This window comes from Carcharhinus amblyrhynchos, chromosome 11 (assembly GCF_965287045.1).
Source record: "Carcharhinus amblyrhynchos chromosome 11, sCarAmb.v2.hapA, whole genome shotgun sequence".
In the NCBI taxonomy this organism is placed as follows: Eukaryota; Metazoa; Chordata; class Chondrichthyes; order Carcharhiniformes; family Carcharhinidae; genus Carcharhinus; species Carcharhinus amblyrhynchos.
In genome coordinates this window covers 57,275,585-57,331,926 of record NC_137334.1, presented here as the reverse complement: position 1 = coordinate 57,331,926, position 56,342 = coordinate 57,275,585, and the positions used below count along the sequence as shown (strand labels likewise).

The following is a 56,342-nucleotide window of genomic DNA, read 5'->3' as shown; positions in this document are numbered from 1 at the left end:
TTCAGTAAACATGGGAAATTTTCCCTGCCTGTTGTGTATTTAAGCAATCAGGACATCAGCACTTAGAGAACATCCCTTGACTGGCCAAATATGTTACAAGCTTGTTTCTGAACTTCCAGCATTCAGCCTTCACGTATCCTTTCTTGTGACAGAAGTAGCATGCCAGTTCCCTTGAACAAAATCTACCCTCTAAACTTTCACTTCTACTAATCCAAGAGCCTGGACTTTTATCTTCTTCAGCTTTCGACGCTGCACCAGACCTCTGCTCATCATTGACCTTTCTCTCGTTCCAGTTTTTCTGGATATTTCCAAACTGAGGCCTGTTACTAGTCACCTTATAAGTTAACACATTACCCTCTGCCATTACCTGATGTAATGCACTTTAAGGCCTTCCAGATGAGACCTAACACCAAAAGGCACCATTTTTCAATTCACTCAACAAACATCATCTTCCTTAGGTTGTCACAGTTCTGTTCCACTTCAAGACCTATTGTATGCCATTTCCTTTTCCCTGGCAAATTCTATAGAAGATGACCAGTTCTCTTCCTCAAATCTCTAAATTTCAGGTTATAGGTCTCTGGCATAAAACTGCAAGTGTTTGAATTAAGTGATTTTTTTTGTAATCATACGTGCTGTGCTGAAGAGTATACCCCCAAAGCCTTCCTTCCCAAAACATTGTATAGCATAGTCCATTGATCTTTTGACCAATTCAGGTTTGTGGGAGTTTTCTCAAAGAACACAAAACGTACATCCACTCCCACCTCACTAAACAAGAAGCCTTCACCAGATCAAATAAAGGCAGTCACTCCAAATCAACATTGCTTTTAACTTTAAGTGTGAAATCTCATTCCTTCAGAAGTTAGTGTTGGAGATTACTTGTATGCTTAATCCCATGTATTTTTCAATCTTTATTCTTTCTGTGCACACTACCTCCTATATACTTGCTGCTTGCTCAGATGTCAGAAATTCTCAGTAGAGGGCACCACCCTAGATCAGAGCAAACTTCTGCTCTAATTTGTACCATCATCTTGCAAACTCCAGCCCAGCAAATTATTTGCTAGAGTTAGCAAGTGTTATTTTCTTGTATCTTCTTTTAATAAAACAGTAAGTATTTGATATGCTATGGTTATGAGCCATTACCTCAATGGCAGGCTAGATTTTCTGCTCATCTACGATTACATTTGTTATAGCATTGGCATCTGGATTATATCTACATTACTCAAACTAACGCTGCAATTTTAACAATGTAGGATTGAACTGTTCGAATTACTTAAAAACCTTGTCCAAATGGATTCAGTAGGATAACAGGGTGCCTGCCTATGCAAAACTTTTACATTTATAGTATCCTATTAGAATAATTGTCAGAGTCGCAGAGGTATACAGAAAAATGTCTTTCAACCCATCATGTCTGCGCCAGACAAGGCAAATCACCTAACAATTCAAATACTATTTTGCAGCACTTTGCCCAGTCTTGTATCGCAAGCGGACATTTAATACTTCTTAAATGTTATGACAGTCCCCACATCCACCACTCTTTCAGGCAGTGAGTTCCAGACACCTACTTGGGTGAAAAAGTTATTGCCTTACAGCTCCTCCAAACCTTCTGGCACTTACCTCAAATCTATGCATTAACTGTAATTTTAGTCAGCCATATTTAAATGTTTATTTATTAAAATCATAGGTAGGCTTAAATTAACATTGCAATGAAGTTACTGTGAAAATCTCCTAGTCACTGATTCCTCCACCAATAGGAGTTTATTCCAGTCAACTTCATGTATTCTCAATTTTATTCATCTTAGTCATGTTTCTGCCCCAATCTCCTCTGCTCCAAGGAAAACAATTCCAGTCTATCCAATCTCTGCCTTCATAACTAAAACTCTCCAAATGAGGCAACATTCTGATAAATCACTTCACTTTTTCCAATGCTATCATATCTCTCCTATAGCTGTGGCCTTACTGACATTTTGTATAGTTTCAGCATTATCTCTCTGCTCTCAGCTAATAAAAACAAGTATGCCATATGCCTTTTTGATCACTTTATGTACCTGTTCTGCTACCTTAAGGGGTCAGTGAACAAGCACACCAAGGTCCCTCTGATCCTCAGTGCTTCCTAGGGTGCTGCTGTTCATTGTGCTTTATCATCCAATTTTTCCTGTTCTATAGGACAGAACTTGAAAAGTTTATTTATCAGTGTCACAGGTAGGTTGACATTAACACTGCAATGAAGTTACTGTGAAAAGCTCCTAGTCGCCACACTCCGATGCCTGTTCAGGTACACTGGAGGAGGAATTTACCATGACCAATGCACCTAACCAGCACATCTTTCAGACTGGAGGAGGAAACTGGAGCACCCAGAGAAAACCCACACAGACATGGAGGACATGCAAACTCCACAGACAGTGACTCATTCGGGAATCAAACCCAGATGACTGGCACAGGAGACAGCAGTGCTAACCACTGTGCCACTGTAAGAATGTGTGTCAATGGCAGGTTAAAAAACTTAAAAATAATCTATACAAACTCACATTTAAGTAATTTTAAAAAATAGTAATGACTTATCAAAAACCCACACAAGAATTCCAGTGATATAAACTCATCAGGTAAGGTACAGCAGAAATTTAAATGTACCACTGTCAAGGATTCAAGAATTTCTGCTCCTGATGAGTCACTTCCATCGTCATAACGCCACTTGGCTCAAAATCAATAAGCCAACTATCTTAGTACATACCAATGACTGACTTGTGATGTCAATCACTGCCAGCATCACGGAATTGCCCTTGTCTGTAAATCTGAAGTGTAAACTCTTCCATGATTGAGATAACTCTTCTTTAGAGTGCATTAACTGTAATTTTAGTCAGCCATATTTTTCCTCTGCTGTGTAGATTTCCTAATGTCAACTCCAGCCACACCTATTTCAAAGTCTTCCAAAAACCTCTCAAGCCTCAACAAGATTGAGCTGATGCCATAAAATGAAGTCATTGTTTGCATCAATTTTGCCTTAAAGACTTGCACTTATCTCTGAACAGATCAGTTACAAAAAATTTGCAGAAGCTGGAAGGGTTTCCTTTCAGCTCAGGTTGCCAATCTTGTTAGCTGGTGTGGAACATAATTGGGTCATCACTTTTGGTGAGTTTTGAATAACCACTACTGCCTTGGATTTTTTTTACTGTGAAGTATCTTATGGCAGGAGTCAGAAGGTTGTATTGAGTCCCATCCAAAGATTTAAGCAACAAACCTGGGCTGACATTCCAGTGCAGTACAAAAGGGAGCACCGAACAGTTATGTGCACCATTTTGATGAGATCTTAAACCAATGCCTGTCTGCTCCCTCAGGAAGAAATAAAATCTCCAATCAAAGAGGAGCAATAATTATCTTTACGTCAACATCAGCAAGGCAAATTGTCTGGCCATTAACACATCTCTTTACTGGAAATTTGTTGTGTGCAAATTGATCGCCACATTTCCTATATTATAACAGTAACTACAATTAAAATGTAATTGGCTGTAAAGGACTATGGGAAATGCTGAAAATGGGTTGACCAATAAGTAATCAGGTTCAATCAATACAAACAAGTTTTGTCAGGCATTCATTAATAGGTTGGGAAAGAGGTTGAGGGAAAAATGCCATCACATTCAAGCTTGATTCACATATATACATTGAGTAGTGGTCACTACATTATAGTGTCTTGCCCTAAGACATAGTAGGTGGGGCAAGGGCAACAATAAAATAGTTAAGCTTCAACCGGAAATTAAACCTGGGACTAGTCTACATGACATAGTTTGTTATCCCTTTGCCAACTAAGTTTCAAAGGCATCTCAAAATTTACTTTTTAAATAAACTGGACAGTTTTGAGAAAGTGAAGGAAAATCATCCTTGCCAGAGTTAGATTCCAGCCATTAAAGTGGTCTAAAGTAAACCATCTGGTAAGTTTGAATGCTTGGATTTACTCTTCCGGCAATTATATATCTGTTGTCTTTGTAGGCAGATCATTCTGAAGAATCCAAATAAGTATATAGATTTTAAAACTGGATCTCAGCAAAAAGATAGTTTGATAGTAAAAACTGCACTCAAGGCGGTCAGCCTCTACTAGCTAGTATTTTCTGTATGTTAATCAGAGCTGCAACTGTGATCTAAATTCAATATGAAACTTGAATGTATTAAACCTTACAGAACTTGGTAAAAGCAACCACCGAAGACAATTAAACATTATAATCATACTTTAGTATTTCTTTTTCCTTCTTGTATGATGAAGGAATAATATGAATGGGAGGCAGTAAAAAAAAGTGAGATTTAAAATATTGTTCTACATACATACAAACAATGTTAAAGACTATTTTACCCAAATGATTTGAACATGAAAAAAATCCCCAAAATACAAAACTTCCTGGGTGCAAAAACCTTGCACTTCTCAGTTGGATGACTGTTCATTTGGATATTGTATCTTCATTCAGCGAAGACAAGATTCATGGACAATAATAGTATTTGGATGAAATCAGCGCTCTGCACTCCGAAACTAGAGCATTCTTGTATGAAAAATGCATTCTATGAATGAGATTGCGGGTATGGGCAGCACTGTGGCTAGGATTGCTGCCTCACAGTGCCAAGGGCCCAGGTTCAATTCCAGCCTCAGGTGACTGAGGAGTTTTCACATTCACCCCATGTTTCTGTGGTTTCGTCCAGGTGCTTTGGTTTCCTCCCACAGTCCAAAGATGTGCAGGATAGGTTGACTGGCGATGCTAAATTGTCCCTTAGTCTCTGGAGGACTAGGAAGGTATATACATGGGGATAGGGCCTGGGTGGGATTGTCGTTGGTATAGGCTCGATGGACCAAATGGTCTCCTTCTGCACTGTAGGGATTCTATGATTGGAAGTATAGTTTGGTCATTCAACTTGAAAGATGAGCGCATGAGGGCCTACAAGATTGTTAATATAAGAAAAAGTGGCAAAGGCTGGCAGGACTTTTTTTCCAGAATGCCTTTGGATACAATATTTGTTTAGTATCGATAGATAGCAAGGCATTAGATTTCTCTTTTCACACAAAGACACCTTATCTAAAAACATTCGTCACTAGTTTTTATTTTATTCCATTGACAATTGTATATCCAGCATTAACCAGAAAGTAAAAGATTTTTATTACATGGTGAAAAAGCAGTATGAAAACGTGAAAAAAATATAATCTTTTAAAAAATTGCAAATGGAAATGCTAGTCAAATGCAAAGTGATGTTTGGTTCACAAAAATGTGATTATTCATATTAACCTCATTACATCATACGTTACAATAGGCTAAAAACCTAAACATTTGTATTAAACTACACAAAGTTCCAAGAGGCACAATTTCAGCGAAGCCATTTACCTGTAAATCAAAAATTTGCAAGCTATGAAAGAAATAAGCATTTTGGCAAGTGACAGCATAACAAATTGTGTACACATCATAAAATCCAATTTCCTTTTTTATTTTACACAATAAAAAAAGAAAAATATACAAAACCACTAGACATGTATGCAGTTTGAGCAGGTTTGATTTATCCTCAAAGCAATATAAATCACTGGTTTCAGTCATCAGCGACCAGTCTTTGCATAATGGATGCAATGTTGCACTCAAATGGACATGGTGCATTGGATAAACTATAAGAAAGAGTAGCAAAGCAGAATGAAAAGGTTAATATTTGCAACTGCTGAACTGGTGATAAACAATAAAGCAAGTCCTTTTACATCCATCTAAATGTTTCAAGACTGTGATTCCAATAAACCTAAAAGTGTCATAACTTATGCACGCAATCGTTTTAAATAGATGGTTAAAATGCTAGGTTGCTGTTGTCACTTAATATTTAGCAAAACTGTAACATTTAACTCAAGGATACATTACCTAAAAACCCATAAAAATGAAATCTAATATCAGGATTCTACCACATCTATCATTTTTGCCTGAGCCTCTCAAAATTAAAAACAAATTCTACTACTGGCCCCACTAATATCAAAAAGTTTGAGTGTGCCACTGCAATTGCAACCAAATAATTTTTTCATATAGGCTTTAGACACTTACATCATCATAGCCAAAGTTCACGTATCCTTGCTGCAGACTGTCTCTTCGTCTGAAAGCATCTGTAAACAAAAATCAAAGTTGTAAAAGTGTTTCAAGTCACTAGTCCAAAGACAATAAAAGTAGAAATTACTGCAAGATTTCCATGACCCAACCTTCTTGATGGTTTAGTTAAAGACAGAATGTACAGTTCAGTGTTGAACTATACAGATTAGGAAGGTCCCTGGCAAGGTAGCTTTTAGCCAAAGGAGTTCTGAAGTTACTATAATCAGGCTTATGGAAGGAAGGCAAAAAAGAAAATCAATAAATCAAGGTCCCCACTCCTACAGACAATTGTGGGACATAGTCTCATCAAAAGGAGTCAGATGCCTGGATATACAAGAATATACAAGTATCACTGGAAGATACTTTACAGAAGAAGTCAGGAAAGCAAACCACAATGTGAGAAAGCAGTAAATCACCAGTAACACTGGCCAACCAAATGAAAACTGAACAGTCTTTTTATGCACTCCCAGCAAATCACAAAGCAAACATCCTCAAGACATGCATGGGTCAGGCCCAGGACTCATCTTTTATAATGGGGCAGGATAGTAATCTGATGCTTCTTGAGGGAATTTGTTAAAGAACTAGTTTGAATAAAATTATTAGTTGGAAAAAAGAATAGGAAAGATCTATGCAAACCAGGGGTTTTTAAAAGTACGGAATGTAAACATTCTTATGATTGAAGTATTACTCTGGTTATTGTTGTTAAAGGCACAGATATCCAATGATTATTTTATAAAATTATAGATGTACCCCATAGTCATTGCCTGTAATAAGATTTTGATTAAAATCTCCATCCAAAAAGCACAAATTCAACCTCTTTTTTTTAAACTCAATGAGATGTGGGCCAGTATTTATTGCCAATTCTTAATTGCATTCTATTTCAGAGAACATTGGAGAATATTGCTGTTGCTCTGGAGTCACGTACAGGCCAGGCCAGGCAAGAATGGCAGATTTCCTTCCCTGAAGGACATTAGTGAACCAGATGTTTCTTTCCGACAATCATTTCATGATCATTAGACTTTTAATTTTGAATTCAAATCTGCTGTGATGGGATTTGAACCTGGATCCCCAGATCTTACCTTGGATCCCTGGATATCGTACTGACAATACTACTATGCCATTAATCTGCACAATATGTAGACTACTCTGATAATTAGGGTTAGAAACAACTAAAGATAGAAAGCTAATTAGTTTGCTCTCTTCCAGCCCAAACAAATTTTAAGTTGTGTTGATGTTACTTGAAAAGTATTAGTAAATAATGCTAAACTAAATTTCAGAATTTAATACAATTTGTCCAAGATAATAGTACAGTAAGTACACTTAAAGATGAAGCATACCTGTAACTGCTCTTAATTTTACACAGCAGGCAACATAGTCATCAAAGTAAGTCTTGCCATCCTTACAGTAACGCTTTATAATACCAGTTATAGCTTGAGCACTCAATCGGTATCCTAGAAACATCGAAAATAACATTTTTGAAACAATGACTGTGAAAGCACATTCTTAGCCAATAGATTTAGCATATTTTATAAAACTTACAAATATGATGGGAACAAAACACTGCACTGATCGCACAAAGTTAAACCCTTAGACAAAGAGCAATTCAAGGCTCAGTGGTTCAGATAAGTTTCTTTTTTGAAATTTCAGCTTATGCACCATGGTTCAAAAAATCATAACACTAGTCTCACCCAGATGGCAGGTAACATACTGTAGAGCCAATTTTACACTAGTAAATACAATTAAAATTAGTTAGTACATTCCACTGTTCTGAGTGCAGCCAAAATGTTCTGACATTCATAATGCTCTAGCAAGATAGCTCTGAAGTAATAGTTCAATAATTCACAATCTAACTACAATAGACATTCTATTCTACTTCTCAGCACTGACTTGATGAAAAGTTAGTCCTAGGAATTCATTTTTTAATCGGAAACCAATTTTTCCAAGCAGTATAACACTGCCAAATGGTTTGTGGAAACCCAGAGGCAGGGGAAAAAATGTTTGAATAGGCTACAGTAGATAGAAATGAAATTGCAGTGAAAAGAAGGGGACAAAATATGGAACAGAGGGATATGAATGAGGAAAGAGCAAAAAAAGTGATTTGATAATTTCAAATATAAATTACAATTATTTCAGTTGAGGATTAATAAGGGTTTCTAATTACTCCAGTTAGCAGTTTTATTACAGTGATAGGAAATGACAAATTCCTGAAAATGCAGGTCAAGATCCGACAGTTAATTTTTCTGTAATGACGTTTTACGTTTGCATGGAGGAACCTACACCGTCTTCTAATGGGCTAAGATGCCAAGAAAGAAATTTCTTGGCCCAATTTCAGGTTTAATGTTGAAAACTAACCTGCTCACAGCAATGAGACAAATTGGATACTCCTGAGTGACTCAGCACAGGAGGCACTGCCATAAAACAGCAAAGGATGAGCACCTTAAGTGTTTGACGAACAAATTATGCAATTATTCATATCTTCAACTACTTTCATTTCCTAACTGATAGATTAGCAACATGAGCTATAAATGAAGGAGCTGAAGATCTGAATCAGAAATAATCTAAACATTGCAGATTTTGTCTAGAGCTTAAGCGGTGTCCAATAAACTAGATCATTTTATTTACATTAGGACCAATGCCATAAAATCTCAGATTATGTCGCTCAAGAGTAACGATGTGTAAAACAAGTTTAAACTACTTTAATTGATACTTTCCAACACACTAAATTTACACCATTAGCTAACTTAGAAAACAGTAAATTTTGTTGAGTTAATACAAAAATGTGATATTGCTCAAGGAAAGTGGAACTAGCTCAATTACCTTTATGCTCAACTATGCACTCTCCTTTTATGAAGTGTGACTTCAGACTCATTCTCTTGGTTATTCTACTCAGCCAGTAATATTCTTGACCACCAATGCAGGTTTTTGGTGAAATTCTGCCAGAAGTCAGAGTTTTAATATTACTAGTCGATCTCCCATGGTGTTACGCACGCTAAGTCAGAGAATGTGGTCTCTCTCTTACCAGTCTCTGTTGTCTTTGTGTTGCTGTTTCTGTGTGTCTCCTCTTCTGTCTCTCTAGTTCTCTTCTGCCTCTACATTTTTGCTTTTTTTCTCTCCATCCTCTTCTGTTTCTCTGTCTTTTTTTTCTTCTTTCCTTTCATGTGACAGATAGTGGATGGTATGGAATGGTGAGGTGGGAAAAGCCGCATCAGAAGGCTGCAAGCTACATTTTCTGATGAGGACTATGGAGAAAATGTGGCCTGAAGCCATCAGCAGCTTCCTTCCCATACCCTCCCCCATCACTCGAGCTTTCCCCCTAACTACTTGCTCCATTATTACCTTTAAGCACTTGCTTCCTTGGTACAATCTTCCTTTTTAAACTACCTGCTCAAAATTTGTATTTATTCCCCACCCTTTCTCTTTTGTCATGTTATATTTAACCCTCAATCCTACATACCCATTTACTGTCTCCAAAGGAAGTGAGTGGCAAGTGGTTCCTCCACCTTCTTTCCCATTTCCTTGAAGATTTTGCTTCAATACCTTGTTTTATAAAATACTTGGAAATCAAATTAGAACAAGGAATTATTCTGTCACAGTTATGTATTCTAAAGTTTATAGAGAAAGAAACAAAAGCTAATGTGTACTCAATATAGTCAGTATTTTTCCTCTTGCACATAACCTCAAAAAACTCCAATGTAAACATTACCTGTATAAAACCTTACAAATTTGCCCTCCAGCTTTTCAACTAATTTCTGCTCAATCACCTTACAAAATTACTATTAGCTGAAGATACTTAGCATTTCAGTGCCTGAAAAGTACCAATGCATCTGGGAAAGTAGACACATCACTTACGCTCAAGCAGCACAGGAATAATTTAGCAAATGGACAAAAATAGTAAATACAGGCCCCGATTTTTCAAAAACAGAGGCCTTTAAATACTTGACGATATTAAAAATTACAGTAAGTTTATTAACGCATATGTTTTGAAATTTACTTTTTTTCCTTAAACCTTTAAGTCAGTGGAGAAGTTGTTACTGAAAATTGACAGTTGAAATTCTTTTCAGAAAGCAATTTCAGTGATTTGTAGGAGGGAATAATACAACTACATATAGTGTTGCTAAAGGAAGCATAACATGCAATTTTCCTTGGCAAACTTATTATTTATCAAATTACCACCTACAGTACTCCAGAGACCTTCAGGTAAGTGTGGCATTTTTACATTGCAAATTGTTGTTGAGCTTTTCCGTAAGAGTGTGACCAACATTAGAATTTGTCCATGGGAACAATGCAATTGAAAATGCTGGCATACCATTAGATTGTATCATTTATTGGTGTCTTGAACACCACTGTTTTTCCAGTACTGTTGCTATCCAGGAAACAACCAGTAAAAAATAATTACATTGCTATAGATGGCATTACATTGCTTTGACTAGCATGATAAAACACCTACAAAAGTCAATTTTCAGTATATGCTTGGCAAATCTGCCAATTTAAGAGAAAATTGAATTCCATTACTGAGCAGTGACCAATTTGATGCTGACTTCCTTAAGAATTTCATCCTTGCTTAACAAAGAGCAAAATAAGTTATATTGCATAGCCTTTTTTAAATGCATCAACATGTATTTATATTTTTAATACAAATGGGTCCACTCCAATCATTTTTTAACCACCAGAGTTTGAGGTGTCCAGGATAAAGATTTCAACAATAATTATTTCATGTTTTAAATATTAAATTCCTGCCTACCAATTTAAAGAACAAAGTACTCCAGACTTGTACTTTATTTTCCATGAGCAGAACCATAGGAGATCATCTAGAACAAATCATTAATTGCTACAGTCCATATAGTCAAGTGATTTCACATCAAGTATTAATGAGCCATGTTAAGCATCCCATTACCTTTCGTAAGGTTGCTCCCAAAGTACAACTTTATTCCTGATACATTTTGTATAATTATTTCAGATTTGAAAAAAGATCTTTAATCTCTTTTCCAATTTCCTCTCCAACCCCCATTTAAACTGGATCACATTTCTACCACTCAAGTTAAAATGGTTTGAAATTCATGTTTTCTTCAAAAAAATTAATATCATGAAAAATTCAGATAAACTTAATTACCCTGGTCACAACTGATAAGACTGTCAGCGAATTTTTATAATTAGGATAAAATTATTACAACTTAACTATTCTAGAATTATATTGTGGTCCTAAACAGCTAAAAATGCAAGCAGTAAGGATACATTAAATTTCAGCTAATAGTTCCATAGTAATATGCTAGTGTACATCTAGGACTTCAAAACATATTTTGCTTTAAAATGAATAGGATGAGATTTGTTACTTACCCATTGATGTAATAGCCTGACCAAGCTCAAGTGGTTCTACTGTCCCACTTCGATCTTGATCATACATCATGAAGTTCTGTTTCCATCCATTTAGTGCTGCCCACAGCTCTTTAAATTCATTAAAGCCCATCTTCCCAGTCATATCTCTCTGAAATGCTCCAGTTAAGAATCATGTTTGTTGATGGTCTGCACACAGTAGATGTTTCAGTTCTAAGTTTTAGCCAGAATTAGCTTACACTATTCAAAAACATTTTACCCGTAAATGCAACATAAAACTGCACACTATTATCTTCAAAAGTATATTACTAAAATCTTTCACAGGGTGTCACTGACCAGGCCAGCACCTATTGCCTATCACTAATTCCCCTCAAAGGTGGTGGTGTCCCACTTGAACAACTGAAGGCCATATGGTGTAGCTACACCAACACAACTATTATGAAGTAAGTTCCGGGATTTTGGCTGAGCGATTATAGTGAAGGAGTTCAGAATGGTGTTTGGCTTGACAAGGAACTTGCAAGTGATAATGTTCCCATGTTCCTGCTCCCGTTGTCTTTCAAGATGCTGAAGGTCACAGGTTTGGAAGGTGCTGCCGAAGCATCCTTGCAAAGTTGCTGTAGTGCATCTTGTAGATGATACACACTGCTGCCACTGTGCATCGGTGCTGGAGAGAGTGATTGTTTCAGATGGTAAATGTGGGAATCGATTATGTAGGCTGCTTTATGCTAGATAGTGTCAAACTTCTTGAGTAACACTGGAGCTGCCCTAGTCCAGGCAAGTGGAGTGTACGCAATGAGACTCCCAATATCTTTTCAATGATGAGCAATCTTTCTGGAGTCAGGAGCTGAGTTACTCGCAGCAGAATTCACATCTCTGACCTGCTCTTGTCCTTTTATATGACTGGTCCAGTTCAGTTTCTATTCAATGGTAACCCCAGGATGTTTTTATGTCATTAAAAATGAGAATCAGTTAAAATGCAAAACTATAATAGTTTAACTTTTTAGTTAATGAATAGCAAACTTAGAAAGTTATTAGTGGACAAGTACTTATCTCTCGAGGACTTTTTAAAAAATTCATTCGTGGGACATGGGGATCAATGGCAAGGTGAGAATTTGTTCACTTTTAATTTCCCTTCAAAAGATGGCGAGGAGTCAACCTGCACTTCTGCATTCCTTGTGGCAGAGGCCATAGAGTTCCAAGGTTTTGAGCTGGCAATGATAAAGGAAAAGCTACATGTTTCCAAGTCACAATAGTTATGACTAGAAGGGGAACATGCAGACGGTAGCATTCATGTGTGCCTGCTGCCCTGATCTTCCTGTCAGAACAGAAGAATCAAGTGAATGTTTAAGTTAGTAGATGCCATGCCAATGAAGTGTTGTTGTTGAACATTGCTAGATGCAAATGGGGTATATTTCACCACACTCCTAACTTGCTCCCTGTAGACAGTGGAAAGGCTGTGGGGAAATCTGCAGGTGATTTACCTAGAGTGTCCAGTCTTGCTGTTGAAGCCACTTTATGTAGCTATTCCAGTTTAGTTTCAAGTCAATGTCGAACCCAGGATTTTGATGGTGGGTGATTTAGTTGGGATAGTCCCACAGAATGCTACAGGAAAATTGTTAACCTGTCTTGTTGGGGATGGTCATTTATGCCATGTGTGCCAGACAGTGCTCCTTGACCCTTTTTTTAAGCATGGAAACAGGCCCTTCGACCCAACTTGTTCATGGCACCCTTTTCTTTAAGCCACTTAGTTCCAATTGCCCATATCCCTCTATGCCAATCTTACCCATTTAACTGCAAGTGCTTTTTAAAAGACAAAATTGTACCCACCTCTACTGCCACAGGCAGCTCGTTCCAGACACTCACTATCCTCTGCCTGAAAAAATTGCCCCCTGGGTCTCTCTTGTCTCTCTCCCCTCTCACCTTAAACCTATGCCCTCTATTTTTAGGCTTCTCTACCTTGGGAAAAGATGTTGACCATCTACTTTACCTATGCCACTCATTATTTTATACACCTCCAAGATCACCCCAAAGCCTCCTACGCTTTAGGGAAAAAGGTTCCAAACTATCCAGCCTCTCCTTATAACTCAAACCATCAAGTCCTGGTAGCATCCTAGTAAATCTTTTCTGCAATCTTTCTAGATTAATAATATCCTACCTATAATAGTGTGACCAGAACTGTACACAGTATTCCAACTGTGGCCTGACCGATGCCTTGTACAACTTCAACAAGACATCCCAAATCCTTTATTCAATGTTCTGACCAATGAAACCAAGCATGCCAGATGCCTTCTTCACCACTGTCCACTTTCAAGGAGCTATGAACCTGTACCCCTAGACCTCTTCGTTCTGTAACTCTCACCAACGCTCGACCATTAACTGAGTAGATCCTGGGTAGATATACCAAAATGCATCACCTCACATTTGTCTGAATTAACTCCGTCTGCCATTCCTCAGCCCACTGGCTCAATTGATCAATATCCCATTGCAAACCTAGATAACCTTTTTTCACTGTCCACTATGCCACCGATCTTGGTGTCATCTGCAAACTTTACTAAACATGCCTCCTAAGTTCTCATCCAAATCATTAATATAAGTGACAAATAACAGTGGACTCAGCATTGATCTTGAGGGACACAGCTGGTCACAGACCTCCAGTTTGAAAAACAACCCTCTGTTTTCTGTCATCAAGGCAATTTTATTTCCATTTGGCTGTCTCACTTTGGATCCTGTGAGATTTAACCTATGCAATAACCTACCATGCAGTACCTTGTCAAAGGCCTTGCTAAAGTCCATATAGACAACACCAACTGCACTATCCTCACCTCCATTCTTGGTTACCCCTTCAAAAAATTCAATCAAATTTGAGAGACATAAAATTTTCCACTCACAAATGATGCATTTTGGAAGATCAAACCCAGGATCTACTCAGTTAATGGTCTAATTAGGTCTCACCTCTCTGTCTGCACACCCTGTCTCAGAATACCTTCTAACAACTTACCCACTACAGACATTAGGCTCACTGGCCTGTAGTTCCCAAGCTTTTCCCTGCAGCCCTTTTTAAACATAGGCACATTTGCCACCTCCAATCATCAGGCACCTCACCTATGATTGTCAATGGTTCAAATGTCTCTGCTAGGGAACCATAATTTCCTCCTTAGCCTCCCAAAACATCCTGGATGCACTTCAACAGGTTCTGGGGATTTATCTATCTTGATGCGCTTTAAGACTTCCAGCAACAACAACTCTGTAATATGTACATTCCTCAAGTCATGACTGTTTATTTCCCCAAGTTCCCTAACATTGATGCCTTCCTCAGCAGTAAATACTGATGAGAAATATTCATTTAGGATCTCATCCATCTCTTGTGGATCCACACAGATCACTTGTTGGTCCTTAAGAGGGCCTACTCTCTCCCTAATTTTTTTGCCCTTTAAAGGCTCACTGGATTCTCCTTTGCCTCATCTGCCAAAACAATCTCATATCCTGTTTGCTCTCCCAATTTCTCCTACCGTAACCCTTTCTATACTCTTGAATGGATCCTCTTGATTCCAGCTGCCTATGTCATGAGCCGCCTCCTCCTTCTTGACCAGGACCTCAATATCCCCAAGCCATTCAGAATTTCCTACTTCTACCACCCTTGCCTTTCACTCTAAAAGGAATGTGCTTACCCATCAATGCCTTTACTTTCTCAGGCGACTAAGGGAATTTGACATGTCCACTACGGCTCTCACCAACTTTTACAGATGCACCACAGAAAGCATTCTTTCTGGTTGTATTGCAGTTTGGTACGGCTCCTGCTCTATTCAAGACCACGAAAAACTACAAAGGGTTGTGATCACGTAAACCAGCCTCCTATCCATTGACGCTGTCTACTCTATCCACTGCCTTGGAAAAGCTGCCAGCATAATCAAAGACCCCAACTACCAGAGACGTACTCTCTTCCACTGGGAAAAAGATACAAAAGTCTGAAGACGTGAACCAATTGACTCAAGAACAGTTTTCTTCCCTGCTGCCAAAAGACTTTTGAAAGGAACAACCTCATTAAGTTTCTCTACACCCAAGCTATGACTGCAAAACTACATTTTGCACTCTCTCCTTTCCTTCTCTATGAACAGAATGCTTTGTCTGTATAGCACGCAAGGAACAATACTTTTCATCGTATACTAAGACGTGACAATAATAAATCAAATCAAGGCCATGAAGGTACAAATTTTTGTGAAATACAATTCTGCTGTTTCTTGTAACCCACAGCTCTTTATGGACGTCAGAAACAGGTTTGTTCCAAATTTATCCCATTAGCTTTGTGGGAGTATCACACAACTTGGTGTGAAATGGCCCTTCAGCTCAACATGGACTGCATTGTGGCCACACCTACCAATGGTACAATGACAGTTGCATTTTTCAACATACATGATCCTGAAAGGTCTTGGGCAGAATGGATGTGAAAAGTATGTTTCCTCTTGTGGGAAAATCTAAAACTAGGGGTCACTATTTAAAAATAAGGGGTCTCCCATTTAAAACAGATGAAGCATAATTGTTTCTAAGAGTCGTGAGCCTTTGAATTCTTGCCAAAAAGGGATAGAAGCAGAGTCTCTGAACATTTTTAAAGGCAGAGGTAGATACATTCTTGATAAGAAGGTGGTGAAAAGTTCTTGCAGGTAAGCAGAATTGAGGTTACTATCAGATCAGTCATGATCTTACTAAATTGTGGAGCAGGCTTGAGGTGCTGAATGGCCTACCCCTTCTCCGTGTTTGTATGTTCAGGACTTGGCCAGGTCAAATCAGTAGTGGTGCTACTCAATTGCTCTTGATAATGGACATTATAATTCCCAATCCACAATAAATTCAGGGCCCTTGCTATCCTCAGTGCTTCTTTCAAGTGGTGTTGAATATGAAGGAGTATTGATTCGTCAGAGGGAGGACAGTAGGTGGTAATAAAGGAGACATTTTTCTGGCCCACACGTGACATGGCTGTATTAGACTTCATGAGATCCACAATGAACAGCAACCAAACCCTCCTGACTGTTTACCATTGTGATGCCACTCCTGGTGGATCTGTCCTGCTGTTGTAACAGGACATATGCAGGGCTGGAAATGGGATAGTCTGTGACATTAGCTTAAGATACAATTCTGTGTACACATCTGTGTCAGGCATGGGAGGGCTTTCCCAATTTTGGCACAAGTCCCTGATGTTAGTGAGATGTACCATGCAGGGTCAACTGAATGGGCAGTGTTTTTAAAATCATGCACAAATCTGATCCTTACATCATCAGGAGGTCCATTCAGCTCTATTGTAATAAGGATTTTTCAGTGGTATAATTTAACTGCTAAACCAAGTCAGAGGCCAATTAAGAGTCAACCACAATACTGTGGGCTGGAGTCACATAAGGCCAGACCAGGTAAGAACAAAGGACTTCCTTTCCTTAAGGACCAATTTAGTTTTTAATGGCACTCAATTTTCACAGTCAAAATTATTGATAATAGTTCTTATTCCAGAATGAATTCAATTAATTGGTTTTAAATTCATTAACTGCTGCGATAGGATTTCAACCTATGTCTCTGGATCTTCAGTCCAGACCTCTGGGTTGCCAGTCGAGTAACATAACCACTACATTACTGATCCAAACCGTTTTAGTTTTGGAGGAGCCTTATAAGTGGCACTTGTAAAATATATAACTATTCAGGTGTAATATGATAAGACGATTTGACATAGTGAAAAAAGTGAACTTAATATGTATATATTCTTGTACAACTTCAACAAGACAAGCCAACTCCTGTATTCAATGTTCTAACCAAATGCCTTCTTCACCACCCTGTCCACCTGTGAAGGAGCTATGAAGCTGTATCCCTATAACTTCCTGTTCTATAACTCTCCCCAGTTCCCTGCCATTAACAGACTAAGTACTGCTCTGGTTTGACCTATCAAAATGCATCACCTCATATTCATCTAAATTAAACTCCATTCATCAGCCCACTTGATTCAGATCCCGTTGCAATCCTAGATAACCTTCTGCACTGTCCACTATGCCACCAATCTTAGTGTCATCTGCAAACTTACTAATCATGCCTCTTAAATTCTCATCCAAGTCTTTCTCTCTCCACAGGTGCTGCCTGACCTGTTGTTTCTAGAAATTTCAATTTTATTTCAGGTTTCCAGTATCCATAGTGTTTTATTTCTGTACATTCTAATTATGCCCAGTTTCACAAATTAAATACTCTGCAGTGCAAGTACTAAAAAACACCCGGAATATGGATATTACAGCAGTTGTATAAGTAACTAATGATAAATATTCCAATGTTGCACCAACACACATAGCTATTAGGATACATCCAGCATGGCTATCATGATTCTGCAGGTCTCCAAACTAAAAGCTGAAAACAAGATGAGATAGTTATTACACATGTGAATAGTTTTCAGCAAAAACAGGAATGCATGCATTTCACAGATGAACCTGGCCATGTTTGAATTGTTCATACTAATTAGAAACAGGAGACAGCCAAAGTTCATGACAGATTCTTTTACAATTAAAAAATTGACACAGCACTGAAAGACAGATTACATGTCGCTGAAGAAAAACAAGACATTTTGTTGAGAGTTTTTCATTTCACAACCATCAGGATGATCCACAAGAATACAAGGGAAAACAACAAACTTATACTGAGAAACAATAGTGCTGATTGGTTGACAACTGCATTCTGACTGGTAGAGGCATTACCATGGAGAATGCACCAGTTGAACCATAACAGCACTCTTTTCTCTCAGTATAAGTTTGTTATTTTCCCTTACATTGTATTCTTGTGAATTGTCCTGATGAGTGAGAGATGAAAAGCTCTGACAAATATCTTTTTTTTAAAGCAATTCTCAAGTTCTGTACTACCAAGCAACTAAGTTATATCTTCAGATTAAGAAACTTCCCTTCCAACACATTACAAGAATGATTTGCATTTACATAAAGCATCCCAAAGTGTTTCCCAGCCAAGAAACGACTTTTGAATTCTAGGAAACATAGTAACCAACACACACACACACAAACAAGATTCCACGTGTGAGGAGATGAACAACCACAAACTGTTTAGTGGCACTGTCACTGGATATAGTCAATTCTCAGAAAACCACCTGGCTGTTATTTGAACAGTGCCATGGATGTTCTTTTTAAAATCTATCCAAGAATCACATTTGACAGTGCAAAATCTGCACTCAATTCTGTACCAATATAGTACAATGTCTTTGGTTTGGACTTAAATCACAAACTTCTGTAATAGGCAGAAGTGTTACCTCCTAACTAAAGCTGCACTTCAACAAAAACTCCCAAGAGATTTAATGGAATTTCAAACAATCTCAGCTGATCAATTAGTTTCCACAATTATATTGCAAAAGACATGGATTGACGTACTACAATGTTAAAACTGGCCTTAATCTCAATTAAATATCACATTTTATAAACTAATTCTGTTCACCATGACTCTTCCCCATTGTCCATTACCCCACTACGGCATAACCTAGTCTACAACACAAAAAAAAACATTTTATTAGTACCTTCTGCTTCCTACCTACAATTTTGGAGATTGATGCAACTTTTAAAGGTTGTAGTTGCAGGGCTTCAAAATAAAATGGGGAAGTTGCTGCCATAAATAATTACAGATCTTTTAAAAAAAAGATGTTGTGAAACAGGAAATGTTGCTAACAAATAAGAATTCTCAATAGTGGTCTCAAGAACACACATTCAAATGAATGCATTTAGTATTACAAAGTTATAAACAAGTATTTAACAGTATTTGTAACAGACTAAGGAGAATTGCTTACGTTTGTAGGTACCATGTATCCCAGACTGTGTTAAACATCGCTGCAGTTCCTCAGCATCCACTTCTCCATCCTGTAAAAGAGCTTATAAAGTAAGTTGATATAATAGGAGACAGAAGGAATATTTGTCTAACAGCATAGAAATTTCACAATAATTTTACTTTTGTTTAAATATCTGACAAGTTTACAACTTCCATTCTACAAATATCTCAATTGTTACAAAACACGCAAGTACAAAAGCAGTGAAAACATTCCCACCTTAAACTTTAATAAATGCAGTTCGCAGGTTTCAGTTAAAATTCAATATATTCAAAATGATCAAGCTTCGTTTTTTCTGCACTTATTGGGTAGCAAAATGTTGAAAGACTGGTGTTCAAGAAAGTTAGTGTGTTGGCAAGTGTACTTTTTTGCTTTCATTGTTGAAGTCAAGTTTCAATTATACATTGAAAAAATATTTTGGTTCAAAGAAAACAGGCTCAAAATTAGCTTTAAAATATATTTTCAACAAAGATATAATTACCGATTATTGAATTCAAAATAATTTTCTACTTGAGAATTTTATACCCCAGATGTTGGCAAAGTGAAAAACTCTATAGTACATGTTACAAGGGAGCTACAGCCTTCAGTTTTGGCCACACCAAGGCCTTGTAAACTCAAAAACGTACGGCTGGAACGTTTACCCTTAACCTCTTCCAGAAGCAGGACCCATTTTCAATAACTTTATAAGATTGTTTATCAAAAATATAGGTTACTACGGTGCTCTATTCAATGTTTGATGGAATGACTGGTTCATGAAGTCCTGATTCTAAAATGGCAGTCCTGGCACAGTAAGGAAACCAAATCAGGCTTCTCTGATGATTAAAACTTACTTATGTTTACCCAAGACTCTTAGTTCAATCAAGGCTTTTTTGATGCAACATTTTCTATACCAACTTTCCCTTGACTGAATTAGCAATAAATGTACAGTTGTGAACCTTAACTTCATTTTACCCAAGTGAGACAAGCAACAGATTATTAGCTAATCATTAGTGTTGCAGCAACTATTTTCCTCTGGAGCCAACAAAATGCCAGATTGCAATTAAGAGTAATTATACTATACAATATAAAGCCTTCAAATATTAATGACAGATTCTACATCATGCATGATTCAAGTCCTGCAGGGAACACCACTTCAGGCAGAAAGAACAATTTTGACCAATCTCAATAAAGATTAAGCTGAACGGTGAATTGTTCTGCCAACCTGCTCGCTGATCAACCCCAGCTTCAGCCGCAGATCCACACCACTAGTAACCCAGGTAAATCTGCTAACTAGCATTTATCACCAATACTACTTACAATCAGTGAGAGGGAATAAAAAAGAAGTTAAATTATGTGAGTGCTGCTCGGAAGCACTACTTCAATTGATAACCCTAAAGAAATGAAGCTTGGAACAAGTCTTTTTATTTTCTGCAGCAAGTTAGATTCAAAACCAAATAAAGTTCCAGAATTCCACGACTAGTTGTAACAGTTTAACCTTTATCTTTTGATTATATAATTGTTCCTTTCAGAATAAAATAAATTCTCACCTCTACCGGAATAATTTTAGACTTCAAGTTAAGCCAGAAACATTGCATGTCATGTCACCGAGGTTCAAGATGTTGCCTAGACAGTTAGCTATTTACTATTCATTTTTGTCCTCGGCCATCCATTGCCCTTTCTCTTCAATTCTCTTTCCCTGATCCAGTTAAATTTTCTCCATTTCTAACAGTTGGTGCATTTGAGCCTCAACAACAAGTTAGCTGCTGGTTTCTCTGACACTTAAATCTTTCTTCTTAAATCCATTCCCAGTACACCTTAACTTTCCAACTCTCCTGCTGTCATCCAGGCTCGATTCCTTCTTCGATACTCCTGCTACATTCTCTGTGCCTCTATTGGCATTCACTGAAGAGCTCATTGAGGCTCTCATCATTGCCAAGTTACAAGCAGCAACACAAATAGCTCCATCCTACTCTTTCAGCAATCTTCCTGGTCAACATGCCCATTGGGGGATGGTCATGCCAACCTTTCTACTGATCCTATGGGCCTTGCCAGTAGATTAGTGCCCCTCACTGCATCTTCCTCCAGAATGTCCATTCAATTGAGTACAAGGCACTTGCTACCCATGAGTTTATTGTAGATGATTGCTTTACAGAAAGCTGATAAGAAGTGATGACTCCTTTCACAAATGAAGCCTCCTTGCCTGTCTAGACCTTGCACTATCAGCATAGGATTTATCATATCACATCTTGGTTTCTTCTGATTCTTCTGACACTTTTCTCCTCCTTTGAGCATCTCACCTTGCCCAACTTCTCATGCCTCTAATTTAAAATCCTCTTTCTCTACTGTTCTCCCAAGTATGATAAAATCTTTCATATCTTCACTGCTTTCTTCAGTCTTTGCGCTGAGAAACTTTTCTCCAATTTCAACCTCCATCTCAATTCATCATAATCTTGCTTCAGAGTTCATTTTTAATTGCACAATTAAGGACAAAAATAAAAAGGAGGGCATTCATTGTGTGAATACATATAAAGAGACATTTATTGACACTGAGCAGAGTGCAAAGAGCTATACATTTGTAATGTTTCACTTTGTGAAACAATCTAAATGGACTTCTGATCTCCTTCACCAAACAGCTGTTAGAAGTTTAATATGGTAGTAGAGAATGGCTGCCTAAAGATGAAAGTTGGAAGCAAAGAATTTTTTTTTCAGACAAAGGATTACAATCCAAGTAGCTTTTGTGAAAAATGGCAGAAGGCAAATATGATTATGATTACCCGCCAATGTTCTCTTGGCCAGTGGAGAAATGATGTGAACCTTAAAGGAGTGATGGATTATACCCCTATCAAAAAGGGGCAAGGTATGGCCTGGGCATTGTCACTTCCTAGCAAAAGTAAAACCTAAAGTATTTTGTGAGCTGGATGCCTGCCAGTTGGATATGGAGGAAGGTGTGACTCTATTAGGTTTCATAGATGCAATTTACTAGAAAGATGATCTACTGGCTGCCTTTAAAGCATAATCAGACTTTGAAAGATCTCAAAAAGCAGATTCCATTGAAGGAGTATACATTAGAGCTTTAACAGATCATATAGAAGATTATAGAAATTCAATTTGGAGATTCCTTGTTCAATGTTCACATTAAAGTTGCTGGACTGTTCTAAGGTGTGAGGTGTAGAAACAGAACCCCTCTGAGCCAATGCCATCTATCCGAAACAAAATCCTCGAGGAGGTAGTCATTATCAGAACTGTTAATGAAACAAATTTTCTGATGGTGTAAAGAATGAAGGACTCAATAATTGCAGCAGGAATGAACCCCAGCAATACATGGAGAACAGTTAACAGCTGTTTCAGGTGTAACACAATGTGAAGAGCTACCCAAAGCAAAAAAGCAGGACTCTCAAATCAGCATAAGATGCAAAATTCATGAGAACATAAGAAATAGGAGCAGGAGTAGGCCATCCAGCCCTTCGAGCCTGCCCCGCCATTCAATAAGATCATGGCTGATCTGTCGTGGCTCAGTTCCACTTTCCCGCCCTCTCCCCATAACCCTTAATCCCCTCTCTTATCAAAACCCATCAACCCGCGTCTTAAAAATATTTAGCGAGGCAGCCTCCACCACTTCAACGGGCAGAGAATTCCAGAGATTCACCACGCTTTGAGTGAAGAAGTTCCTCCTCAACTCCGTTCTAAACCGCACCCCCCCCCCCTTTATCTTGAGGCTGTGCCCCCTAGTCCTACTGTCTTTTTTGAGCGGGAAGAGTCTCTCCACCTCTATCCTATCCATCCCATTCATCATCTTATACGTCTCAATGAGATCTCCCCTCATTCTTCTAAACTCTAACGAGTACAAGCCTAGTTTATTCAGCCTCTCTTCATAGCTCAACCCCCTCAACTCCGGCATCAGCCTAGTAAACCTCCTCTGCACTCCCTCCAAGGCCAAAATATCTTTGCGCAGGTACGGCGCCCAAAACTGCACACAGTACTCCAGCTGCGGCCTCACCAATGCCCTATACAGCTGCAGCAAGACCTCCCTACTTGCTGCACCTGCAAGCTGGGTTTTTGCGACTCATGCACAAGGACCCCGAGGTCCCTCTGCACTGTCGCCTGCTGCAGTTTTTCGCCACGTAAGTAATAGTCCTTCCTACCATTACTCCTACCAAAGTGGACCACCTCACACTTGCCAACATTAAATTCCATTTGCCATTTCCTGGCCCATTCGCCCAGCCTATCTACATCCTTCTGCAGACTCTCCACACCCTCCGCACAATTTGCCGTTCCCCCAATCTTAGTGTCATCAGCAAATTTTGACACCCTACACTCGGTTCCCTCCTCCAGATCATCTATATAAATGGTAAAAAGCTGAGGCCCCAGCACCAACCCCCGGGGCACTCCACTAGTCACCATCCGCCAATCCGAATAGCACCCATTGACCCCCACTCTCTGCCTCCTATTTGACAACCAATCCTCTATCCACGCTTACACCCTACCCCCAACTCCATGTCCCTCGACCTTCTGCAATAACCTCTTGTGAGGTACTTTGTCAAATGCCTCCTGAAAATCCAGAAGGACCACATCCACCGGCTCTCCTCTATCCACCGCCCTAGACACATCCTCATAGAAGAGGCTAAAGACACACAGGATAGGGCTGTCACACCCAAAGGCCAAATGCATTAAGCAGAGATTTGTATGACACGTGTTTCAGGAAGATCCAATGAATGGAGGGGTGCGATTACTGTGGGACATGATGGAAAAGCCACTGACAAGTTTAAGTAATGGTCAAATGTTCAAGATGATGGCCAAAAAGATAGGTCCAAAGACTGGTGGAATGGGGTAAAGGAATGGAAAGGGAGCATTCTAATAGCAAGTCTGAAAGTGACTCTTGTTTAGAAAATGATCAGAGAAAAAAAAAGGTCTCTGATCACACGTGGGACAGCTCTTAACCATGGGAGTCCAAAAGACATGAAGTGATAGTAGAAGCCATAGCTTGAACAGATTACATGAAGTAGAGCTACACCAGTCCAAAGTCCTTATGACAATAACATTCTGGTGACTATCAGAAAACTACAGGGTAAACTAATAAGAGGCAAAACAAAAAAAAAATGAAATCATAGGAAGGATTTGGGAGTTTATTCTGAAGTACCAGATAAGCGATAGCCAGTCTTCTAGCATAGATAGATTCGTATAGAAAATATCCTTGCAAATAGGACTTAAAGCCAGACTAGTTGCTCAGGGCTTTGAAGAGTAATAATGATGTTAGAGTGGGCTCTCCCACAGGAGGAACGTAATCCTGAAAGTCTTTTCAGCTCTTTTGGCCAAATTCATATGAGTATAGATCAACTGTCATAAAAGCTGCATTTTTTTTTGCAGGGTGAAAAGTTCCTGAGTGAAGTGTATTGAAACTACCTCAGAATCACAGAAACCTTATGGCGCAGAAGGGGGCCATTCAGCCCATCAAGCCTGCACCGACCACAATCCCACCAAGGCCCCAACTCCGAAACCCCACATATTTACCCTGCTAATACCTCTAACCTACACATCCTCGGACACTATGGGGCAATTTAGCATGGCCAATCAACCTAACCTACACATCTTACCTAAGTGATGCAAAAGGCAAAATATGGAAACCGAACAAATGAGTTTATGGCCTGAATGATGCCATGCAGGTATGATAATCTTCTGACCTGCTCAAAGTAGGCCGTGTTCAACTGAGAACAGATCCCACAAATGTTCCACAGGTATCCAAAATGGAAACTTGCAAGCATCTTCATGATGACTCTGATGAATTATTATGGGGTGGTAACTTGGAATGAGAAATGTGTTATTAATAAAGTCAAGTGGGACTAATATGGAAAGTCAGGCTTCAGTGGCTTTTAAACATATTATTTTAGATATTAAGTAGTATAGGTCTGGAGTAACTTTGAGTTAGTAATTCTATTTTAAGTGCATTACTCTATCCCAGGTAATTGCACAAAGTCATTATAGAAATAATAAACAGAGCTGTGGCAAAATTGATCGTCCACACAATTATGGCCAGATGTTAATTTTGATGTAGTGAAACTAAGAACTACAATGAAGCACTGAAGTTGAGGACATTAAGGGCAAACAAAATATTTTAAAAAACCAAATATGGCGAAATGCATAATTAAGATTCCTTCCTGGGTGACTCACAATAACCTGAAATTAACCTTCTGATGGGTAATCAAGTGCAGCAATTTTCACCATATTTTTGGTGGGTGAAAATGGGAAGCCAAGAAAAAAGTTTGTTTAAATTCTTTGTTTGCACTAAATATGGAATTCTATTTGTCAAATATTTTAGGAGGAATTCTATACAAACATTGTATTGAAAACAGTATGCACATTGAATGTTACATAGAGATAATTGTTCCTTTTAGGATAATGATCACATGACAAAAACAGTAAATAAAAAGATTCAGGGCAGATTTATGTTATCATGAAACAAATAAAATGTCAGAAAAAAAGGAAATTTCAGAGCAAACAAGTTGATTCAAGTCAGTTATCTGATTGCTTTACTAAAAGGAAGACTTGTATCAACAAATTATTGTAAGTCTGAGAAGGCAGGCATCTTGTAATGCAATATTTTTATATTGAATATGGAATTTTTTTTTGGTTTGCTTTGAAATACTTTTGTGAGCATTAATTGAAAAAGGAAAAAAGGAAATCTGTTACTTTTCTAAACTAAGAGCAAGGAAAAACAAGTGGAGGACATTCGTTACCTGAGCACACACTTATTGACAATGGGTGGAGAATACAGTTAGCCTACTGCCACAACAGGTCCACAGCAGATGCCATTTCCCTGGCCCTGCACTCAGCCCTGGAACACCTAGGTAACAAGGACACCTTTGTGAGAGTCCTATTTATTGACTCCAACTCAGCCATCAACGCTATTATTCCCATGAAATTCATCTCCAAACTCCGTGGGACCTCCCTCTGCAACTGGATCCTGAACTTCCTAACTCAGGCCACAATCAGTAAGGATAGACAACAACTCCTCCACGATCATCCTCAATACCACTGCCCCACAAGGCTGTGTTCTCAGACCCCAACTATACTCCTGGTACACCGATGACTGCAGCCAAATTCCCCTCAACTCAATTTTCAAGTTTCCTGATGACACCACCGTAATGGGTCAGACCTCAAACAATGACGAGAGCGTACAAGAATGAGATAGAGAATCTGGTGAGCTTGTGCGCCAATCATCTCTCCCTCAACGTCAACAAAAATGGAGATTGTCATTGACTTCAGGAAGCGTAAAGGAGAACATACCCCTGTCTACATCAATGGGGTCGAAGTAAAAAGGGTTGAGAGCTTCAAGTTTTTATATGTCCAGATCACCAACCACCTGTCCTGGTCCCCCCCATGCTGACACTGTAGTTAAGAAAGCCCACCAACGCCTGTACTTTCTCAGAAGACTAAGGAAATTTGGCATCTTAACTGCCACTCGATCATCAAGTTTTTCAGATGCACCACAGAAAGCATTCTTTCTGGTTGTAGCACAGCTTAGTATGGATCCTGCTCTGCCCAACACCACAAGGAACTACAATAGGTCGTGAATGTAGCCCAAACCGTTACGCAAATCAGTCTCCCATCCATCGACTCTATCTACACTTCCTGCTATCTTGGCGAAGCAACTAGCATAATTAAGGACCCCACTCACCCTAGACGTTCTCTCTTCCACCTTCGGGAAAAAGACACAAAAGTCTGAAGTCACAAAACCGACTCAAGAACAGTTTCTCCCCTGCTGCTGTCAGATTTTTGAATGGACTTACCTTGCATTAAACTGATCTCTACACCCTACGTTCTGCACTCTCTTGTTTCCTTCTCTATGAATGGTATGTTTTGTTGGTATAGTGCACAAAAAACAATACTTTTCACTGTATGTTAATGTGACAATAATAAGTTAAAATCAAATCAAGGATTTGCATCTGGACTGTTAGGAATCGATGATACAACAGCTAAACTGACTGCGTACAATTCTTTACTCATTTATTGCACTGTTTCATTGACAGTGAAATGCAATTACATCATATCTGCATGGAAACCACCAAATGTTCAACTTGGCAGACACGAGTGGGCCAGCAGTAGCAAGGTTACCAGCATGTACAGAGCTCAAAATTGTGACTGTACAAGTGAACAACAATGCCCCCAGTCATGGCAGAAGTAAAACAAAACATATTGCAACTTTTGTGAGTTACAAGACATATGCACAGATTCAACACTGCATGAAATGTCATATCTACACCTCAAATAAGATGCAATTCCAACCATTAACCCTCCAAGTTCAGTGCGCATATTCAGGAAACAGTTAAGAGCAAGTTGCATGACAGAGAGTAATCCATTGTATGCATCAGCACACTGACTGATCCAACTCTATCACATGCATACTAAAAAGGATGGCACAATTTTGGTATGCTTGGACTCAAGATGTCTAAATCTTGCTCTAAAGAGAAGCCTACACAAGAACCTGGCATTAGAGGAATTGAATCACATACTCATAAGAGCAAAGTTTTTCTCCAAGTTGGACACCAAAAACTGGCAATGGTAGATTTATTTGGAAGAGGTATCTTAAGAGATCACTACTTTCAGGACACTATTCAAAAAACACTGCCTCCAGAGATTACCTTTCAGTTTATCCATTAATCAGGATCTATGCCAGCAGCATGCGAACAGAATTACAGAAAAATGTTCCTGGATGCATATGCATTGCCAATGAAAGTGAGTGGCCAAAATTTACTCTCATTAATAGTAGCAACTTGTAAAGGGCACGTCTTCAAGAGCAAGAAATGCCAGGTGAAAACGGGTCAAATTTTCCGGCTCTACTCATTCACATTTCGGGATCCATTCCGACACTGGCAAACTCAAAGATGTATGGCATATGTGTACTCGACAAGACAAACAGGATTTTCAGAGATGCCTCTGATTATTCAACTTTAGTGCCATACACGCCCAACTTCACTAACAGATCATCACTCAGACAGCTGCTAAGGAATGATACGAAAACAGAAAATGCTGGAAAATCTCAGCAGGTTTGATAGCATCTGTGGACAGAGAATAAATTCAACATTTCAAGTCAGGATGGCCCTTCAAAGCTGATGATCCTCTCAGATGCCGTCAGATCTGCAGAGATTTTCCAGTAGTTTCTGCTTTTGTTTCAGATTTCAGCATCTGCAATATTTTGCCTTCATGCAGGAGGACCAACATGTGTTCGACTCACTCAAACTGGCATTGTCAGAAGAAACAAGTGTTCTACAATACTACAACCCAAATTTGAGATCAACATACCTCAAAAAGGACTAAAAGTGTGCATTATGCACGATAGAAAACCAATTGCATTTGGCTTCAAAAGTAAGTGAATTCAATTTCCTAGCCCAGATCCTATGAGGTCACAACACTTAATGGAGTGATGTTAAGGAGAAACAGAAGCCAGCAAAAGGAATTTTTCAACTGTACAACACCTAGCACTCCAATCGCATCTAAAACACATCCCAAAATAAATTCAAAGCATGAAATTGTGAAGGACTGCCAGGAAAACAATCAGCACTCTGATTGCCAACGAACCTACAAGTCAAGAACACTGAGGTGATCATGCAGATAGTGAGGAAAATTATACTCCCATAAGCTGTGGAAGGATTGATAACCCAAACATAATACAAACTTCAAAATCTTATAATGAATAGAGACCTATCTTCTGTGTAAATAGCTTTCATATCCATCTTACTGTGTATTTATATTTTTTCTTACTATATGTATTATCTTTATAAAAAAGAATGCTGTGGTATCATTTTGGGAATATGCAACTGACATGCATGTCATCACGAAACCAGGATGTAAAGCAGCCTATGAATAGTAGCCACAGTAAAAAGTCTGACAATACCAGGTTTAAGTCCAACTGGTTGGACTTAAAGCTGGTGTTGTCAGACTTTTTACTGTGTTTACCCCAGTCCAACGCCGGCATATCCACATCAATAGTAGCCACAACAGTATTGTGGTGGTTGTTGCTGTGTATCGACTGCCTACAGCAGACCTATTGTTTGGGTTCTAATGTAATATGCATATATATTAGTTCTTATCTTCGAATAAATAGAACCTTATAGTTTATCAATCCTGTGTATGAGGTTGGTGGGTTTGTGTGAAGCCGCCGAAAATACAGCACCCTCCCCTATCCTAACTCCATATAAATTTCCCAATCACACCCTTGGCGTGCTATTTCATGTAGTCTAACTATTTCCATAGTTATCAGCCATAGATAAGGCTATGTCTAGTCACTTTCTTGTTTATCACTTCACCCACATTTTGCTTCACCCTCCAATCCTATGTTATTTTATGCCTGCACTGGAAATAAATTCTCCCGATTTACTTAATTGTTCTTTTAAAACTTCAACTATCCATCCTTTGGTCCTCCATTCACTACGACCTTTCTCATACTACCAATCATGATCTCACCTCCGCCCTTGATGCCCTAGTTGCCAGTAAAACCATTAATCTCTCTCTCAGGCAAGATGATGAAAGAGTTGGAGTAAAATGAAGCAGTAAACTGGTGCTAAAACAAGCAACAACTAGGCTGAATACAAGTTCAGCAAAGAAATTAGAAAGTGAGGAAAAGCAAAAAATGAGAAAAGGAAACCGGAAATTTACAAAAGGGAATCCAAAATTTTTCTACAGGCATATAAATAGTAAAGAGTAAGGCTACTAGTTGATAAAGAGCACATGGATAACTCTTAACACAAGATACATTTTTAATCAAATTATAGAATCATTATAGCACAAAAGGACACCGTTCGATCCTTCGTGTCTAAGATGGCTCTCTATAAGAGAAATACACTTCATGCCCCTCCCTGCCTTTGCCCAGAGCCCTAAAATCTTTCTTTTTCAGATAATGATCCAAGTCTCTTTTGAAAGCCAGCATTCAATCTGCCTCCACCACTCTCTCAGGTAATGCATTCCTGAGATTCTAGCCACTCACTGTATAAAAAAGATTCTCAAGTGTTATTACTTCTTTTAAGAACATAAGAACATAATAGGAGCAGGAGTAGGCCACCTAGCCCCTCGAGCCTGCCCCACCATTCAGTAAGATCATGGCTGATGTGTCGTGGCTCAGTTCCACATTCCCGCCCTCTCCCCATAACCCTTAATCCCCTGTCTTATCAAAAACCCATCAACCTGCGTCTTAAAAATATTTAGCGAGGCAGCCTCCACCACTTCAACGGGCAGAGAATTCCAGAGATTCACCACCCTTTGAGTGAAGAAGTTCCTCCTCAACTCCGTTCTAAACCGCCCCCCCTTTATCTTGAGGCTGTGCCCCCTAGTCCTACTGTCCTTTCTGAGCGGGAAGAGTCTCTCCACCTCTATCCTATCCATCCCATTCATCATCTTATACGTCTCAATGAGATCTCCCCTCATTCTTCTAAACTCTAACGAGTACAAGCCTAGTTTATTCAGCCTCTCCTCGTAGCTCAACCCCCTCAACTCCGGTATCAGCGTAGTAAACCTCCTCTGCACTCCCTCCAAGGCCAAAATATCCTTACGTAAGTGCGGCGACCAAAACTGCACACAGTACTCCAGCTGCGGCCTCACCAATGCCCTATACAGCCGCAGCAAGACCTCCCTACTTTTATATTCAATCCCCCTCGCGATGAAGGCCAGCATCCCATTCGCCTTCCTGACCACCTGCTGCACCTGCAGGCTGGGTTTTTGCGACTCATGAACAAGGACCCCGAGGTCTCTCTGCACCGTCGCCTGCTGCAGTTTTTCGCCACGTAAGTAATAGTCCTTCCTACCATTATTCCTACCAAAGTGGACCACCTCGCACTTGCTAACATTAAATTCCATTTGCAGTTCCTGGCCTATTTGCCCAGCCTATCTACATCCTTCTGCAGACTCTCCACACCCTCCACGCAACTTGCCGTTCCACCAATCTTGGTGTCATCAGCAAATTTCGACACCACACACTCGGTTCCCTCCTCCAGATCATCTATATAAATGGTAAATAGCTGAGGCCCCAGCACCGCCCCCTGGGGCACTCCACTAGTCACCAACCGCCAATCCAAATAGCACCCATTGACCCCCACTCTCTGCCTCCTATTTGACAACCAATCCTCTATCCACGCTAACACCCTACCCCCAACTCCATGCCCCCTTACCTTCTTCAATAACTTCGTGAGGTACCTTGTCAAACACCTTCTGAAAATCAAGACAGACCACATCCACTGGCTCTCCTCTATCCAGCGCCCTAGACACATCCTCATAGAACTCCAATAAATTTGTCAGACACGACTTCCCCTTAACGAAACCGTGCTGCGTCTGCTCCATCAAGCAATTCCCCTCAAGATGCCTCGCTATTTCCTCCTTGATGACGGATTCTAACATTTTACCTACAACAGACGTTAAACTAACCGGCCTATAATTCCCCGCCTTTTGCCTGGCACCCTTCTTAAACAACGGCGTAACATTAGCCGTTTTCCAATCTTCCGGCACTTCCCCGGAATCCAGCGACGTCTGGAAAATAACCACCAAGGCATCCACTATCACCTCCGCCATTTCTTTCAGAACCCTCGGATGCATTCCATCCGGTCCTGGGGACTTGTCCACAATCAGTCCCTCCAGTCTGTCGAGCACCACATCTCTAGTAACAATAATGTCATTCAGGCCCTCCAGTCCTACCACCTTTCCATCGCTAACACCCGGCAAATTATTCACGTCCTCCTCCGTGAAGACCGAAACAAAAAAGTTATTCAAGACCTCTGCCATTTCCCCATCCCCTACCACTAAGTCCCCCCTCTCATCCTCTAAGGGTCTAACATTCACCCTAGCCAGCCTCTTCCTTTTTATATATTTATAAAAACTCTTGCTATCCTTTTTTATATTTAGCGCTAGCCCAGCTTCATAGTTTCTCCTACCCTTCTTTATCAACTTCTTTGTCAATCTTTGTTGACATTTAAACCTCTCCCAATCCTCTTCTCGCCCACTACTCTTAGCTACTCTAAACGCCTCCGCTTTTAATTTAACACTTTCCTTCACCTCCTTCGTTATCCACGGCTTATCACCTCTCCTCCTACGGTCCTTTTTAACCATCGGAATAAATTTCTGCTGAGCATCACTAAGTCAGTGCCCTCTGGTTCTCAATCCTCCTACTAATGGAAATAGTTTCTCACAAAGTACTCTGTCCAGATCCCTCATGATTCTGAATACCACTGTCAAATCTCCTCTGCACCTTCTCTCCATCGCAAAGTTGCAGCTTCTCCAATCAATCTAACTGAAGTTCCTCAATCCTGGAACATTCCTCGTACGTCTTTTTTTGCTGCTGCCTTCACACCCTTTCTGGAGTGCAGTGTCCAGAACTGGACAGAATATTGCAATTGAAGCCAAACCAGAATTTAGTGCAGATTTATCATAACTTTTGTTTCGGCACTCTGCACCCCTTAAAGCACAGATTTGATACATTCTACCATCTGCTCTCTCAACTGCTCTGCCACCATCAATAATCTGTGCACTTCTAATCGCAGGACCTTCCCCACCCCTTTAGAATTGTACTCTTTTTATTTCTTTCCATGCTCTTCACTGCACAACTTAATTAAATTCACAATTTCCCATGTTAAATTTCATCTGCTACTTATCCGTCCATTCCATTATCCTGTTTATTATGTTTTAACACTATGCTCCTCATAATTAACAATACTTCCAAGTTTTGTGTCAACCACAAGTGTTGAAATTGTACACCACACCAACGGCATTACCCTCATCTAGCCTCTGTTACTTCATCAAAAAAACTCCAAACATAATTTTCCAGCAAACTAAAACAGAAGTACAATTTTCCCATAAATCCAAGCTAACTTTCCTCACTTAACCCACATTTGTCCAAGTAACTGTTAATTCTGTCCTTAATTGTTTCAAGAGGGGCTCCTACTACAAGGTTCCACTGACTAGCCCAGCTGTTAGGGCTTATCCTTAAACTCTTTTTATGAATAGCAGTATATTATTTGTGATTCTCCAATCCTTTGGCATCGCCCTGAATCTAAGGAAGACTTGAAAATTATGGCCAGTGTCTCCCCAGTTTCCACCTTCCCTCCTGGACACATCTCCTCTGGTTCTGGTGACTGATCTATTTTAAGTACAGCCAGCCTCTCTAATGCCTTTCAGGGAATTCTAAATGTTTACCATACCTTTCTCCTTCAGGGGAGTGTACCTTGACTGTACTCAAAAGTACCCCCCCCCACCCCTTTCAAGGCAGCCCATTGTTCAGTTGCTGTTTTGCTTGGCAATCTTTGATTCCAATTTATCAGATCAGATTTATTCTCACCCCACTGAGATTTGCCTTCCCCAATTAATTACTCCAACAATGGCTAACTCCTGGTGCTTTTCCATTGCCAACCTAAACCTTATGATACTATCCATTATCACTATCCCCTAAATGTTTCTTTATAAATCCAGCAATGCCTCCTTTTCATTGCACTGGAAATGCACCTGAACACAGTCTAGGAACTCTTATGCCTCTCTACCCCAGTTTATGCCATGATAGGAAGCTTCCCCCATTGCAACTAGTTTATCCAAAATTGAGACATCATTTTTAATTACTCAATGCTACAAATGTAGAAGTCAGACACAAACACTCATTCATTTAGTGCCTTTAATGGAGTCAAGCCTCTCAAGGCACTTCAGAGGAGCATAAGCAGACAAAACTTAATATAATGAGCCACTATACAGAACTATTAAAACAGATTGGTCAAAGATTTTGAAAAGGGAAAAGAGGCAAAAATACAGAGGGAATTCCAGAGTTTGAGTAAAGTTTATTAGAACTTAGTTTCCCTACCACATCTGAGAAACTGGAAATGTGAAAGTGAGGTGCTACAGCATCACCACTGCTAAAAGGATATCACATTAGCATGGCTAGCTTATATAGGTAACTTGCACTATTAATGGGCCATAACTTCCTCAAGAGTGCCAATCTGCCACTTCTACCCGCTTGTGTCAAAGTTTATCCGTGCCTGTCTCACCTAACCTTCCTGACTCAGGCCGGTCAAGGTCCAGGTACAACATCATAGTCTAAATCTGTGGGTAGGTATCGGGGCAGGGGCAGGGAGAGTCCTGTGTGGGGATCAATCTGGGTATTTAAAATAAATAGTTACGCTGATCTTCAAAGTGCTTTTATTTCTTTTAACTTTTCCAGAATAACTATTAGCATACCACAGGCAGAACCATCAAAGTTAGCAATTTCAATTACTTGTCAGATGATTCCCAACACAGTGCAACTGTTCTGGGGAAGTTAGAGCTTTTGGGCAATTGCAGTGCAAGTGCTCACCTGAGGACATCCGAGGGGGATTCTCCAGCACAACCTTAGGGTATGCCCCAAATTCAATGCTGGAGAGTCAGCAAGTTATGGGTCAATGCGGACATGAGGATTATAATAGGAACGTGCAGGCACAAAAGTGTGACAAAACTTTGACAACAGAAAATCTTGAAGGCGGGGTGAGGGTGGTTTAGGCAGAATACAAATGTTTTAATACTAGAATAATATTTTAAAAGTTCATCTACTTTTCCCTGAACAGGCACAAAGCTTCTTCAATGGAGACTGCATACATCATATTCTCATCAGGCAAACTTAAATGTTTACATCAAGGTAAAATATGTATGCATTGTAAAATGGAAGAATTGCTTTCCATTTGCTACTCAATTTTCTATCAGTCTATTTCAGGTAAACAAAAGCTCAAAGCAGAGAAATATCAGCCTCCATTAGTTGCCAAATATGGCTTTAACCAAATAGTAGCCTTAAAACACCTATGTGAATTCCTCACTTCCCACAGTCCCCTTTGAATCTCAAGATTAAGACCATTCCCATTTGGCATATACGAGTATTAAATTGGTAAGTTTGTGCGTGCTGTAGACCAAAATATTTCACCCAACAATGCTGAATTCAAATCTTGTTCACTGAGGTGAAAGAGTCATCTTGTGATTGGATTTTTTTTAAACCCAATAATTAATAGAAATTTTCAATAAATATAGTGTTAATGAAAGAGTTGGAAGATTCAAGCTACGACAGAAGAATGTTATGGATAAATATTTAAATAAATATAGATAAATATGGATAAATACATGAAACAAAATATTTAACCATGTATAAATAGTACTTGAAACTGGAAACTGGTAACTGTATCTCATGGTACTTACTTGCCCAGCAATTGCAGTGAAGTAACTCCACATCGGATCGACTGAAGCAGAAGGATACCCAGTATATGCAGAATAAGTCTGGTATGCACCTGGTGGGGCAGCATGCATCGGTCCACCTGGGCCTCCCATTCCAGTCATATGTCCACTAAAACCTCCATACTGATACAAGACAGAAGGCTCAAGTCAGTATTGGAACATAGAAAGTGGAAGTTTTCTATGGAGTACATTTAAAATTAGTTAACGTTTTCCCTTCAGATCATGCATATTAAGCAAAAAATTATATATTAACTGTATTGTTTGATTAATTAATATTCATGGACATCTTTCTCAAGAGGGACACAACATAAAGAATGTTTAAATATTTGAATATTCTTCTCATACAAGCATTATGTAAAGCTCCATGCTGTATAAATATCACTTAGCAACCACATCATCATGCTTAAACCATCTAATAAATTTGGTCCTCATTTCAGTATTTAGCTTTTAGTCCCATTTCCTAGCAAACTTTCATTGTTACTTGTAAAAATCTACATTTGGAACGATTTACAAACAGGGGCTTTACAACATACCCACCAGAAACAAGGTAAACAAGATTGGTCAACATAAATTTCTAAAAAGCAGATCAACTGTTCTAAATTATTTGAAGGAGTTGATAGAGAGAATGCAGTGCATGCAGTTTATATACATTTGATAAAGTACTTCATAACAGACTTTAGAAGGAAGGTAATGGGTTGGGAAATGTTGATCAAACTGGTTGGAAAAAAGCAAGCAAAAGCTGATGAAGTGACATGCAATAGTCAAACTTTCTGGTGTTTCCATAAAAACACAAGTTCAACTGGATTTAGAAACTTGAATCATATCAAAATCCGTTTAAACTACCAAATTGGACAGTACAGCAAATTAGGTCAAGGACTATGTTAAAAACTGCAGATATAGAGACCAGCAAAATGTGAAGATTCATGTCAATACTGAAAATGTGAAGTAAAACAATTTAGAAGTGAGAAGGGAAACAAAATGTACATTAGATAATAAGATTTAAATAAAGACAGAGGGAGCTTGAGGTTTCAATTCATAGTTATAAAAAAAAAATGCCCATAGGAATGCAAAGGAAAACTTTGCAGGAAGGGACAGAGTCTACAAATCCAAGGATGCACCAGTGGATAAGACTAGAGGTTACAGTTAAAGCCAAAGTCTGGACACAAAGCTCTGTATCCAAAAGCATGAAACATATTATCTGATAGCCATTACAGAGACATGATAACAGGATGAGAAGGACTGGGATCTGAATATTAAAGGATACATGCCATTTAGGACAGGAAGCTAGAGAAAGATAGAGGGTTAGCTCTGCTAATAAAGGATGACATTGGCACCCGACCACTGCAACCACACTGAAGGAAGAGGCACACAGGAAGAAATAATGGGGGCTTGTGAGAAAGGCACAGTGATAATCATGGGTGATTTTAATCTACATAAAAATTGGACAAATCAGATTGGCAAAGGCAATCCGAATGATGAGTTCATGGGTAGGTTGTCAATGGGGAAAGCTGGACAGGCTAAGCTTATATCTGCTGGAGAAGAGTAAGAGGTGACTTGATTTATCATACACAGATCCCGAGGGGTGTAGGGACAGTGGATGTAGAAAGGGTTCTTTTGTGGGAGAATCTAGAATTAGGGGTCACTATTTAAAAATGAGGAAGAGCCTGTTTAGGACAGAGATTACTTTTTTTTTGGAACTCACTTTTTCAAAAGGTACCATTTTTATGGCAGCTAGATAGATTCTCAATAAGCAACAGGGTGAAAGGTTATCAGGGTAAGTGGGAATGTGGAGTTGAGGTGGCAATCAGATCAGCCACGATCTCACTGAAAGGCAGAGCAGGGTCAAGGGGCCAAGTGACTGACTCCTGCTCCTAATTCATATGTTCATACCATATAATTGAATTACACACTCAGTTTGTGGAAGAGAAGAATGGATCCACTGCTAAAGTTTTAAACTTAAAAAGGGCATGAAGACTGAGCTGCCTAAAGCAAACCAGGAAATTAGGTTAAGGGATAGGTCAGTAGTGACAGTGGCAGACATTTAAGAAGATTTTCAGAGTACACAGAAAATACATATCCGAGTGAGAAAGAAAGATCCTAAGGGAAGGGTGCACCATCTATGGCTAACTAAACAAGTTATAGTATCAAACTGAAAAATATATCATTCCAAAAATGAATGGCAGGTCAGTTGATTTGACAAAATATAAAAAACAGCAAGGTTTGTTGAAAACATTGATGCAAGAGAAACTAGAAGAGAAAGCAAGCTATGAATATAAAAAACAAACAATAAGAGTTTCTATAGAGAACTTTCTCTACACAGAAAGATTAAGTAAAGTGAGTTGGTCCTCTACAGAGAGATGAAGAATTAACAATGAAAAATAAGGAAATGGTGGATGAATTAAATAGATATTAGTTAAGGCCAAAATGTTGTCTGATTTCAAGAAATTAGATATAGCTTTAGGGGCTAATGGGATCAAGGGATATGGGGCGGGGGGGTGCAGGGAGATCAGGATATTGAACTCGATGATCAGCCATCGTCAAAATGAATGGCAGAGCAGGGTTGAAGAGCTGAATAGTCTTCTCCTGCTTCTAACTTCATGTTTCTATATTGTGTCTGTCTTCAATGTAGAGTCATTATCTTCATATGTACAAATAACATTCCAGAAATAATAGTTAATCAGGAGATGAAAGGAAGGGAGGAATTTAAAACAATTACAATAATCAGGGAAAGGGTACTAAGAAAATTACTAGAGCTAAAAACTGACAAGTTCCCAGATCCTGACAGATTTCATCCTACATTCCTGACTGCTAAGATAGTAGATGCATTGGTTTTATTTTCCAAAGTTCCCCAGATTTTGGAAAAGTCCCACTGGATTGGAAAACTGCAAATGTGACTCCTCTATTCAAAAAATAACAGATAGAAATCAGAAAAGTACAGGCAAGGTTAGTTTAACGTCTAACATAGGGAAATTGTGAGAATCTATTGCAGTTATAGCAGGGCACTTAGAAATCTCAATGCAATCATACACAGTCAAAATGACTTTATAACAGGGAAATCATGTTGACTAATTTATTACAGTTCTTTAGAAGTAACAACATGGATAAAAGGGAACCTGTGTATGTGCTATACTCAGACTTCCAGAGGCATCAGACATCAAAGATTACTGTACAAAATAAAAGTTCATAATGTAGAGGGAAATTTATTGGCATGGATAGAGGACTAAACAAAGAGAGCCAGAATAAATGTGTCTTTTCCTAGTTCATAAGGTGTGATAATAGATAGCCACAGGAATCAGTGCTGCAACTTTAACTACTTTTTGTATTTTGTTAGTGTCAAAGTAGGCTTACATTAACACTGCAATGAAGTTACTGTGAAATTCCCCTGGTCACCACACTTAGGCGCCTGTTCAGATACTGAGGGAGAATCTAGCATTTGCAATTTATATCAATCGCTTCGACAAAGGGACCAAATTTACAGTTCCTCGGTTTGCTGATGACACAAAAATAGGTAGACAACTAAGTTGTGAAGACGTAAAGTGTGGAATTTTCCCATCCCACCCATGACAATTCCTGTGGCAGGTAGGGGTGGACAATGCAAAGATCAGCTGACATCGGACAGGATTTTCCAGTTTGGGGTGAGCATGGCTGGAGAATCCCGTTCAAGGAGTCTGCAAAGGGACAAAGATAGATTAAGCGAATGGAATAAAAATGGCAGGTAGAAAGAATAATGTGGGAAAATGTGGATTTGTTCACTTTGTGAAGTAATATATTATTTAAATAAAGACTGCAGAACTCTGTAGTACAGAAAGGTCTGGGTGCAAGGTGCACAAATCAGGAAAATTTAGAATGCAGGTACAGTAAGTGATTAGGAAGGCAATTTTTTAAAAACATTTTGTCACAAATAGGCAATGAAACTACCGTGAAAATCCCCTCGTCGCCACACTTCGGCACCTGATCAGGTGCACTAAGGGAGAATTAGCATGGCCAATTGACCCAACCAGTGCATCTTTCAGACTATGGGAAGAAACAAGCACCCAGAGGAAGCCAAGCAGATACGGAATCAAACCTGAGTCACTGGCGCTCTGAGGCAGCTGTGCTAACCATCGTGCAGCCCCATGGAACGGAATATAAAGGTTGGGATGTTTTACAGGGCCCTGGTGAAACCACATTGAGTACTCTGCAGTTTTAAGACTCACTCGATGGATAGCTGGGATAAGGAGTTATCTTATTAGGAAAGATTGGACAAGCTGGTATGTACCCATTGGAATTTAGAAGATGGAGAGGTTATCTTCATCTAACATATAATAAAGTGAGTGGACTTGATAGAGTGGATGCTGAAACAATACTGAAGGGACAAAACTAGGAGGTCACATGTTAAGATCAAGGTTCTCCCATTTAAGGCAGATGAGAATAATATTTTCTCTCAGATAGTCTTAAATCTGTAGAATTCTCTTCTCCAGAGAGAAGTGGAAGAGGGTGAATGAATAAGGAAGAAATGGAGAAATTCCTGACTAACAAGGGAACTAAAGGCTATCAGAGGCATGCAGCGCAACATGAAGTTGAGGTCACAATCAAAATCAGTCCTGATCTTACTGAATGACGGAGCAAGCTTCAGTGGTCAAAGAACTACCCTGCTTCATACATTCAAGTATTTGGTTTGAACACAGAGGCACACAATACAATTTCAAAATATAGTGCTGTACCTATAAATTATATTAATTAGAATAAAGTTGGATTATAGTGTACAATTTAAAGTATAAATGGTGAAGAACTAAGAGGTTTCAGAAGTTGGGATATTTTAAAGGCTGATCTGACGTAACCCTTGATGGCACCCTTTCCCATTGGTCAGAAAGACAGTAACAATTGAACACAATTTTTTTTTAAATCACAAAGAATTAACAAGACATCAAAAAAAATTACAGATAGCATAGAATCCTCAATGGCATATCTTTGTTGCAACAGATTCAATAACTTTCTAAGAGGAAAGACAGACAAGTATTTGAAAAAGAATTTTAAGAGTATGGGTGAGCAAACAAAATATAACACACAGGTTAGATTACGTGAAGAACAACGTTGTAGACCTGATAGACAAAAAACATAGGAATAGGACTTTCAACCCTTTCACTCTTTTTTGCCATTTAACCAGATCATGGCCAATCTTTATCGCAACACCGTTACGATGCTTTCACTCCTTAATACTCTTATGATATCCTTATTAACTATTGGAAGTTTCCACTGAAGTAGCAGCTACAGATGTTTTGGATGCTAGAGTCCCAAATGCTAAGGCAATGATTAAATATTGCTAATGCTGCTTATGAGGAAGAGGAAAAGAAAATGCTGACAGATTTCGACTACGCTGTATGTAAAGGAGTGCCTTCTTGGTTTCACTCCTGAATTGTGTAGCTCTGATTTTAAGACTGTGTCCTCTAGTTCTAGATTTCCTCACCAGAGAAGATGACTTCATGGTATCTAGCCTATTGAATGCACTACTAATTACAAAAAGTTTAATCAGATCTAAATTTAAAGGAATGTACGTGTAACTTATCCAAAGCCAATATTAATTTTCTGAGGTCCGACCACAAACAGTACTCCAGACTGGCCTTGATTAACGCCTCTTGAAAATGAAGCATTGTTTCCTCATTTTTTTGAATTCCAATTCGCATGAGATAAAGGCCAACATCCGTTTTGTTCCACAAAAGAAAATTGCTCAAAAAAACTAAATTTTTTTGAGATCCAAAGTAGATTATTTCACGCTTTTCTACATTGAACTCCATCTGTCATAGTTTTGTCCACTCAGTCTGTCCCTATCCCTTGATAATTTCCTCCTCTCATCCACACAACTTAACTGAGCCTCCTAATTTAGTGCCATCAGCATACTTGGATAAAATACTTTTATTTATGGTACCTATAATGTAAAAATGATTTTCAAATCATTTCATTGCAGCACAATCAGATAAAAATTAAAACAGTCAACAAATGCTTCAAAAAGGGTTGAAGATGATGAGAAGGAGGAAAATTCAGAAGTTAGGGCCTATACAGTTAAAGGAACAGTCACCAAGTGAACTAAGTTGGAGGTGCAAAAGAGGGCAGAGTTAGAGAAATGAAAAGTTTTGAGAATTATAGGACTAGCCTCTCAAGCCAAAATGAGAATTTAACAAAATCAATACACAATATGGACTGGAAGCCAATTAATATTCAGCGGGCACAAGGGTGATGAGTTAGAATATGGCCAAGAGTTGTCAGTAAGCTTGTTTATGGTATGCAGAAGATGGGAGGCCAACCAGATTAGTGGCGTTGTTAAATGCCTAGATGAGGGATTCAGCAACAAATATACACAACTCTACTTAAGATGTAAAACTTTCTATCCCTATGTTCAAATCATCAATCCATATGGAGACAAGTTCCAGATTCAGTACAGGTTCATGCAGAAAAAAAATCACATGATTTCATACTGTGTTACAGACAATGAACCCCCTTCTGAAGTATGGACAATTCTTTAAACTGCTTCTTCATACCCCTTTTTTCCCCTTTGGGGAATAATAAGGGGCCACAGGAAGGATTTCTGGCATGATTTTCAGCCCATTAAACTGTGTCATGAACACTCCTTCTAGAGCCAACAAGTCTTGGCATGAGACTTGAATCCTGAACTTTTGATCCAGTGGTAGAAATACTATCACTGCTCTGCAAGGTCACCTACTATTCACCGCTGTAACGTAAAAATACAACAGCTAATTTGCATACAGAAACTTCCACAAACAGCAAAGTGATAATAACCAGATAATCTAATTTTAGTGAAATTGGTTGAGAAATCAATATCAACCAGGACTCTGGAAAAATACACATGTTATCATTAGAAATACTGTCATTGGATTCTTTACTATTTGAACACTCCCTCAGTATTATCCTGGAATGTCAGCCTAGATTTCTGCACTTAAGTCACCGAAGTGAAATTTAAACCTACCATTTTCTGACTCAGAAGTGTGAGCACTACCAAGTTACTGCTTTTCAGTCTTTTTCCTGACAGCTGTCAGATCCCACAACTCAATAAAATCCAACAATTTTCAAACCATATCACAAAATAACATCAATTTTGTGCCGTTCTGCCCCATTATTTTTCTAATACTCTTCTGCAAAACATGGTGCCCTCTGAAAATCCATATATGGACAACATCCATAGATACTTAACATCTCCTCAAAGATAACCCACTCACCCCTTGAGTTAGTACTTAGGCAGGCCTACCCTTCAGAAATCCATCAGGACTCTGATTGATAATTGATCCCTCCCTCAACTCTCTCCTCGGATGACTGAATTTCAAAAGAAAAATTGAGAGTAGCTCCTAAAATATTTCACAGGATTTGGGCATTGCAGTCAAGTCCAGAGTTTATTGACCATCCTCCAATTTTCCTCAAGAGGAGAGTGGTGAATCGATTTAGTTTGTGTGATGAAGACAATCTCAAAAGTGCTGTCTGGGAGGGAATTCCAGGATTTTGAACCAAGAACAGTGATATATTTTCAAGTGAAGATGATGTATGACTGGGAGGTGGTAGCATTTCCATTTGTCTGTTAGCCTAGTCCACCTTGGTGATAGAAATCACAGATTTGGAAGGTACTGTTAAAGAAGGCTTAAGCGGAAGAATGCATCTTTAAAAATGTTACACACTATAGCCACAAGTGTACTGGTGCAGGGAGTGAAGGAACAAAAAGCATATTATTTGTTAAAAAGCTCAGAACATCTAAATTCCAATGTTCAACGCTCTTTCAGATCCTTGTACAAGTATCACAAATTTTGTATGCAGGTACAGCAAACAGTTAGAAAGGCAAATGGCACATTAGTCTTTATTGCACAAAGAAATAAAAGCACAAGGATGCCCTGCTACAATCTTTGGTGAGGCCACATCTGGAGTAGTATGTAGTTTTGATCCCACTATCCAATCCTGAAGGTAACATAGCAAAGGTTCACTGGAGTGAAACAGTTGTCCCAAGACAAGAGGCTGAGTATACTGGGCCTCCATTCATTGGAGTTAAGAATGAAAGATGATCATATTGAAAAACACAAAATTTTGAAAGGGCATAACAGGGTGCACAGAGGTTATTTCCCTTGGCTGGGCAATCTAGATCATGGAGGCAGTCTCAAGATAGTGAGTCAATTATTTAGGATTGAGGTAACATTTCTTGATTCAAAAAGTTGTGACTCTTAAGAATTCTCTACTCCACGGGTTTTTGGTACTTCAACTGTTGAATATATTCAAGGTCGGGATAGGTGATTTTTTTAAATTGCTTATGGAATACAACTCTTCTGCTGCTTGTGACTCTCAGCATTTCATATTCAGTTTTGGGCAGCTAAATCTCTTCTGAATCTATACCATTGTCCTCATGCCGTACAACCAATGGAAGCAGTCCTCAGTGTGAAGGTGAGACTTTGCATCCACAAGGAATGAGTGGTGGCTGCTCCAGCCAATGCTGTTGATGAGATACATCTGTGACAGGTCTGTTGCGGAGGGCAAGATCAAGTAACAAGTTAGCATCAAACCCTGCAGGACCTCACTACAGAAGCAACTTTCCAATCATACGAACACTCTTCAACCCTAGCTCCTGCCACTCTTGCTTCCCGCCATTGAACTAATTTTGGATCTAAGTCTATTATTTTTCATTGTATAGCTCAATTGTTCAGTGTTGAAGTGATACAAAGGTTGTATCATGTAGTTGACAGATAGGAAGGAAGCTCAAATCAACTTTAAGAGTACAGAAGATATCAGTGCATTGGGCAAGCAGGCAGAAATGTGGCAAATGAAATCCAATTCACAGAAGTGTAGGGTGATGTGAAGTGACAAACAAGGTAAAGGAATGCACAAATGGTAAGACACTGAAGCATAGAGTACCTGGTGTGCATATGCATTGATCTTTGAAAGGGGGACAGGCAGATAAAATGGTTAAAAAGGCATGCAGGGTCAATTTCTTCATTAGTCAAGACACAGAATACAAGAACAGAATATTAATGCTTGAACTGTATAAAACACTAGCTGGTCCACAGCTGGAATACAGTGTAAAATTCTGGTGACCACATGAATTGAGGGATATGAATGTGCTAAAGAGCACAGACAAGAACTATAAAAAAGATTTTAGATAGAAGGAGAGGCTAGATAGTCAGGAGCTATTTTCCATCCCGTGAAGGAACTGAGATTTCATTGAGTTGTACAAATTATAGTGGGTCAAGATAGAATGGTTAGAAAGGACCCACTTTCATTGGTTGAAGCATTGGAGGAGAGTTAGAGTGTTTTCTATATTTAGTGAGTGGTAAAGATCTGGAACACAATCTGAAAAGGTGGTAGAATCCCACATCACATTTAAAAGTACTTGGATACGCACCTGAAGTGCTGTACCCCACAAGGCTATGGACCAAGAGTTAGTAGGTAGGATTTGGCAGGATAGCTCTTCTGCAACTGACTCAGGGAGAATGGACTGAATGGCCTCATTCTCTGCTGTAATTTTTTTTAAAAGTAGATTTCTCTGTCATGTTGGCATTCTCACCACCTGCCATAAGGCCATTCTGTCAGCTATGTCCTTCATGACTGGGCCAGCAATTGGTGCTGCCTAGTCATTCTTGGTGTTGCACTGTGGAATCCCTACACCGGAGTATATTTTCTGCCTTACAATCCTTCGTGTTTCTTCCAAGTGGTGTTCAACATGGAGAAGTACTGTTTCATAAGCACAGGGAAGGCAGTAGATGACAATCATTAAAGCTTCATGAAGTCCAAAGTCAATGGCAAGAACTCCTAGGTTTAATTTATCCCAATTATACCACTGTGCCGCCAGCTCTTGTGAATGTGTCCTGTCAACGGAACAAAAGATATTCAGGGATGGTGATGGAGGAGCTAGGGACTCTGGCTGAAAAGTAAATGATTCTGTGAATTTGATTGTCAAGCTGTTTCTTTACTTGTCTGTCAGCACTCTCAGTTTTGGCACAATTGCCCAGATGTTAGCGAGGACAACTCAACAACGTCGACTGGGCTGAGTATGCCTTTTTCCATCCCAAATCCAACGCCTACATCAAGCCAGGTCGTCCATTGACTTGTATTATTATATTTAACTGGTGATCTGGGACAACTGAGTGGTTTGATAAGTCACTTTCGAAAGCAATTAAGAGTGATCATTTTGCTGAGAGTCTGGAATTACGTAGAGGCCTTACTGGGTGATAGATTTCCTCCCTTTAAGGGAGTCTGTGAACAAGGTAGGTTCTATCAATTTAGTAGTTGTATAATCAACATTTGAGATACCAGCTATTAGATTTTAAATAGTCTTTGGGCAGGATTTTACATCCTTGCTTGGGTGAGACCGGAAATTCCGGAGGTCAATGGAGATTTCCACTGTTGAACCCTCGCCCGCTTCAATTCCGTGCACACAAGGTGGTAGAGTTTCAGCCTTGGTTTAATTGAATTTAAATTTCTCAGCTACCAAGTTGGGTTTTTAACTCACGTCTCTAGGACAGGTTTTTTCGATTATCAGTGTAATAACATAGCTATTATGCTATCATTCCTAGTAAATTGACAGTTCTGTCATTACCCGCTTTTACTCTACCTCCCATCTTAACTAAGATGGAGTGACATTTGCAAGTTTTCAATCCAAAAGACAACACCTAACTCTAAAGAGTTTTGTAAAATTATAACTGAGACATTGGCAAGTTCCTTACCTATTTCTTTTAAAGCCTGGTGTGGAAACCATCAGGTCCTGGAGATTTATCTATCTTAAGGCCCATTATTTTCTCCATTACCATTTTCCTTAATGATATTAAATCCACTGAGCTCCTCCCCTTGACTTATTTTTAGGTGCCCTTGTACTGCTGGTATTTTGTCCACTTTTTCCCACTGTGAAAACGGATATAAAGTATTCATTTAATAAATCTATCACCTACTTGTTATCTATTATGTCCTTACCTGCATCCTCATTTAATGGGCCACATTCCTTTTACAATTCTCTTAATATATTTAGAAACACATTCGCTGTTTGCTTTGATACCCCTTGCCGTTTTTTCAAATTTCTTTTTTCACCTCATTACTTTCTTTGTTGCTTTCTATAGTGCTCAGTCTGCTGGATTCCACATATGCATTATTTGAAGCATTTATTTTCAGAAAACAATCAAATCATTTCTAAAACAGTTTTAGGAATATGTCTGCAGAACTATTGGTGGAAGAACTTTGCATCTGAGTAGGTCAAATGTCAAGCTCAGCTACTCAGAATCCACTGAAAAAAACTCAGTGCCACCCCTTGCAAAATGTAGGCAAATCTTTGCAACATGAGAAATGTGTGGCCAAGATCTAAAATAATAGGAACTTTTGCAAATGTGGTACAAACTAAGTAATGCCGAGTAGGCATTAAAATGCTTTATCACAATAACTTCACAATACTAGCATAATCAAAAATATCTTGCAATGTATGCTAACTTTTAGTTTCTCTAAAATGGAGGAACTCTTCAAGTTAACTTACAGAACTTTTCATACAACTGTGCTGTAACTTAGCTTCAGGCATTCAATCTACCCATGAAGAGTTTCAGTCGATGCATTCAAAAGGGAATTAGACTTATCTGAAAAGGACAAATGTATTTTTTCTGTCTTTCTTAGCATCTCACAAGGAGTGAGCTTTATTTCAGTGTTGTGCTCTTCTCACAGAAGATTCTGGGATCAAGTTTGACTCGAACCTGAGCATATAATCTGGGCTAGTACAGCAATACAGTATTGAGGGAGTATTGCACCGTCAGAGATGCTGCCTTTTGGGCACGATGTTAAACCAAGGCCCCATTCCTCTCTCCCTCCTTCCATTCCTTCCTCCCTCTCTTCCCCGCCCCAGGAACATACAAAAATCCCAAAGCATTGCTGCAACTAAAATCACTGAATTAGTGATCACAAAATTTGTTTTAGTAATTGAAAAGCAAAATAGTGCAGGTGCTGGAAATCTGAAAAAACAGAATATGTTAGAAAAACTCAGCGGGTCTGTCAGCATCTGTGAAGAGAGAAACAGAGTTAACATCTCATGTCTGTATTACTCTTCTTCGGAACTGGAGATAGTTTTTATATACTGTTTATAGGTTCCTGTGTACAATTAGCTGCTTTTCTTTAAAAAAAAACAGTGACTGCATTCAAAAGTGCTCTGTTCGTTATAAAGCACATCAGATGTCCCATAATTGTGGAAGGTGCTATATAAATGTAGGCCCTTTCATTCTCCTTTTCAGCATGTTTAGCTCAGGTAATCATTCAGAGTAAACATCCCCCATTCTACATTTTAACAACAAACTAAGAGTTACCATTTATCATATTTGTGGATAGTTTTCCAGTTCAAACAGCAGCCATCCATACAGACTTTAAATTCACAGCTAATCTGCAAGTACTTCTAGGTCCTGAGCCACGGCTCCAAAACAGAGGGTGCCAAAATTTGATTTATAAAGAAATCATACATCTGCTAGGCAAAAATCTTATCTCATAACCTAAGTTGGACTGAAATGTATGGCCCAGAAGCAAAAAGCTAATTCACTAATGTGCACATAAATATTAACAGGACCAACCATAGATATACTTCCAGCCCACTGTTCCCTTAAATTGTGTTACTGTAAAAGTTTGCAGAATGTTTTGAAAAGTATCAAGCAGTGCATATGTATGATGCAGTGAATTGGAACAGGTTTTGGGAGAAGTCCAAGAATAAATGGATTAAGACATTTGGAAGAGTTACTTTTGTAAATTAATTTAAAAGGGAACTTTGTTGCTCAACTTCACTAAATAAGGTTTTTTTTAAAAAATAAATTCCTACAAGCTTGTCATTTCACCAACTCCTTATAAGTGTTCACAAACAATGCCCAGACATTGCCCTTAACCAGTAATGCAAAAAGTCACTCATTATTCTGCATTATGACACAGGGCTGGATTTCTAAGTGATCATATTGTGTCTGTCCAAATTCTTATTGCTTAGATTTTCCTACAGAAACAATGAAATTTCCAACATGTTGTAATGCCAATATGTGAAGCTTGCTATGAGTACAATGAAAGGAAATTGTTGCATCTTTAAAGCGCCTTTTATCTCTGTACATCCCAAAGGGCTTTAGAGACAATGAAATACTTCTTCAAATATGCATGGTATTATTTTCAACATTCTTCCAAGGAGGCAACAGGGCCTTCGTCTAATCTTACATCCAAAAGACAGCAACTCCAATGGAATAACATTTTCTGCTCTTTGAAATAAAGAATAGAGAAGCAGCATATTATTTAAATATAGAGATGCCACTTAACTCTAATAGATCTGGGTGCCCTGGTACACGAATTGGGAAAGTTAGTACCCAGGCGCAAGTGATTAGGAAGGTACATGGAAAACTGCTGTTTACTGCAAGGGACTGGAATGTAAAAGTTGGGATGTTTTGCTATAGTTGGTGAGACCACATTTTGAGTATGTGCACAGTTTTGGTCTCCTTATTTGAGAAAACATTAGAAGCAAATCAGAAAAGATTAACTCAACTGATACCTGCACCAAAATCTTGTTGGTGTTTACACTGACATTTACATTAGAGTCCCACCAATGGCACAACCTTGTCATAGGTTTTCCATCAGCGAGGGGTGCATTCAACGAGAATCTCCACTGACAATGGCAGAACCATAAGATTCTGCCATTAGCAAATAACACCATTCCCCACCATTGCAAAACATGCCTCAGAAAGGGAAAAAAATCTCATCCCTGGATTGGGGGAAGTTTTCTTATGAGGGAAGGCTGGATAGTTTGGGTCCATGTCCATTGGAGTTTATAAGAATGAGAAGTAATCTACTTGAAACAGAATAACTTGAGGGGACTTGACAGGAAGTATGCTGAAAGAATATTTTCCCTTATGGAAGTTACAAAATTTAAAAAAAGTCTTCCATTATAAGGCAGAGAAGATATATTCTCTCGCAGAGGATCATGAATCTTTAGAACTCTCTTTCCCAAAGAGTGGTGGAGGCAGGGTCAATGAATATTTTTAAGACAGACATAGACAGTTTCTTGACCTGTTGTCTCCAGAATTATATCAATGCTTTGGTTGAGTAAGCAGAAAAGTGGCAAATCGAACACAATTCAGAGAAGTGTGAGGTAATGCATTTGGAGGGCAAGCAAAGATAAGAATACACAGTAAATGGGAGGATTTTGAGTTTGGTAGAGGAAGTGAGACACCTTGGAGTGCTTATCCACAGGTCCTCAAAAGAGGCAGGACAGGTGGACAGGGTGGTAAAGAAAACACGTTGAACACTTCCATTCATTGGATGAGGTACTGAATACAAAAGCAGGGTGTAATACCAAAACTGTTTAACACACTGGTTAGGTCACAGCTAGAACTTTGTGTACAGTTCTGGTCACCACATTACAGAAAGGACATAGTTTCTCTGGCGACAGTACACAGCAGTTTTATAAGAATGTTGCAAGGCTTGAAAATTACAGGTATCAAAAACACTGGATAGTCTAGGGTTGTCTTCCTAAGAACAAAGGAGGCTGAGGTGTGAGTTAATTGGAAGTGTACAAAAATTATGAGGGGCCTAGATAAAGTAGACAGGAAAGACTGGTTTCCTCTACTCCTGGTCATTTACCAGGGGGCATAGATTTAAGGTGATTGATAAAAGAATTAGAGGGATGGGGAAAAAGCATTTTCCACCCAGAGGATAATGAGCATCTGAAATTGCTCAATTCATTTAAAAAGTACCTAAATCTGCACATGAAGTGACATGACCTGCAAAGCTACAGACCAGGTGCTGGATCTGATTGGAGAATGAATGGCTAATTTATTTTTTCTCTTTTTTGGCTGACCTAGACATGATGGGATGAATGGCCTCTTTCTGTACTGTAACTTTTCTATGGTTACAAAAGATAGGCAGAATGTGGAGTTAAGGATACAATCAAGGCAAACTGTATATTGGCCTTCATAGCGAGAGAACTGAATACCCAGATAGGGATGTTTTGCTGCAATTGTTTAGGGCATTGGTGACGCCACAGTGTGTGCAGTTTTGGTGTCCTTATCTGAGAAGGCTGTCCTTGCTATAGAGAGTGTACAGGGAAGTCAGTTAGGACATTTACTGGCACTCAGAACAGTGAAACTTATAAAATTCTAACAGGGTTAGACAGGGTAGTTTCAGAAAGAATGCTCCCAATGATGGCAGACTCCAGGACTAGGAGTCATAGTTTGAAGATAAACCTTTATAACTGAGATGAGGAGAAATTTCTTCACCCATGGGCTGGTGAGTGTGTGTGATTTACTACCATGAACGGAGCTGAGGCCAAAACGTTGTCTGATTTCACAAGAAATTAGATATAGCTCTTGGGGCTAAAAGGATCAAGGGATGTATGAGGATGGTGGTTCTGTATACTGAATTTGACGATCAGCCATGATCAAAATGAACAGTGGAGCTGGCTCAAAGGACGAAATGGCCTACTCCTGCTTCTAGGTTCTATGATTCTATCAAATCGGCCATGACCTTGCTGAATGGCAGAGCAAGTTCACGGCACTTTAAGCTTCGACAAAGGGTCATCTGGACTCGAAACGTCTTTTCTCTCCTTACAGATGCTGCCAGACCTGCTGAGATTTTCCAGCATTTTCTCTTTTGGTTTCAGATTCCAACATCCGCAGTAATTTGCTTTTATCTCAAGGCACTAAATGACCTACTCCTGATCCCAATTCAGATGTTCAGTAGTGCACCAAAAAATCTACCTAAATTGTATGCACAAATCTCTGGATTGTGAATGAACCCATAACCACCTGATTTAGGAGGTCAGAATGTTACCATCAAAAGTATTTATGGAGCAGGAACAACAGACTTTTTTTAATTCAAGCAAGACACGTAGGTTCAACTAACTGCAAAATCAGGAACTTGTAACTAAGATCTTTCGTAAAACCTCATTTACAAAGCTGTACCGAAATTTAGGTTCTACCACCTCCATTAAGAATGTTCCAAAACAACAAAAGATTTCTGATTATAATAATGCATGGAAGCTATTTTGGCTTCAAGGACAGTTGGGTATGATGCTCTCAGCAAGTCAGTCCCTTCAGTCTCTACTCAGCCTTCTTGGTCCCCAGATGATCAGCAGTCAATAGAGTAGCTAGCCTGCTTAGGGGCCTTTATCAAGTTACAAAGCAAGTGCCCCACAACAACCCAGAAAAAGAGCTCTCCACCATATCACAACTGAGATCAGTGACATGGGAGAAAAATCAACTTTTTTTTTAATTATAGTAAAACGTTAATTTTCCAGTAAAAGTCCATGCTAGTAAGATGACTGGTATGCTGGCACGAAGTTATAAAGATTATGTCTGAAGAAACTTAAATGGAACTCCAGTCAGCAAAGCAAGGGCTAAACAGCAATATGGATATTGCCACAAACTAACGAAAAAGACACACCATTTTACTTTGAGGTATAGGTTTACATGATCTGCCAGTTAAAATGGAGTGCATTTCTCCATTAGACCACGGCAATGTACACAAGTGCTGTGAAATAGAGACTTACCCGTCCCCCACAGGTAGGGGATTAAACCTGCACGAGGAATTCGGCGCAGACACACCGAAAAATTAAGATTTTGTTTTTAAAAACGGAAAGATCACAAAGGGTTAAGTCTAAAGACTTGGGACTGCTTTGCGTCGCTTCCATCCACCCAGGCGAAACCAAAACCATGAAAGGCATTCCCGTCCTTACACCTCCAGTTCTTTTCGGCGGCCATGGAGCTGCTCCGAGTTTTTTTTTGGGGGGGGGCGGGAGTGGGGAGAAGGAGAGAGAGAGAGACTCGGTTCCTGAACAATGAGAGAGGAGGAGGGGGGGGCTGGAGGAACACACCTACTGTCATTTATTTAATTTTTTTTAAGAAAAAGCACACACTCAACAACAACGCCGAGAAGAATGACTGCGGGGTAGCCGGGCCCCCGCAACCTAACACAGCAGCCAGCCGGCCAGCCGGCCAGCCGGCCAGCCGAGGCCCCCCCCCCCCCCCCCCCCCCCCCGGTTAGCAGCCTCCCCAGCTCTGAACCACAGCCCGGAGAAGGGATTTCCCCCCCCCGGCTTTACTCACCCCGCCGTATCCAGGGTAGGCCATGACCTCGAAGCGCGCTGCGGGTTTACACCGAAAGCCGAGAGCTGTTTACAAATCCGGGGTGGGGAGGGGATGGGGAGCTGCCGAACGGTTGAAGCGCGCGGCTCTGCGGCTGCTGTCAGTTGGGCGATGAAATCAGCGGCCGCCTCCCTCAGTCAGTCACTCAGTCACTACCTCCCTCACTCTGCTTTCCCTCACTCAGCTCCCCCCCTCTCCCGTTACCCCACACTCAGCCGCTTCAATCCCCGCCCCCTTCCTCCGTCACCGCCCCCCTCCCCATTGGACAGCGGCCCTAGCTCCTCCCCTCTCCGATTGGTCGGTCACCGCTGATTGACGTGCCCGCCAGCCAACCGGACGGCGCGCCTCGATCCCTAAGGAAGCTGTAGGAGTGTTTGAGACTTGTGTCAATGTAGTTTTTTTATTGCTGCGGACTACTATCCACTCTGTTGGTGCGGCCTTGTGAAATCTTGAGCGGACGGTCTGCGTTATGTGCACTAGGCCCCAATCCCTTACAATGCCCCTGCAATGAAACAAGAGTGATAATTGCGCTGATGTACTATGTGCACATCTTCCCAGTGGCGTGTCTGTTCCAAGCTTTCCTAAGAATGGTGGTGCCTCCTTTCATTGATCATCTGCGGCTGCTGCGAGACAATATTATCATGTCTTCAAAGGGTTTTCTGGATCCCATAAGTTGAAAATAATTACACTTCAAACTCAAAATGCTAGAGCTTCACCTGGCACCCTGCCATGTGGCTGCTGGACTGATTGATACATTGCTACTGGGCACAGACTGGGAAAATATGGCATATATTTGATTTGATTCATTATTGTCACATGAATTAGGATACACTGAAATGTATTGTTTCTTGTGCGCTATACACCATTCATAGAGTACATAGGGAAAAGGAGGGGTGCAGAATATAGTGTTGCAGTTACAGATAGGATGAAGAGTAAGATCAGCTTAACGTACAATAGATCAATTCAAATATATTCACATATCAATTAGTTTCTTACTGAATAAATAACAAAATGTTAGAAGTATTTAGCTCATAATTTATATATTTTAGAATACAAATTTTACAGAGGTTTACAGCATGGAAATAGGCCCTTTGGCCCAACTTATTCATGCCACCAAGTTTTTACCACTAAACTAGTCCCAGTTGCCAGTGTTTGGCCCATATCCCTCAATACCCATCTTACCCATGTAATTGTCGAAATGCTTTTTAAAAGACAAAATGGTGCCCGCCTCTACTATTGCCTCTGGCAGCTCATTCCAGACACCATCCTCTGCATGAAAAAATTGCCTGTCTGGACCCTTTAGTATCTCTCCCCTCTCACCCTACACCTATGCCCTATAGTTTTAGATTCCCCTACCTTGGGAAAAGATAAGAACATAAGAAATAGGAGCAGGAGTAAGCCATCCAGCCCTTCGAGCCTGCCCCGCCATTCAATAAGATCATGGCTGATCTGTCGTGGCTCAGTTCCACTTTCCCGCCCTCTCCCCATAACCCTTAATCCCCTCTCTTATCAAAAACCCATCAACTCGCGTCTTAAAAATATTTAGCGAGGTAGCCTCCACCACTTCAACGGGCAGAGAATTCCAGAGATTCACCACCCTTTGAGTGAAGAAGTTCCTCCTCAACTCCGTTCTAAACCGCCCCCCCCTTTATCTTGAGGCTGTGCCCCCTAGTCCTACTGTCCTTTCTGAGTGGGAAGAGTCTCTCCACCTCTATCCTATCCATCCCATTCATCATCTTATACGTCTCAATGAGATCTCCCCTCATTCTTCTAAACTCTAACGAGTACAAGCCAAGTTTATTCAGCCTCTCTTCATAGCTCAACCCCCTCAACTCCGGCATCAGCCTAGTAAACCTCCTCTGCACTCCCTCCAAGGCCAAAATATCCTTGCGTAAGTACGGCGCCCAAAACTGCACACAGTACTCCAGCTGTGGCCTCACCAATGCCCTATACAGCCGCAGCAAGACCTCCCTACTTTTACATTCAATCCCCCTCGCTATGAAGGCCAGCATCCCATTCGCCTTCCTGACCACCTGCTCCACCTGCAAGCTGGGTTTTTGCGACTCATGCACAAGGACCCCAAGGTCCCTCTGCACTGTCGCCTGCTGCAGTTTTTTGCCACGTAAGTAATAATCCTTCCTACCATTATTCCTACCAAAGTGGACCACCTCGCACTTGCCAACATTAAATTCCATTTGCCATTTCCTGGCCCATTCGCCCAGCCTATCTAGATCCTTCTGTAGACCCTCCGCACAATTTGCTGTTCCACCAATCTTGGTGTCATCAGCAAATTTCGACACCCTACACTTGGTCCCCTCCTCCAGATCATCTATATAAATGGTAAATAGCTGAGGCCCCAGCACCGACCCCTGGGGCACTCCACTAGTCACCATCCACCAATCCGAATAGCACCCACTGACCCCCACTCTCTGCCTCCTATTTGACAACCAATCCTCTATTCACGCTAACACCCTACCCTCAACTCCATGTCCCCTGACCTTCTGCAATAACCTCTTGTTGACTATCTACCTCATCAATGTTCTTATTATTTTATAGACTTCTATAAGATCACCCCTAAGCCTCCTATGCTCAAAGGGAAAAAGTCCTAGCCTATCCAGTCTCTCCTTAAACTCCAACCATCAAGGCCCGGTGGCATCCTAGAAAATCTCTACTGCACTTATTAAATTGAATAAATCCTTTTTATAATAGGGTGACTAGAACTGTCCACAGTACTCCCAAGTATGGCCTTACTAATGTCTTGTACAACTTCAACAAGATGTCCTAACTCCTGTGTTCAATGTTCTGACCAATGAAACCAAGCATGCCTTCTTCACCACCCTGTCCATCTGTGATTCCACTTTCAAGGAGCTATGAACCTGTAGTCCTAGATCTCTTTATTCTCTAACTCTCCCCAATGCCCTATCATTAACTGAATAGGTCCTGCCCTGATTCACTCTACCAATCTACCACATTTAGCTATATTAAAATTCATCTGCGATCCACCAGCCCATTGGCCCAATTGATCAAGATTCCATCGCAATCCTAGATAACCTTCTTCTCTGTCCGCTATGCCACCAATCTTGGTGTCATCTGCAAACTTACTTACCATGCCTTCTAAATTCTCATCCAAATTATTAACGTAAATAACAAACATCAGTGGACCCAGCACCGATCCCTGAGGCACACCGCTGGTCACAGGCCTCCAGCTTGAAAAACAACTCTCTACAATCACCCTCTGTCCTCTGTCGCCAAGCCAATTTTGTATCTAATTGGTTACCTCACCCTGGATTCCATGAGATTTAACCTGATGCAACAACCTACCATGCGGTAACCTTGTCAAAGGCCTTGCTAAAGTCCACGTTGACTGCACTGCCTTTATCTACCTTCTTGGTTACCCTTTCGAAAACTAGGAATATAACTTTTAGGTTAAAGATTGAATGCAAATAAATGGATACATCTGGTTAAGAAACTAACCCTGAATGTTATGTAATTCAAACAAGTTTAAAGTTATAAAGCTAATTATTTCCTGGCAAGGTCGAAGGGGTGTAAACACTTAAAACATTGGACAATCTTAGGTGTAGTCAAGGGAGGTTAATTTTCTTCAATAAATGACTTACATTATGTTTAATTTTATTTATTATTATTGTCACAAGTAGGCTTACATTAACACTGCAATGACATTATTGTGAAAATCCCCTAGTCACATGCTCTGGTATCTGTTCGGATACACTGAGAGAGAATTTAGCGTGGCCAATGCACGTAACCAGCATGTTTTTCAGACTGTGGGAGGAAGTCAGAGTACCT

At 39.7% G+C, this 56,342-nt stretch overlaps 1 protein-coding gene across 1 annotated transcript; it reads right to left on the bottom strand.

The window, feature by feature from the left end:
• Nucleotides 1-5,059: 5,059 nt before the first annotated feature.
• LOC145350160 (sorcin-like) lies at nucleotides 5,060-52,738 on the bottom strand. Its single transcript, XM_080199167.1, has 8 exons — nucleotides 52,500-52,738; nucleotides 35,413-35,571; nucleotides 19,222-19,291; nucleotides 17,746-17,789; nucleotides 11,421-11,568; nucleotides 7,424-7,537; nucleotides 6,045-6,103; nucleotides 5,060-5,626 (listed from the first exon to the last, which is right to left on the bottom strand). Exons 1-8 carry the CDS (start codon nucleotides 52,521-52,523, stop codon nucleotides 5,600-5,602), a joined length of 645 nt encoding a protein of 214 aa, XP_080055293.1. The 5' UTR covers nucleotides 52,524-52,738; the 3' UTR covers nucleotides 5,060-5,599.
• Nucleotides 52,739-56,342: the final 3,604 nt, after the last annotated feature.

What these genes read in the sequence shown, in the direction of transcription:
- LOC145350160 (XM_080199167.1), bottom strand. Translation starts at nt 52,523, where the DNA reads ATGGCCTACCCTGGATACGGCGGG. An exon ending in GATACATGGTACCTACAAAC is followed by an intron (nt 17,790 to 19,221) that starts GTAAGCAATTCT and finishes TCTTGTTTTCAG; the next exon opens with CTTTTAGTTTGGAGACCTGC. An exon ending in TGAACTTTGGCTATGATGAT is followed by an intron (nt 5,627 to 6,044) that starts GTAAGTGTCTAA and finishes TCTTTCTTATAG; the next exon opens with TTTATCCAATGCACCATGTC.